General features: G+C 42.6%; 4 protein-coding genes and 1 pseudogene across 6 annotated transcripts; 1 reads left to right on the top strand and 4 right to left on the bottom strand.

Annotated features, from left to right (window-relative positions):
* Positions 1-15,559: 15,559 nt before the first annotated feature.
* On the bottom strand, positions 15,560-23,787 carry LOC118359907 (YTH domain-containing family protein 1-like). 2 transcript variants are annotated; one of them, XR_008083081.1, is made up of 7 exons: positions 23,359-23,787; positions 22,777-22,801; positions 22,412-22,506; positions 20,488-22,086; positions 19,076-19,188; positions 17,307-17,351; positions 15,560-17,135 (listed from the first exon to the last, which is right to left on the bottom strand). XR_008083081.1 is itself a non-coding variant. In XM_035738819.2 (6 exons), exons 1-6 carry the CDS (start codon positions 23,383-23,385, stop codon positions 17,106-17,108), a joined length of 1,821 nt encoding a protein of 606 aa, XP_035594712.1. In that variant the 5' UTR covers positions 23,386-23,775; the 3' UTR covers positions 15,560-17,105. The 2 variants fall into 2 exon arrangements, 1 of the variants encoding a protein (XP_035594712.1); XM_035738819.2 differs by lacking the exon at positions 19,076-19,188 and having other exon boundaries at positions 23,359-23,775.
* A 628-nt stretch (positions 23,788-24,415) lies between these two features.
* LOC118359906 (sodium/potassium-transporting ATPase subunit beta-1-interacting protein 3-like) lies at positions 24,416-31,004 on the bottom strand. Its single transcript, XM_035738818.2, has 7 exons — positions 30,733-31,004; positions 29,659-29,796; positions 29,067-29,147; positions 28,695-28,892; positions 28,119-28,179; positions 27,527-27,596; positions 24,416-27,347 (listed from the first exon to the last, which is right to left on the bottom strand). Exons 1-6 carry the CDS (start codon positions 30,784-30,786, stop codon positions 27,541-27,543), a joined length of 588 nt encoding a protein of 195 aa, XP_035594711.1. The 5' UTR covers positions 30,787-31,004; the 3' UTR covers positions 24,416-27,347; positions 27,527-27,540.
* Positions 31,005-31,814: 810 nt separating this feature from the next.
* LOC118359905 (uncharacterized) lies at positions 31,815-50,484 on the top strand. Its single transcript, XM_035738817.2, has 7 exons — positions 31,815-32,110; positions 43,951-44,173; positions 44,261-44,318; positions 44,443-44,521; positions 44,682-45,241; positions 47,673-47,810; positions 48,052-50,484. The coding sequence occupies exons 2-7, from the start codon at positions 44,040-44,042 to the stop codon at positions 48,601-48,603; spliced, it is 1,521 nt and encodes a 506-aa protein (XP_035594710.1). The 5' UTR covers positions 31,815-32,110; positions 43,951-44,039; the 3' UTR covers positions 48,604-50,484.
* Positions 50,485-53,442: 2,958 nt separating this feature from the next.
* LOC118360318 (uridine-cytidine kinase-like 1) lies at positions 53,443-59,340 on the bottom strand (annotated as a pseudogene).
* A 4,998-nt stretch (positions 59,341-64,338) lies between these two features.
* Positions 64,339-70,844, bottom strand: LOC118359464 (sterile alpha motif domain-containing protein 10-like). 2 transcript variants are annotated; one of them, XM_052482609.1, is made up of 5 exons: positions 70,364-70,844; positions 67,585-67,760; positions 65,418-65,586; positions 64,996-65,136; positions 64,339-64,893 (listed from the first exon to the last, which is right to left on the bottom strand). In XM_052482609.1, exons 1-5 carry the CDS (start codon positions 70,374-70,376, stop codon positions 64,868-64,870), a joined length of 525 nt encoding a protein of 174 aa, XP_052338569.1. In that variant the 5' UTR covers positions 70,377-70,844; the 3' UTR covers positions 64,339-64,867. The 2 variants fall into 2 exon arrangements, with proteins under 2 accessions (XP_052338569.1, XP_035593875.1); XM_035737982.2 differs by having other exon boundaries at positions 67,585-67,763; positions 70,364-70,843.
* Between the last annotated feature and the right edge of the window lie 954 nt (positions 70,845-71,798).

The raw sequence follows: 71,798 nt of genomic DNA, 5'->3' as shown, positions 1-71,798 counted from the left end.
AGGGGATGAATAAGCCAATTGGAAGCTGGGGATGATTAGGTGGCCATGATGGTATGAGGGGCAGATTTAGAATTTAGTCTGGAAATCGGGGTTAACACCCATACTCTTATGATAAGCGCCATGGAATCTTTAGAGACCACAGAGAGTTAGGACACTCATTTGATGTCCCATCCGAAAGACGGCACCCTACCCAGGGCAATGTCCCCAATCATTGCCCTGGGGCATTGGGATATGTATTTATTTTTAGACCAGAAGCTAGATTGCCTTTTACTGGCCCACCAACACCACTTCCAGCAACATCTGATCTACCATCCAGGGACGGACCAGGACCAACTCTGCTTAGCTGCAGAGGCAAGCCAGCAGTGGAATGCAGGGTGGTATGCTTCTGTAATACTAGTTACACATTAATGTCATGGCTACCAACCTTCTTCAAAGATACATTTCTGCACGCTTTAATTTCATTAAGGCTCTTTCTTTGCCTCATCATGTCTTACCTAAACTGCCTTCTTACCCCAAAATAAATGGTCTAACCATTGCAATTTAGTGTAATCTGACAATTCACCATATCATAATTCATACCTCTAATATAGGTTGTTCCAGGGATGGGTGAGTAACATTTCAGATTACCTCATTCAGCAAGGTATAATAATAACGCAGTTTACAGGACATGGTAATAATAGACTGTTCTCTGTTATAGATTTTGGAACAGCATCTGTTAGGAAGATGATGCAGGTAAGCCTATTTGGTTTAAGATCGCTAACTTACGTTCTTGTGTAACTGAACACATAATATTCAGTGTTATGTGGGCAGAGAGAAAGTATGTGTAAGAGATTTGTTCAGACAGGAGGGATCTCCACAATTTCATGCCAGACAAGGCAATGAGACATATTCATTGGAATATATCTGAATTATTTTCCATGACTGACATTACTGAATTAGCTATCTCTTGAAATGGGTAATTTAAAGTTAAATAACTTGACTCTGGATGTTACATACTCTGTCTGGTCCATGGGTGTGTTTATCCACTCTCCATTTCCCTTCAGCTGTGGTCTTTGTCTCTGCTGTTAAACTTGGGTTTAAGTTTAAACTTGAACCTTTTCTCCATCTCAAAATCTGTATCAGCCAATTAAAATCTTAGACGTAGTTTCACATGATAGAATGCTACATGTTAGCTGTTCCCATTGGATACCCTGGCACACTTAGCCCTATGCTAATAACAAATCCAATAGCAAATCCATTTTTGTCATCTTTGTCATATGAAGAGAAATAATTAAGAGATAAATATAGATAAAACGTATCCATGCTCATCGGCCATTGGACATAAACATTACACAACAAGTTGGAAATCGCAAATTCAACAATGAGTGGTTTGGTTGGAATCAGTGGCTAACTGCAAGCATTGCAAAGAAATCATTAGCCTTCTATTCAGTGGAGTGGCTGTGTGGTCCCAAGTTTAAGATTAAGGGTCTCTTTTCCTAGTTTAAAATAATAAACATTCAACTTTGGCCATGCTGTCAATTAAGCATGATTTGTGCCGCGCTCAAAATGACTGTTAACTCGGAACTGCAAAATCTGACTTCAGTGAGTTCAAGACAACTGGGAACTCGGGAAAAACAAGCTATGACTGGGAAAATAAGTTTTGAACTTTCATCCAACTCGGAATTGTAAAATCGGAACTCGTGCCTCTTTCTAGAGCTACAACCTGAAGATCACTGAGGTCATCATGATTCTACCTTTTTATTCAGAGTTCCCAGTTGTCTTGAAAGCACCACGAATCCAGAAAATGCCAGACTTTGAGAGCAAAGTTTGATGACAAAATTTACCCACGAAGGACCGCTGCCCCACCTTCCTGTTCAAGTGAGCACAGCACAACAACGTGAGTCCAAAAATGTCTTGTATGCTTCTGCATAAATTATGTAATATACCAGGGAGACATGTATACTGTAGCTAAGAAAGTAATACTAACCATATGTGGTGTAGTAAGCTGTTAGTAGTGTCACGCCTGCTCCCGCTACCTCTCCCTGGCACTCGAAGGTGCCAGGCTCCCCAGCATTACGCACTCCTGCCACCATCAGTATGCACACCTGCCTTCCCCCGTCACGTGCATCAGTGATTATTGGACTCACCTGGACTCAATCACCTCTGTCATTACCTCCCCTATATCTGTCTGTTCCCAAGCTCTGTTCCCTGCTTCAGGATTAATGTTAGTTCGTCTTTGGATACCCGTTTCTGATGCTGTCTCCGTCCTGTTTGTTGTCTGTTCCATATTAAATGTTCTACTCCCCATACCTGCCTCTTTTCTCCAGCGTCGGTCCTTACAAGTAGCCCATGTGCCTCGCCCTAATCATTTTGTCTATCTTCACCTCTTCATTTCACCTACTGTTCTGACTTGGTGGTGCAGATGTAGCCCATAACCTGTTTTTGAGAAATGTAATCATTGAATATTGTAAGAACTTTCATTGTCTGCTTATATGCCCCCTTTATTTAGCCAACGGTTCTGACTTGGTGTACAGGGAGAACACTGTAAGAACAGCTGTGTTCTGAATTCTGTCTATGTTAATTTCAAAAGTGCTGAACAAATAGTTATATTGACTACCTCCGTCCTAGCGCGCTCATTAATGTCTTAATTGAAATTATGGATTGCCTCTTATTCATTTGTCGTCCATTATTGCCATAGTTTTTACATCTCAATTGTCAGTAAAAAAAAAAATATTTAAGCAAGTTAGCCGTATCAGCAGTAAATGAGGCCGAATGTACTGTTTCGTTGCCAGACAAGTCTCTGCTTGGAGAACTACACATAAGCTACTGCTATATACATAATCGTCACTACAATATAGACTATAATGTATATGAAAGCCCGAGGCAATTATATATTTTTTTAAATGTTGACTATCTCGTTTGAACGACTTTGAAAGAGATACTAACGACTTATCTCTTTAACTACTTAGTAAAAAAAAGTTGCTGAAAAGAGATACTAAGTCCTTCAAACTAGATAATTGTTATTCTGTCTAATTAGGTCTCATTTGTTATGCAGCTTGTCAGACCAAGTAATGGTTGCTGCAATCGTTCATTCGCTGATTCTATCCATTGATATGAATGACAGTTCTTTGATAGCCTAAAGAATGGCTGCTTTTGTAATAGAGCAGAGTGTAATAGAGCAGAGTGTAATAGAGCAGATTTTTTAAAATGTTGCCAGCCTTCTCTCCGGCTCCAATTCCGCTCTAGTACTGCTCAGCCACAAGCCTTGGGCATGCTCTGCCTAGAATATTTTGTTTCCTTTATCATTATATACAGAAAATATATACATATATACAAAATAAAACACATACGAGCAAATCAGCCTGAATATCAGGGATAACAACGGGAGTGTGTTTCGACTGCTAATTCATACACACATTGCATCTCAAACTATTATTTACAGATTGTAACCCTTCTGTCCCCACTAAAAGTGTTTTTAGGGCTCCACACTCTGTAAAAATTAGGGGTTCAACAAGGGTTATTCTAAGATCCTCAAAGTTCTTCGAAGAACCTTTGGGTTCTTGGCACTGAAAATGGCTCCCAAAAGATTCTTCCAAGAACCCCATAGGTGGTGGGGTCATTGAGGAACCTCCTTAGTTGGAGGGGGTTCTTGCAGGAACCTAACTGCCCAACTGAAACGTTCTTATTTTAATTTGAAAGGACAGCAGCTGCAGGCACTTAACTGTAAAAATGTAAAGATATCCTCAATTTAAGGTAAGGTTTGCCCCTTGTATGATCTAAATTCATATTGTTTTATGACGATAATGTCTATCTTTTCACATTTGTGCAAATCTTTCTAAAACAGAAAATGGACACAATTCAATGGGTATCAATCCAAGAGGTAAGAATATGTAGGCTATAAGAATATGTTGAAGGCGAGCTGTATTGGGTGCAGATGACTGAACAGACAAGGAGGCATAGAAATGTAAATTGGTATGTTATGCAGATCACATTTACCATCCTCCTTCCTTACCTCGTCAATGAATGTCCCATAGGCCTCTACATTATGGACAAGGTATGTGTATGAAAACCATTATCAAAACGTTTTTTTCCCCATTTTACAACCAAAACCAAGGTATGAATACTGTCGTGTCAATGTTTGGTTAATCATCTGTATAATTACAATTTTTGGGGGATTCACAGACTTCACCCTCCCTACACCTCTGATGAATATAACAGGAAATCTGTTCGATCACCATGCACTGCAATATCCTTCTGGCTATGGATACAGAGAACATCAACACATTAACATCAACACGCCAGAGGAAATACCCATTGGACATGGGATTCTGCTGGGAGTTTACCTCATATTTAGATGTGTTTTTATTCTGCTTTGCCACTAAAATCATAATAAACACAGAACTAAAATATTGTGTTATTGTTGTTATTGTTACAGTATGCATATTATTAATATTAATAATAATTACAAGGGAGGGAGGGTAGTTAAAAAATGTACTTCAAAGGTTCTTCAAAAGGTATGTCGAGGATCCATTAAAAGGGGTTCTTTGAAGGACCCTTTTAAAGGGTTCTTCGAATAACTTAGTGGTTCCCCCACATTTTCAATTTGAATAATCCCTAAAGGATACTCCAGGAACTTTTTCTTTTTAGAGTGCATCTACCGTCATTCCACCTGGAGCGTAAAGACATATCCAAGCTGGAGGCAATGGCACATGTCAGGAATAACTTTACCGACTCTGAGAAACAAGCCCTTAAATCTCCAGAATTACACATCTCTAGTCATCCTCAGCAACAGCCCCAAAACATCACTGCTCTAGAGGAGATCTGCATGGAGGAATGGGCCAAAATACCAGCAACAGTGTGTGAAAACCTTGTGAAAACTTACAGAAAACGTTTGACCTCTGTCATTGCCAACAAAGGGTATATAACAAAGTATTGAGATAAACTTTTTTTATTGACCAAATACTTATTTTCCACCATAATTTGCAAATAAATTAATTAAAAATCCTACAATGTGATTTTCTGGATTTTTTTGTTCTCATTTTGTCTGTCATCGTTGAAGTGTACCTATGATGAAAATGACAGGCCTCTCGTCTTTTTAAGTGGGAGAACTTGCACAATTGGTGGCTGACTAAATACTTTTTGCCCCACTGTATATTGAACATCAGAATTATATGATGTTCACGGTTAAGTGTATTATAGGCCTATATACTGTATTTGACTGTAAATGAGACCAGTTTGTGTATCCTACAGGGCTGGTTCTGTTGTACTTCTCTGCTTACCTGATTAAGGTTACAACTTCCTGGGTTACCGTGTTCTCCCTCATCACAATGGTGAATACCATGGGCCTGGCAGCGTTCCTCATGTTTGGAGATGACAATTGCGTGGACTTGTGGAATTTGTCCCAAGTCACACTTGTATGACTCACAACGAGGGACTGCCATTAACTTTGTGTGTACACACTCCCCTACATATTTATTTGGACAGTGAAGCTAAACCTTTTCATTTGTCTCTGTACTCCAGCATTTTGTATTTGAGATCAATGTTTCATATGAGGTGATAGAACAGAATGTCTCCTTCTATTTGAAATTCCCTTATATGTGTATTAAAGTAGCCAAAAGTTTAGTATGAGCAACCAATGACTACATCAAGCTTGTGACTACAAATTTGTTGGATGTATTTGCAGTTTGTTTTGGTTTTGTTTCAGATTATGTTGTGCCTTATATAAATTGAATGGTAACTAATGCATTGTGTCATTTTGGAGTCACTTTTATTGTAAATAAGAATATAATGTTTCTGATCACTTCTACATTAATGTGGATGCTGCCATGATTACAAATCATCATAAATGGTTAGTTACAGAGGCTCAAAGATCATACCCCCAAGACATGCTAACCTCTCACCATCACAAATAACAGGGGAGGTTAGCATTTTTTGAGGAGTATGATTTAACAATGTACACAATTGTATTTTGTTTTGTTTTATATGTTTGTGTAGGACAAATGTCTGTCTAACAAAATTATTTGTAAAAAGGATTGTAAATACAGTAGGCCTATGAAAAAGTGACTTGTTCTGTCACGTTTTATATTATGCCCTCTAGCAACAGGTCTGAGAATAAGATCATGTTGGGATACAATGGAACTAAGTGTCATTACAAAATAGATTTAGCTATTGAACCCACTTTAAAACATCCCCAAGCATGTTTGTTGTTACATAAAATAAGGGTTTAAAACATGTATAGTTAAATGTTGTTTAACTTAGTAGAACTTTGAAAACATTATATTGTCAAAAATGCATGTTCGTTCTCTGATATTGAATAGAGAAATAACGACCTAGTAGAAAGCAACTTTATGTGCAGGTAGGCACGCACAGCCTTGGGGAGGAAAAGCCACAGAGAATTAGTGCAGTTTCAGCACCATAGCCAGTGGACAGCGGTGGTGTTGGTGCAGCCTGGTTTCATAGTTTATAGATGTGCAGCGGATGCCTGATGCCTGGACCATTGTTTTAGGCTTCGCCTATTCTATGTATTCAATCGTGGAATACGGACCACATTCCATATGCCTAGTAGGCTACTACATCAATCATTCTCCGGATCCAAAGTTGTACAACAAGGGTGTAGTTGACATCGTCAGTGAGTTTACGTTTGCTAAAATCCCTTGTACATATACTGTAGGAGTCAGTGGTGCATCAGATATGTAAATGAATTGATGCTTCTGTTGGATAATGCTTCTATAATTATATTGGTATGGACATTGGACACTGACTGGTGTTTTTTCTAACACTCCGGATTCAGGAAATAGGCTATAGGAGGCTATATCAAATGAATTGTAATAGCCTGCGAAAATTGCTCCTTCTCCACTATTGCGGGCTGTCACTATCCATTGTTTGTGTGTAGTAATATGCCCTTGTGATCTAAGCTACAATACAACTACACTTAAGAAAATGATATTTTACTTAAATAAAGTTATGTTGATAAGGTAGTTCAGCACATCCAAACTACATAGTGAAATTATCAGTATGTAAATCTGAAATGCCATAGACTACAAATTGCAAAATTAAGGGTTTAAAACATGTACAGATAAATAGTTGAACTTGGTAGAACTTTGAAAATATTATATTGCCAAAATGCTAGATCACTTTTTGTCATACAGTATGTTAACAGAATGTGTAATTTAGACAATTAAACACAATAACTGTGTTTCAAGTGAGAATTAAGCATGCCTGATGCCGAAAAAGAAAGGAAATTATTGCCTACTTCACCCATATTTTATTTTATTTAGCTAAAAGACTTAACTACTGTAGTTCCAGTAGTTAGCCAGGTCTCATAGACTAGGAGTAACATAGTAAATCAGGGACTCTCAAATTAGTATGATATGTTAAGTTTGGTATGGTTACATAAGACAGACTACTTAAGGCAATAACGCAAAAGTTTAGCAACCCAGATATTGCGAGTTTGAATCTCATCACGGACAACTTTAGCATTTTAGCTCATTTGCAACATTTCAACTACTTACTACTTTTTAGCTACTTTGCAACTACTTAGCATCTTAGCTGACACTTCCCCTAACTGTATCCCCTTTAGCTAATCCTAACCCCTATCCCTAACCTTAATCCTTTAGCCTAACTCCTAAACTTAATCCTAATCTTAACTCCTAACCCCTAGTTTAGCTAACATTAGCCAGCTAGTTAATGTTAGCCACCTAGCTAGAATATATATGTTCTGCAAATTTGTAGCAAATTTATAAGGTATTGTACATTTTGCAAATTTGTAACAGATAATGTGAATTTTAATTTGTAACACATCATATGAAATGGGTGATGCACATCCACAAATGAATACATACCATACTAAACATAACATATACAAAATGGAGTGACTCGGATTTACATACAGAATAACACAAAATGCTCTGAGACCAGGTTGGTTGGGGAGGTGTTATCGTCGATGCACTATTTGCCCCACAAGGTGTCTATCTATCATTCAGGTAGGTTTAAGAAAGTCATAAAATTACATAATAATCGGATATTATGGTTATTATGAACACTGGAAATGAACCGTAAACTGTTCTGCAAAATGTCAACCGCTCATCGCAAGAACATTTCGCGGATGGTTTATGGTGGGGGAGTTTGACCCGTTCTTGATGTCAGTTGCATCTAATCTTTAAGCATTGCATTCAATTCGGCGGAAGAGGACGAGTGTCTGGGATGAGAAGAGACGCAAATCCTTCTAGACTGGGTCAGAGATGATGAAAACAAAGCAAGTGGACTACGCAACTACTGTTTCGGACAATCAAGGTTAATATATAGGGCACATGTATTTGAAGCGATGTCCTCTCTCCGGTTATGCGTTATCATGGCTGGAGTGGTGATGGGGCTGCGGATGCCTGGACCATTGTTATAGGCTTAGCTTATTCTATGTATTCGATAGCCGACTATGGACCATATTCCATAGGCCTAGTAGGCTACGATACTACATCATTCTCCGGATAGAAGGTTGTACAACAAGGGTGCAGTTAACATCGACAGTGAGGTCTCGCTTGCTAAAATCACTCGCGCATATTGGAGTCCGTGGTGCATCAGAGATGTAAATGTTTCTATAATTATAGTGGCACCCTGATGTAACTGGACCAATGTGGTATGGACATTGGACACTGACTGGTGTTTTGTCTGACGCTGCGGATTCACGAGATATAGGATGCTAGGCTACATCAAATTAATTGTAATAGCCTGCGCCAAATGCTCATTCTCCAGTATAGCTGGCTCGCACTGTCCGTTGTTTAGTACTATGCCCCTTGTAATCTAAAAACAGGTGTGAGGTAATGGTGATTTGGAAACGGTCAGTGTAGGGGAAGGTCCTCAAAAAAGAGTTTACCAATTACATCACACTGGAAGAAGTTAAACTACACGAAAGAAAAATTGATCTTCTTTAACTAAAATTACTTTGATAAAGCACAGTTCAGTACATCCAAACTACTTCGTGAAAAAGTAGCTATATGTAAATCTGAAATGTCATTGACTACAAATTGCAAGAATATATCACTCTGGGGTCATATGTTAACAGAGAGTGTAAGTTGGCCTGTTAAACATAAAAACGATGTTTCAAGTGAGAATTAGGCAGGTCTAATGCCGAAAAAGAAAGGAAATGGCCTACTTCACCCATGTGTTATTTTCAAACAGACCAACTAGGCCTACTGTAGTTCGAGCCGTTCAGCCTGGTCTCATTAACGTAGAAGTAACACAGTACATGTAAATCAGGGACATTCAAATGATTATATGTTACCTTTGGCATGGAATGCTACCAAAAATAATTTGCAGAATCCCGTTACTAAAGACAGAGTCATCCATGATTCTTCAAATTATATTTTAAAAGAGGAAGCTAAATATTTTAAGCATATATTTTATTTTCTGTCTCATCCTAACCCTCAGAATGACGATTACTCTAAGGAATTATTTCCAAATAATAACAAAAATGTAAAATTAACAAAGACAAAATGATCCGTGCAAAGTCCAAACTACAGAGGAATAACCTTTTGAGGCTATTAAATCCTTTCAGTCTGGAAAAACCCCAGGGCTTGATGGCAAGCCTTTTTTATATACTCATAGCTCCATTATTAGCTTGTTTGAACTACTCTTTTAGAAATGGTAGTCTGTCAGGTAATCAGCAGGAAAGTCGGAATTTGCCTATTATTAAAAAAAGACCCAGATGGCAAATATAAAGATTCAGTCCATCTAAAAATTGGAGGCCTCTTACACTTCAATGTGTGATGCAAAAATACTTTCGAAATGCATAGTTTTACCTTCATAGCGGATTTTGAAAATGCCTTTGATAGAGTAAAACGGGATTATATATATACATCGATTATTTTCACTTTGGTGAGTCTCTTATTCAATGGGTAAAAGTAATGTTTTGCAACCCCAGGTGTAAAATAGTAAATTGGGGCTACTTCTCAGAGTTTTTAACTATCAAGAGGAGTTAAACAAGGCTGTCCCCCTGTCACCATATCTATTTGTTATGGCCATCGAAATGCTAGCTATTAAAATAATATTAGAGGATTAGAAATCCAAGGTTTAAAAACAAAGGTGTCCATGTATGACGATGACTCAAGTTTTATATTCAGTCTGCAAGCTAGATCCTTGCAATTTCTCATTGAAGATCTAGATAACTTTTCTGGCCTAATTATAATAAGTTTATCATATTACGTATTTGATCTTTAAAAAACACAACTTTACCCCGCAGTTTACCTATAAAATGGGCTGACGGTAAAGTAGACGTACTTGGTATTCATATCTCAAAAGATATGAGCACAACTTTTTATAGAAATAGAAAACTAGTAAAAATAGATCCTGCAAACATGAAGGAGTAAATACCTGTCTATTTATGGAAAAATTAACTCCTTAGTCATATATCAGGTTACTCACTTACTTATGGTGCTGCCTACTCCTACTCCTGATGATTCGTTTTTCAAATCATTGGAGTAAAGAATATTTCACTTTATCTGAGATGTTAAACCAGACAAGATGAAGTATCTATATAATGAACATGATCTGGGTGGTTTAAGATTATAAAAGCACTACACCTCTCTCTAAAAGCTTCACTTATACAAACAATTATTCTCAAGTAGATTACTGAGAAAACATGTCCACTGTTTAAAAATGGCCATTTTGCCCTTGTGCAGATTGCCATGTCTCATTTTCGATGAATTGAAAATGAATCATTGTTGAAAGTGTCTCTCTTTTTCGAACAAGCATTGCAGGGCTGGTTACAATGTCATCCCCTTCGAAAATATATAAAAAAAGATTTGTTCTATGTTTGAAAAGGGTTTGTTTTTAAATGATATTGTAAATTGGAATGTTACAGTTATGTCTTTCATGGAGCTATCGAAATTGTATGGGAAGTTCTGCTTAAGATTACAACCAATTGATTACATGACCCCAAAAATGGAGGAGACGGGTGGCAACGGGAGGAGGTAGGGAACTGGTCTGTCTGCCCAATATAAAGGATCAAAACTGGCAGAGGTAACAAAAATAGCATAAATAGGAAAGTATACCAGTTTCATTTGAGGACCAGGATGTTGACAGCTGTGCCATACAGATTCCAAAATATCTGGGAAGAGATTTTTGATATACCGATTCCATTGCAAAGTGTGTATGCGTTTATATATAAAACAACGCAAGATTAATTGAAGACATTGTGCTTTACAGCTAAAATTATTGTACAGAATTCTTGGCACTAACAAAATGTTTAATATTTGGGGCATACAAAAGTCACAGCTCTGCAGATTTTGTTGTGAGAATACAGAATCAATAGACCATTTGTTCTGGTCTCAGGTTGAGGAATGGCTGAAAAAGCCATTAATCTAAAATTGACCCTAGAAATAGCATTGTTGGGAGATCTGGTCAGTCAATTACTAATATACTAATACTCTTAGTAAGAGTATTTATCTTCAACTTGCAAACTGTGGATTCTATTCGATTAGATAGATTCAAATTGTATGTTAAACATCACAGCATAGTTGAAAGCTATATGGCGCATAGAAATCTGAAGAGGGTGGTCAGCAGAGATGGATGGAATGGGCTGGGGGTGGTCAGCAGAGATGGATGGAATGGGCTGAGGGTGACCAGCAGAGATGGATGGAATGGGCTGAGGGTGACCAGCAGAGATGGATGGAATGGGCTGAGGGAAGCTGGGGGTTGAGATGTGGAACTGAAGACAAGTGGGAGTGGAGTTGCTGGGTGGGGGATAGAATCACGGTCAAAGATAAAAGTAAAATGTAAAGTCTCAATAAACAACAACAAAAAAGTATGTTTCAATGACACTGAGGGGCAACACTGTTACATCCATTACCTGTTTGCCTGAGGCCATCTCGGATGGTTGAGGGGCAGCTCTCAAGGAATTGTGGGGGGGTCTTGGATGGTTGGTGGCCTAACGGTTGGGAGATGGGGCCGGTGGCCGATATGTTGCTGGATCGGGTCCCCGATTTGACTTGGTGGGAGATCTCTCGACGTGCCCTTGGGCTGGACGCTTGACCCTGGTTGCTCCTTGGGTCGCTCTGGATGGGAGTCTGCTAGATGACTGAATGTAACGTACATTTTGAACGGCTTCACTGCAGGTAGATTGTATGTAAAAAAATGTAAAAATAAATAAACAGTTTAGCATGGTACATAAGACAGGTTACTTAAGGCAATAACGCAGACATCTAGCAACCCAAAGTTTGAGTGTTAGAATCTCATTACAAGCACCTGCATGGCATCAGCCTCAGGCAAACAGGTATTGGATGTAACAGTGTAACAGATGTAACAACTACTTCATATTTTTTTGCTACTTTGCATGTTAGCTAACCCTTCCCTTAACCCTTTTAGCTAACCCTTCCCTTAACCCTTTTAGCTAACCCTACCCTTAACCCTTTTAGCTAACCCTACCCTTAACCAGGGATGCAAACTGGTGAGGGCCCAAAAAGTTGACACTTTTTTTCGTTGCACTGAAACATGCAATAAATCCCTGCGAGGGTGAAATGCATGTTTCAGCTAATTAAACAACAAAGAATATGATCTACATAGTCAGTCTGTGTGTAAAATAAAAAGTGGTCAATGTGAACCTAACTCACAGCTAAAAAAAATTAAGAAAGCAATCCAATGTTATTTGTTGCCTAGACTTTACTGCAAATTACACTCACGTTTTGAGAAAAACAATACACTAATATTGCAGTTAGCCATGAAAGCCTTTATAATAGAACACTTGTGACCACACACACACATCTAAGTATTGCACTTGGGGGAAAAACATCTTAAAGTAGAAATAGAATGAAACAACAGGCATTCTATTTTTGCTCTATTATAATGGCAACTATAGTAGACATTGATCAAGTGCACAAGACTACATGTGTGCAAAAATAATGTTCACTGAGTAAAAATTTGTATTATCCCCCCTCACACACACACAAGTGTTACTGTCAAGTTCAACACAACTTAAGCAAAATCTTTGGGCTACACTGAACATTATTACAATTGTACACTTTCTGCCTCTGCATGCAGAGCATGATACCCTTTGTTGGCATAATTGATCTCTTTCAGGCAGAGAGTACACCTGGCATACCCCTTTTATCCACTGTATTGAAAAAGTGTGTGGTGTTCCTTTCACCTCTATAGTGGCATCCAGTTTAAGCCAGGCCCATCATTTCCCCCCAATTCTCTCATTCTGAAAATTAACTACATACTGTAGAAAGAAAACATTAGTTCACAGATAGTATAAACGTTCGTTAGCTAGTTAACATTTCACAGATTGCCAGGGTCCAGTAAGCAAATAACGCATTATAACTTGAATGACAAGGAGTCGTATACCAATTAATATTATAGTGAATTGGTTATGTGAAATGTGACTAGTTTGCATCCCTGCCTAACCCTTTAACCTAACTCATAACCTTAACCCCTAGCCTCAATAATGTTTGCCACCTAGCTAACATTAGCCATAACAAATTGGAATCCGTATCATACATATCATACGTTTTGCAAAATCTATCATACAAAATACAAATTAATACATATGAAAAACGTACTTTATCATACTATATGGAAAGTCTCGGATTTACGGACAAAATACAAAATTCTCGAGACCAGGTTGCAGCAGTTAGCTACACCACTAAATGGCAAGAAAGCAATTAACTACTCTAAACACTACCTCAATTTGAATTTAGTTCACAACTCCTGAACACTGGAGGAGTGGTTATTGGCATTAATCTAATGAAGCAATCAATCTGCAATCGAGGACAATTTATAGGTAAACTGAGCGAGTGTTTTGGGGGTAGGATTACCACTTTTCGTGTTCACGCCGGACCTTGATTTAATAGCAATACAATTAAGGCACGCGGTGAATGCCAAGAGAGGAATCACGTTAACGTCGATCCAAATAATTGAAGTGATTGTATTTTAGGCAAACAAAACATTTCTACATAGTTACTTCAGTGGTAAGAAACATAGTTGTAGGCTATGAGCTCTGGTGATCAAACACGGGAAAAGTATATGAACACATTTTACGTAATCCATTAGCCTTCGTTTGATGTGCTGTGAATTATGTAGGCCTACAGTTCAGTTTGTTTTTATGGATCATGGATTCAAAACTGAATAAAAGGTATTTTGGGTTTGGGACTTTTGAGACTATACCGTTGGTTTTATCAGAGAGAGTACAAGTATCTTATGTGTTTTTGACCCAGGTCTGAAATGGCAACGTCCATACTTCAGAAACGGTAACGTCCATACTTCAGAAACGGTAACGTCCATACTTCAGAAACGGCAACGTCCATACTTCAGAAACGGTAACGTCCATACTTCAGAAACGGTAACGTCCATACTTCAGAAATGGTAACGTCCATACTTCAGAAACGGTAACGTCCATACTTCAGAAACGGTAACGTCCATACTTCAGAAACGGTAACGTCCATACTTCAGAAACGGTAACGTCCATACTTCAGAAACGGTAACGTCCATACTTCAGAAACGGTAACGTCCATACTTCAGAAATGGCAACGTCCATACTTCAGAAATGGTAACGTCCATACTTCAGAAACGGCAACGTCCATACTTCAGAAATGGCAACGTCCATACTTCAGAAACGGTAACGTCCATACTTCAGAAACGGTAACGTCCATACTTCAGAAACGGTAACGCCCATACTTCAGAAACGGTAACGCCCATACTTCAGAAACGGCAACGCCCATACTTCAGAAACGGTAACGCCCATACTTCAGAAACGGTAACGCCCATACTTCAGAAACGGTAACGCCCATACTTCTGAAACGGTAACGCCCATACTTCTGAAACGGTAACGCCCATACTTCTGAAACGGTAACGCCCATACTTCTGAAACGGTAACGCCCATACTTCAGAAACGGTAACGCCCATACTTCAGAAACGGTAACGCCCATACTTCAGAAATGGCAACGCCCATACTTCAGAAATGGCAACGCCATACTTCAGAAATGGTAACGTCCATACTTCAGAAATGGCAACGCCCATACTTCAGAAACGGTAACGCCCATACTTCTGAAACGGTAACGTCCATACTTCTGAAACGGTAACGTCCATACTTCAGAAACGGTAACGTCCATACTTCAGAAACGGTAACGTCCATACTTCAGAAATGGCAACGTCCATACTTCAGAAATGGCAACGTCCATACTTCAGAAACGGTAACGTCCATACTTCAGAAATGGCAACGTCCATACTTCAGAAATGGCAACGTCCATACTTCAGAAATGGCAACGTCCATACTTCAGAAATGGCAACGTCCATACTTCAGGCACCACTCTCTCATCTAACGTGGGTCGTCGTCACCTCGTCCCCCTCGAGAATTTTGTATTTTGTCCGTAAATCCGAGACTTTCCATATAGTATGATAAAGTACGTTTTTAATATGTATTACTTTGTGGATGTCCCTAATCCATTTTGTATGATAGATTTTGCAAAACGTATGATATGTTACGGATTCCAATTTGTTATGGCTAATGTTAGCTAGGTGGCAAACATTATTGAGGCTGCTGTAGATGCAGACATAGCTACTTTTCACTCACAATAGAACAAACCAAAAACACTTACAATAGATAGTATACCTTTAATAATGACCATGATCAAATCTAAGAATGTGATAGTGACCTTTGATACAACGCATATTAAATTCAGGGGTGACTTAAACATTTGCTTTCTTAAATTTTTATATATTCTCATGAATGAATAATTTCCAATACCATTACATACATCTGATTCCCTCAATAAATCACACTCCCCTCTGTCTTTCGCATACAGACATACACAGTACAGCAAGCAGGTCCCGGAATAAAATAAATCACACACAGATACCATATATACTATTCTCTGGGTTTTCATACACTTGACATTAAATCAGTCAAATTAATTTTAAGATTACATATTTGAGGCGTTCTCAGTTAGCATTGCCAGTACATTAAAGCTTAACATTTCTGAGGATGAAGTGGAAGGGTTATATCAATGCTTTAAATCTGTTAAGAAAAGGACAAGGATAAGAAACAGAGTGACATGGCTATCTTGATTTTAAAAGCAGTACATGCTACATTTGTCCCCAAAATGACTTAGTTTCATTGACCCCGTTGTTGGAATGATGGGGAACAGAGAAAAGTAACAACTATGATTTAAAATAACGAAGAAGACAACAATAGTATTGTCCGGCTAAGAACTTGAACTCAAGACAGTTTACATTTCCAACCCATCAAGAAAAAAAAGAAAGGGACCTCCTTTGAGAGCGGATGTTCTAGACATCTTTCCCCTGAATCTTTTTGCTGACACACTTGAGTTACAGTACAGCAAATAGAGTTTCATTGACACTGTTGTCAGAAAGTGTTAAGGCTCCACTGAAAAAAAACAAATGAAAAAAAAAAGAAAAAACATATTGTATCTCTTCTTCAACAAATTGTTGTCACAACAGTGTTAAGCCAAGTGATACCTAAATTTAAAAAATATTTCTTTTTTTTTTAAACATTAAAATGTTCTAATGTCACAGCCTTTCACATTATCCATTATATGCATCATTTGCAGAAGCTTTTCACATCTTCTACCAAGCCACAAGACCACCCTCACATGGACAAGAAGGGCATAACAGAACAGTTTATTTTGATTATGCAAAATAAAACTGGCCAAGTACAGTTATCAAACATTTGTCAAGATTCAGTTAATTGTCGCATTCACTCTTCCTAAAATCAGAACAACCAATACAAGCACTTAACATTTCTCCAACACTCACACCACCACAAGTTGAACAGTCACTGAATATCAGCAGCATGTTAGATTTTGTTAAAGAAGTGCAGATATTTGTTACTCAGTTAAGGATGTGAGTGTGGGAGTATAGCAAATAAAGACCTGCCAGGCTAAAAATACAGAAATAAAGAAAACAAATAAGGATGAAGCAATTTGATTAATGGAAACTGACTTCATCCCTGCGCACGACTTAGAGACTGGGAACCGGACCAGAAGCAGTGTGGCTCAAAGTTTGATGTGGGCCAAAATAAATAGGAGTTGACAATTTCTTTATGTCCTCTTTTCTCATCATCTAAATTCCATTATGTCCATCCAAGTATAACCATTGATCAAGCTATAAGGAGCATTCCTCTATTGTGGTTTACTTCGGTTTTGGCGTTCCTTGGGTGGGGAGGGGAAGAAATAACAAAAGTGTTACCATTAGAAAAACTTCACTGAATAAAATCTTCCACCCCCCTACAATGGTTTATTATTTCCTTAGAGACATAGGGAACAATGTCTTGATGGGCAGAAGCCGAATAAAAGGTGAAACACTCAGAAAAGGTTATTTACCTGATCAAGTCGAGACCCTCTCTGTATTGGAGCTGGCTCATAGGTCTGTTGAAAGAAGGAGGCATTTGGGGATGGTTACACCTCCTCCACAAAACAAAAACAGCAAACAAATACAAAACGGTAGACATTTGGTCTGTGATGGGACAAATCAAGTAATACAAAACTCAGGTTGTCCCAATATTTTTTTTAAATCATCCCTATGTAAAAAGGAGATATACACTGCACTTGGAAAGTATTCAGACCCCTTCCCTTTTTCCACATTTTGTTACAGCCTTATTCTAAAATTAAATAAAACATTTTCCTCAATCAACATAGAATACCCCATAATGACAAAGCAAAGTTTAAAAGAAAAGTTGAATATACACTACCATTCAAAAGTTGAGTGTCTCGTTTAAGAAACAGATGCCTCAGAAACAGATGCCTCACAAGCCTTCAACTGGCAGCTTCATGAAATAGTACCTGCAAAACACCAGCCTCAATGTCAACAATGAAGAGGCAACTCCGGGATGCTGGCCTTCTAGGCAGAGTTCCTCTGTCCAGTGTGTGTTCTTTTACCCATCTTAATCTTTTTTTTTTTATTGGCCAGTCTGCCTAGAAGGCCAGCATCCCAGAGTCGCCTCTTCACTGTTGACGTTGAGACTGGTGTTTGCAGGTACTATTTAATGAAGCTGCCAGTTGAGAACTTGTGAGGCGTCTGTTTCTCAAACTAGACACTAATGTACTTGTCCTCTTGTTCAGTTGTGCACCGGGGCCTCCCACTCCTCTTTCTATTCTGGTTAGAGACAGTTTGCGCTATTCTGTGAAGGCAGTATTACACAGCGTTGTACGAGATCTTCAGTTTCTTGGCAATTTCTCGCATGGAATAGCGTTAATTTCTCAGAACAAGAATAGACCTACGAGCTTCAGAAACTCTTTGGTTTTGGCCATTTTGAGCCTGTCATCGAACCCACAAATGCTGACGCTCCAGATACTCTTGCTTCATTAAATCAGAACAACAGTTTTCTGCTGTGCTAACATAATTGCTAAAGGGTTTTCCAATGATCAATGGCTTTTAAAATTATAAACTTGGATTAGCTAACACAACGTTCCTTTGGAATAAATAAAAAAATCTGCCGTTTCCAGCTACAATAGTCATTTACAACATTAACCATGTCTACACTGTATTTCTGATCAATTTGATGTTATCTATTTATTTAATTATTATTTTTACATTTTACCCCGTTTTCTCCCCAATTTCGCAGTATCCAATTGTTTAGTAGCTACTATCTTGTCTCGTCGCTACAACTCCCGTACGGTCTCGCGAGAGACAAAGGTTGAAAGTCACGCGTCCTCCGATACACAACCCAACCAAGCCGCACTGCTTCTTAACACAGTGCGCATCCAACCCGGAAGCCAGCCGCACCAATGTGTCAGAGGAAACACTGTGCACCTGACAACCTTGGTTAGCGCGCACTGCACCCAGCCCGCCACAGGAGTCGCTGGTGCGCGATGAGACAAGGATATCCCTACCGGCCAACCCCTCCCTAACCCAGATGACGCTAGGCCAATTGTGCTTCTAGGCCAATTGTGGTTACGACAGAGCCTGGGCACGAACCCAGAGTCTCTGGTGGCACAGCTGGCGCAGTAGAGCGCCCTTAACCACTGCGCCACCCGGGAGGCCCATTTTAGGTTATTTTAATGGCCAATTTTTGTTGCTTTTCTTACAATAACAATGACATTAAGTGACCCCAAATTTTTGAACGGTAGTGTGTATATATTTTTATACATACCTTACTTACAAAAGTATTCAGACCCTTTGCTATGAGACTTGAAATTGAGCTCAGGTGCATCCTGTTTCCATTGATCATCCTTGAGATGTTTCTACAACTTGATTGGAGTCCACCTGTGGTAAATTAAATTGATTGGACATGATTTGGCAAGGCACAAACCTGTCTATATAAAAAAAAAGGTCCCACAGTTGACAGTGCATGTCAGAGCAAAAACCAAGCCAAGAGGTCAAAGGAATTGTCCGTAGAGGTCCGAGACAGGATTGTGTGGAGGCACATCTAGGGATGGTACCAAAACATTTCTGCAACATTGAAGGTCTCCAAGAACACAGTGGCTTCCATCAATCTTAAATGGTAAAAGTTTGCAACCACCAAGACTCGTCCTAGAACTGGGCGCCCGACCAAACTGAGCAATCGGGGTAGAAGGGCTTTGGCCAGGGAGGTGACCAATAACCAGATGGTCACTCTGACAGAGCTCCAGAGTTCCTCTGTGGAGATGGGAGAACCTTCCAGAAGGACAACCATCTCTGCAGCACTCCACCAATCAGGCCTTGATAGTAGAGTGGCCAGACGGAAGCCACTCCTGAGTAAAAGGCACATGACAGCCGCTTGGAGATTGCCAAAAGGCACCTAAGACAATGAGAAACAAGATTGAACTCGTCACCCTAATTGCCAAGCACCACATCTGAAGGAAACCTGGCACCATCCCTTCAGTGAAGCATGGTGGTGACAGCATCATGTTGTGGGGATGTTTTTCAGCAACTGGGAAGTACAGAGAGATCCTTGATGAAAACCTGCTCCAGAGACCTCAGGACCTCAGACTGGGGCAAAGGTTCACCTTCCAACAATACAACAACCCTAAGCACACAGCCAAGACAATGCAGGAGTGGCTTCGAGACAAGTCACTGAATGTCCTTGAGTGGCCCAGCCAGAGCCCAGACTTGAACCCAATCCCTGGAGAGCCCTGAAAATAGCTGTGCAGCGATGCTCCCCACCCAACCTGACAGAGCTTGAGAGGATCTGTTGTGAACAATAGGAAAAACTCCCCAAATACAGATGTGCCAAGCTTGTAGCATCATACCCAAGACTTGAGACTGTAATCACTACCAAAAGGTGCTTCAACAAAGTACTGAGTAAAGGGTGTGAATACTTTTGTAAATGTGATATTTAATTTTTTGTTATTTTTATACATTTGCTAAAATTAAATGTTTTGCTTTGTCATTATGAGGTAGTGTGTAGATTGATGAGTAAATAAACGTATCAATTTTAGAATAAGGCTGTACTGTAACAAAATGTGGAAAAAGGTCATGGTTCTGAATACATTTTTTGGGGTCTTTACAAAAATGGATGAAACCTATCTGTGATCAGTTAGTTTAGGATCTTTGTGATCAACAAGAGACAGTAATTATGATTACCTTTCTGACAACCTCCTCTTCTTCCTGTCTCTTCTCATAGTGGGAGAAGTCATCAAAGATGGAGGTGGTGTGTTTGTAAGTTGCGATGATCTTGAGCACCTGCTTAGCCTTCTCCAGAGGGACCTCTTGAGTGTCCCTAGAGTTGGTCACCGGCTTGTTGTCGTTGTTTTCCAGCCTGATGTGCCTCAGCTGGCTATTAGGCACGTCTTTCACAAACAGCCAGTCCACGTCAAACTTGCCTTTCCACTTGTCCTGCGCCCAAACGCCAGCACTGGTGCCGTAGTCCACGGGCGAGAGCATCTCTGCCACGCCACAGAAGTGGCCGCTGCCATTGACGCTGAACAGCAAATAGACAGGGCCTTTGGCATTGATGGCACGGAAGGCTGAGTCCAGACGCTTGTTACCATGCTCTGTGCTGCACCAGATGGAGTACTTGATGGAACGGTGGATGTCGTCCTCAGAGTAACTCTTGATGATGAACACGCGGCCATTCTTCAGGTTCCAGTCAAACTCCTTAGGGTTGTAGCTGTGGGCAGCCCGCAGATTCTCCAGAACAGGGTGGTTCTCTAGACCTGGGCCAGAACCTGGAGGCACACCTCCACCCCCACCACTAGAGGAACCGCTGCTGTCCATGCTGCCCCCACCGTAGCCCGGGTTACGGTTGCGTGGAGCAACCCAGCGGGTCTGAGGGGGTGGGGCTGAGTTGTGGTTCTGGTATGACTGTGGGGGGGGCGGGCCCATGGTCATCTGCTGCACAAGGGACTGGGCAGATTGAACAGACTGCTGAGGGGGAGGGGGTAGCCCGTGGGGGAGGTGGGCATGGCCATGAGAGTGGAGCTGCTGCTGGTGGTGGTGGGACAGTGGAGGGGCCACTTTGCTTATAGACCCCTTGTTATCCCATGTCCCAATGTCCATATTGTGTTTGATGGGTGGTGGTGGCAGGGCTCCCCCCATGGGCATGCCTGGCTTGGCCTTCAGCTGCTGTGGCTTGGCTGGTTTGCTGGCGATAGCAGCCCAGGACGTGGGCTTAGGAGGGGGCATGCCAATTGGTGTTCCACCATTGCCTGTAGAAACAGCCTGAGCCACAGCACCACCGCCGATCACAGAGCCCACACTCTTCACGCCTGAGCCATTGCCCGACACATCCCCACCTATCTTCAGCCCCAGCATCCCCTGCTCCAGGCTGTTCATGCCTGGTGCCTTGCTCAGAGTGTCACTGTGGAACCCTGTCTGACCATCAGGGACTAGTGTGCCCCCCAGGGAGCTGGGAGGGTAGCTGTAGCTGCCCCCATAGGCTGAACTCTGAGTCTGCTGGCCTTGAGACCCACTGGTACCCCAGGTGGAGAAGGCTGGGTTCTCAGGGAAAAAGTTAAATCTATGTGGGTAGATGCTGCTGCCAAGTCCCCCAGGTTGGCCAAAAACGGTGTCATGCATGAAGTGGTGGTCTCCATTGCTAAGGGGCGCATAGGGGGTCAGGTAAGGGATCGGGGGGTCGCCACCGGTGGACCAAGGTGCCTCGCTCAGGGGGTAGGGGAATCCAATGGAGGGGGCATAGTAGCTGGACAGGTAAGGGTCAGTCATGGATTGGTAGCTGTTGTTCTAGAGAAAAAAAAGGAGTGTAAATACAAATTTGAAATCCTGATACATCAAACTAAATATCAACATGACCTAACATCACAAACCCCAATGACCGTCAGCTTATACCCCCCAAAAAATCAGATTTTAGGACCAAAGGGCCATGCGTGCAGTACTTAAGGCATCATCTTTAATTATGTAAATGTATAACAATATCAGCTAACAATGTAGCCAAGCAAACGTCCTGTCCTCCTGTGAGACAATATCGAGTTGTGGTCCTCCCTGCAGCCAAGTCACTTTTTTATTTTCTAATTCAGACACAGATACACACATTTCAAAAGTCACTCACCTGATTGGATTGGCCAGTGAGATAGGGCTCAAAGTCATTATCATGGACAGTTTCCTTCTGGTGGAGTGAGCCATTTTGCACTGAAACCGGAAAGACTGATAGTAGGGTTATTTATCAATGTGTGTCAAATAAACAGACACACACATGTACATGTCTTTTCAGTCAGTACTGATTAACACTTGGGTGTGTAAAAGCAGCAAGACATCAAATGCATAACAAGACATGCATCACTGACATAACAAGACAGCACTGTATTTACATCGCAGCTGCATTGTTTGTAACTCAGTCCGTGCATGGTCTGAGCAATCGCAGTCTACCTAATGAGTCGAAATTGATCTAGCTAACAGTAACTAAAGTGATCTTACCTTTAGCGTCTTGTCCTTTTGAATTCTTCATTCCCGTGTAATTGGTTAACATGTAAAAGAGAGAAATCTGTTTTAGCTGTCTAATTAACATCCAACCCACACTCGCTGAAAATTAGAAGCTCGCTTACATTAACGTTAGTTACTTAACTTTACTATCTAGCCAACGACCAGTTTACTAGCTAACTAAACACATTGCGTTAGCACAGAACCACAATTTACTAGAGCTGGTAAACCACTGCAACAGCTGAAACTGAGCCTGACAATATTAATAAGGAGAATACATGTGAAATACATAATGTTGGGTTTTTAGCAAACCACATAGCTAGCTAACGTTAACTAGCTAAGCGCTAGGAACACAACGTGGCGATTGCTTCAAATTATTATTGGTATAAAAATGTCAGATTTATTACGTGTTAGCTAGCGGCTAACTTGCTAACTAAATTGGAGTTAACGTTAGCTAGCTAGATTGAATCACATTCTCAGCAATGGGTGGATTGGGCGCACAACCAGCCACCTTTCCTCAATGCAAGGCCTTGAGTCGACGCTGAGTGGATTTTTTTCCGGGAAATACAGTCTGCCTACCTGAGGGTCAATACTTGTAGCAGACATAATTCATGAAGCAAGCCACTGGATTTGTGTAGAGCGTTTCAATTAGACGCGTTCCCTCAAAACCTGCGTTTTATTCGTATCCCAGTACAGTAGCTAGCAAGCTAATCAGCAAGATGTTTTCCTTCGTTACAGTCAGCAGCAAGCTAACTCAAACTACTGTTCCAAGGCTCAATTCTGCCAGTCCCCCAATGTTTACGTAAATCCAATTTGGAGATAGTCCTGGTGGTTTCAAAGGGTCCACTGTTAGGATTAATCCTATGTATTTTTTATTTTCCCCCCTTATCCACCAAATTGCAGTTATTGTGCTGATGGCCCTGTTCACTTCCCCCACTAGCAGTTTCATCCGGGGTCTAAATGAAGGGATTGACGTCAGCGGCACACCAGGCGCGGTGCCTCAACGACAAAACGTCGGAAGTCATGCATCTTCAATAGGAGGACTGCGGTAATCGCGTTTCAGAAATATCACTTGCGATCTTTAATGCTCTGCCGCGATGACGAGTCAGCGCGCTAACCAATCCCACGGAAGAGTGAAGGGGACATTGTGAAAAGGGACGATTTTTTTGGGGCACAATCTACTACAATTAAAATAAGGCTTTGATAATAACATGTACAACCTTCACAATAGAGAAAATACTCTCAATAGCAATGTAGATATCATGTATATTATCTTGATGACTGTTACTATAAATATTCTGTATAAAACATTGCACTGAAGCCATTTAGTGAGCTTTTTTCTCCTTCCACCCACACTTTTTATAGACTCTGTTGTGTTTCTCACAAACATTAAGTTATATCTTGGTTATAAGTGTTTCATATAGAGAATGTAAAGCTGTGTGTATTTATTATAGGCTCCAAGTAGACCTACAGCCCTGCAATCATTTTGTAATATTCAGATTTGATGGACTGGACTCTTGAGTCGGGACTTGAATAATAGCCAGTGATACTCAATGGTTAACATGCAATTTAAAAAAATCAATAGTAAGGCAAGTAAATGAGGAATGTGAGTCAAAAACATATCTGCACACATTGGTTAACAGAAAAGCAGTTTATTCAAACAAAATTCACTTAAAGATACAGACAGGGTCTTTTTTTCCATCAGTGGCACGCAAAGTCAAACAAAATTCAGAGGTAGGCCTAAAAAATTAGAAGATGCTTTTTTACATGACAACCACTGACTTTAGCTCATTTCTATCACAATATTGAAGATTGTTAATAAAATGTCTTTATTTTCCTCTGCTATCTGGAATTTAATGTATGAACTGCACACACACACACAGGCACACAGGCATACCTTCACATAGGTCCAAATCCTAACTATAAATCTGTATACATAACTTTGATAATTTGCACATGACTCAAATTTTCATGCAAATTTTCCATTAACATTAATGTAGGACACACAATTATAGGGTTTGGTCCATTTTCAATAGTATGTGTAAATGCATATTTTTACAGAGTGACACTACTTACTGTATGTCATCAAACATATAGATTCAATGGTTGTAAAGATGGGGAGAGTTCTGGCCATAATAAAGAGATGCTCTGATTTTCTGACACCAGACTCCAAAAAGCAAGTTCTGCAGGCTCTAGTTTTGTCTAATCTTGATTATTGTTCAGTCGTGTGGTCCAGTGCTGCAAGGAAAGACATAGTTAACCTGCAGCTGGCTCAAAACAGAGCAGCACGTTTTGCTCTTAATTGTAATCAGAGGGCTAATATAACTAAACTCAGCAAAAAAAGAAACATCCCTTTTTCAGGACCCTGTCTTTCAAAGATAATTCCAAATAAATCCAAATAACTTCACAGATCTTCATTGTAAAGGGTTTAAACACTGTTTCACATGCTTGTTCAATGAACAATAAACAATTAATGAACATGCACCTGTGGAACGGTCGTTAAATGTCAGTGTTCTGCCATGGCCAGCGAAGAGCTCTGATCGCAATCCCAGTGAGCAAGTCTGGGACCTGTTGGATCGGAGGGTGAGGGCTAGGACCATTCCCCCCAGAAATGTCCAGGAACTTGCAGGTGCCTTGGTGGAAGAGTGGGGTAATATCTCACAGAAAGAACTGGCAAATTGGGTGCAGTCCACGAGGAGGAGATGCACTGCGGTACTTAGTGCAGTTGGTGGCCACACCAGATACAGTCTGTTACTTTTGATTTTGACCCCTCATTTGTTCAGGGACACATTATTCCATTTATGTTAGTCACATGTCTGTGGAACTTTTTCAGTTTATGTCTCAGTTGTTGAATCTTGTTATGTTCATGCAAATATTTACACATGTTAAGTTTGCAGTAAATAAACGCAGTTGACAGTGAGAGGACGTTTCTTTTTTAGCCGAGTTTACTATGTATGCCAGTCTCTCTTGGCTACGAGTTGAGGAGAGACTGACTGCATAACTTCTTCTTTTTATAAGAAACAATGTGTTGAAAATCCCAAATTGTTACACATAGCTCTGACACACACACTTATCCCACCAGACATGCCACCAGGGGTCTTTTCACAGTCCCCAAATCCAGAACAAATTCAAGAAAGTGTACAGTATTATACAGACTCCTAATTGCATGGAACTTCCTTCAGCCGTGCTTTTGCCTACTCCATTGCCTGATTAGGGCATAGTAATTCCCCTACTCTGATGCTCTGCTAGGTGTGGCGCTAAGGACGCTCGACACTGCACTAGTGTAACACGCCAGTAGTTTTTGGTGCTGGTGGAAGGGACAATGCATAAATGTTTAGTAGCCTATATGTGGCTATATAAATACATTTGATTTGATTTGATGTGCACAGGACAAAGAACATTTTTGGGCTCATTGATATTTTCTCAAAAACAAATATTTGTTCATTCTATCCACCCAAATTGTTCACTTTCAAGCAACCCTCACCTGGAGTCATACACAAACATTGCATAGGCCCACAGGACCTAAAATAACTGGTTCCTATATTGTGGACCATGGAAGTACTAAAAAGACAAGTCCAAAAACTTGAAGTCTATAACCAAACAGGAAAACACGGGCACAGAAAACCCAGCGCACACCATTGTGCACGTGTTTGGGTGGAGCTGAAAGACAGCGCAAGTCAATAGGCCAGGTTGGAATCGTGGTGATGATTTGTCAGCACTTTTGTCAAACGGCAGTTCTATGACTGTGACACAGTAAAATCCATCATATAATAGTTATTTGTTTTCATCCAGTGATGTGGTAACAGCCTGATAAACCAAATGATGACCCATCCCTGGTGATTACAAAGCATCAGGCTACCACTCATATTGCTAAATTAAACAGCAAACCTGGTTTCAAAAAACAGATAAAGCAACACCTAGATAGTTGGTGTGTATGCATTGATATGTAGGTTACGTGTGCATTTGTAATTTTTTTAATGTAGTTCTGTCTTTGAGCTCTTCTTGTCTATTGATGTTCTGTATTATGTCATTCTGCATTATGTTTCATGTTTTGTGTGGACCCCAGGAAGAGTAGCTGCTGCTTTTGCAACAGCTCATGGGGATCCTAATAAAATTCCAAATACCAAAAATACAACACATACCATTCCCTTTACACTGATACATGTTATGTCAGAAGTATCAGCAGTTTTATGATTGTACCTGTACTGACCTACTGTATAGCCCGCAGGGTGCCACTCTGTTGTTTCTCCTCTCTTGCCAACTACTTATGGAATTGTCATGCCAAACAGCTTGAAGATGAAAATGGAGTAGGCAAAAGTACAAACTGACCTGGGACCAGGCTAGTATTGACCATAACTGCACTGAACTGTTGGTGTAGGCTAGTATGCATTAAGAGTGCCCGGGAGGCTGAGGAATTATGTTTTTGTGCAGTGTAGGAATGTCTTCTGTTTCAGTGACTGGAGATGTGATTTCACTCTTCCAAAGTAGGTATTTCACTCACTCGTTCCTCTTCTGCCCTCCTTGCTTGTCAGTCATTTTCAACCCACTTGCAAGCCTTTACTTATAGTCTGTAAATCAAGACATGATGGTAAAGTAACTGCACAGTCTCAGACAGAAACATACTGAATACATGTTGCAATATAAAATAAGTGCGCACACACACACACACACGTACGCGAACACACACACACACACATGGGCCGAATATGTAAGATTTTGTTCCCCCTGAGAAAGTAATGGTACTTACAGCCCAATTGTACACTATAAATACAGTGGCGATGTCTTAGATGGGTAATGGACACCACCAATGAAATTAACTGAAAAAGAAAACACAATTATATTAATAAATATCAAACAATTCAATACTAATTTCATGCTCTTAAATAAAAGGGTCTAAATGATTAAAACAAGTGAGACATAAAAATAAAAATGGAAAAAAGAGGCCTTGACAGTAGGGCATTGATGATATCAGTATCGCAAAAGAAAATTGTGGCAAAAATGAAAACATGAAGCAGACCTAACTCTTTAGTCCTTTAAAAACCTGCTGTATGTAAAATAGTGTGTGCTATAGCTTGGGAAATAAATTAATGTGACTCTGGATGACAACATAATTATGTTTGTTTCCAACATTATGGTGTTTTTTTATAAAGAAGTTAAATCTGATCCGTGTTTTGTTTCCGTATCGCGATACTAGTATTGTCCCGGCCCTACTTGACAGTATTACATGTGGCTGTGACCTTATGCCTTTCTATCTGTTCTAGTACGTGTTAAATTGTGTTTGTGTTTTCTTTGTAAAGTGTGTTGTGACCATGTATAAAATGCACTTTAAATTCACATACAGCTGTCCTCCTCCTCAGTGAAGGTGCTGACCATATAGCAGGCATAGACGAATCCCAAGAGCTGTAGGCACAAACACAGAGACCACCAGTTCAACATTCAAATCAAATCACATTGTATTTGTCACGCCAAATACAACAGGTGTAGACTTTACTGTGAAATGCTTACTTACGAGCCCTATTTTGTGTGTGTGAGCATATTTAGTGTTTGTGTGTGTGTGTGTGTGTGTGTGTGTGTGTGTGTGTGTGTGTGTGTGTGTGTGTGTGTGTGTGTGTGTGTGTGTGTGTGTGTGTGTGTGTGTGTGTGTGTGTGTGTGTGTGTGTGTGTGTGTGTGTGTGTGTGTGTGTGTATTGGAGTGTCAGTGTAAGTATGTGTGAGTGTGTGTGTAAACATGTAACATTACATTCCAATGAGTACCACCACATGGGTACATTCTGAATTTCTTTAATAGTGTGTTTGTGTGTGTGAGAGAGAAAGAGAGAGAGAGAGAGAGAGAGAGAGAGAGAGAGAGAGAGAGAGAGAGAGAGAGAGAGAGAGAGAGAGAGAGAGAGAGAGAGAGAGAGAGAGAGAGTACTCACAGAGATTAGGAGTTGTATGATACAATGTAGGACCTCTATGTATTGGTATTCCAGCCAGCATCCCAGAGTGTAGATGAGTTCTGGGCTCTCCATCCTCTGCCACCTAGTGGCAGGAAGGTCCCTGTCGTCACAGCATGGCCCGTTGTCTTTCCACCATGAAAGGTGTGAGGATACACCCAGGGATAGCAGGTCGCTCTCCTGCAGTGACACAGCATATGGGTTGTTCATGTTCATACTTGCATGGTTATGTATTTATGGAATGTTATTGTTTGGGAATAGAAAGACTGTTTGATCCAGTGCCAAAATAATACACAATTGAAGACGAAGCAAATATATTAGTTGACAGCAGGTCTGAATATTAGTGACCAATACCTTGGAAAGGCCTCCCAGGTCCAAGTAGAAACAGCACACAAAGACATTCCAGGCCACCCACAGTAATGTCCACAGCAGGTACTGAGGCATGAAACAAAATATTTGATGACCATTTTAGACACATAATGTCTATCTATTTGTATGGAGGCAAACCTCTATACATGACAGAATTGTAACAATGGCCAATGCTTTTCCACAGTAGTTATACAAATGACTTTGCCTTCAGCATGTACAGTTCCATTCTTCTATAGGCACATTTCATGCAATTATCCATGTTGATTACAAGGTGTAATTTGTAAGTAAATACAGTACACTGCATTTAAACTTGCCTATGTAATAACCATTTAATTACACAACTTTCTCTATGCTTAATATAACATGGGATCAGTATTTATATGTGCAGCACATAAACATTCTTACATCACAGGTGATCCCTTACAGCTATTGTAGATTGGATTATGGATCAACAATAATATTTCAATGGGGACTGAAGATTTATTTTCTTTATCGTAGACAAAAACACAACATTATCCATTGTAGGACAGCCTGGGGCAGATTAACACAAAAGTAGTGTGGCCTAGATGTGACTTACTAGAACAACATAGCGTGGCCTGTACTGGATGGTTCCAAAGAGGCCGAGGATAACCATGATTATTTGCAGGAAGTTGACCATGATGGGAGCCCACTGGTACCCAAGGAAGTCAAAAGCCTGCCTCTCCAATGCTGTCATCTGGGATGTGAAAGGGAGAGAGTAGGAGGGGCAGAAAGAGATGGTGGGTTAAGAATCTCTATGATGTGCATTATGCATGAGGAAGCATCTTATCAAGTCATCCACTCACTGCTTCCAGACTCTCCAGAAATTCTCATCTAAACAGTTGGTTCTGAATTGATGGATGGTGGTGTTAAACGGTCATCTCTCCTACAAAGCATTCACTAGACTCATTTTTTCCACATGCTGACTGCTCTCTCTGGGTTGTCAAGGTAACTGAGCCACTGGGACAATGCATGTTTCAGGGAGAGGGGCAGAGCAGGGATATGAATTCTGTCCTCTGAGTCGCCTTCTCAATCACTCAAAATGGGGGGTAGGGTTGGAAGAAAGAGCGGGACAAAGTGGGACTAAGGTTCAGGCAGAGTGGGGGTTGATTCATGCAAGCAAGATAAACATGCATATTTTTGTATTCTAAAAGCACACAATCAATTATTTTATTTTCAGTGTTGACCCATAGCTTGTAGTTATGGTGAGCATGAATACAAAAATCTTAATTTAAAAAAAATTATGTTAGAGAGAAATATTAATTTATGTTTGATTGACGTTGTATTTGATGTGAAATAGTTATATTATTATAATACACTTAAATTTGTTTTTCTCAGCACACAAATATATATGGCCTATTATTACATAGTTTTACTTCAAATATGTTTAATTCAGTTTAGTTGGATATGGAAATGGAAAAGCTCACTGTTGTGTCGTGGGAACTGTAATTTACACGTTTATCTCAAACGCGCAAAATTTGCCTACTTTGTTTTGTCTTTACAAAAACAATTTCAACAACATCAGCCAGCAGAAGTGGCAGTAATCACTGAAGGAAGTAAACCAAGGCTATGGTAGCAGGTGTGTTTTGAAAGTCTGTATAGAGATAGCATCATCGCAGAAGAATGATCTCACCACTTGGAGAGTGCAGAGGAAGATCAGCATACATCGTCCTGAACAGCAACCCATTCTCTCTTATCTGCATAAATGGCTTCCAAATAGGCGCATCGAAACAGCAAAGCAACTTTTTATAAATTCATAGGGGGCAAGTTGAATAGTCCTTCCCATATCCAAACAAGCTTTCCGGTCCGGGAACGTGTCGTGGTTTGCAGCGGTGGAACAAAACGAACTGAGAAGGAAAAACACTTAAGGTTGTTACAACGAGGGGGAGGGTAGGGGGCATAGTAATTCCCCTACTCCGATGCTCTGCTAGGTGTGGCGCTAGGGACGCTCGACACTGCACTAGTGTAACACTCCAGTAGTTTTTGGTGCTGGTGGAAGGGACAATGCATAAACGTTTAGTAGCCTACCTGTACACAGGACCAAGAACATTTTTGGTCTCAGTGATATTTTCTCAAAAACAAATATTTGTCCATTCTTACCGTCCAAATTGTGCACTTTCAAGCAACTCTCACCTGGGGTCATACACAAACATAACATAGGACATAAAATGACTGGTTCCTATACTGTGGACCATGGAAGTACTAAAAAGACAAGTCCAACCCATATTGAAATCTATAACCCAAACATGAAAACGCGGGCACAGAAAAACAAGCGCACGCCATTGTGCACGTGTTTGGGTAGAGCTGAAAGACAGCGCAAGTCAATAGGCCAGGTTGGAATCGTGGTGATGATTTGTCAGCACTTTTGTCAAACGGCAGTTCTATGACTGTGACACAGTAAAACACATCATAATAATTATTTGCTTTCATCCAGTGATGTGGTAACACAGCCTGATCAACCAAATGATGACCCATCCTTGGTGATTTCAAAGCATCAGGCTACCACTTACCACATTATTATTACACATGGTCATCTATTTCACCTCAGACGTCCACATCTGTGTGATGGTTTAGATTGAAATGTTATTCCAATCTCCACGCACTCCATTCACAGCACTTCTCCATCCTTCCGAGAGATGACGCTAGAAGCAAATCACAAATTCATAATTGGGGTGCTCCAGTTCCCCTGTCACATGGCTCTACCACCGAGCTGAGGCATAGTGTAGAGATGGAGGGGGCTTGAAAAACTGTGGAGGAACATCTGACGGTTCGATACAACACAGGGGATACAGAGGAACATAGTTAATCTGTCTGCTTGCTTTGCTTTTTGCGGAGGTGTCCAAAAATGCCAAATGCAATGGTGCATTAGGGTCATGTTTTCTCACACAAGAGGCTCCAGTTATCGCTTTAATTGATTATGCTAGCGGGGAGTGGATGGTCTGAGTGGACGCAGAAGGAACAGACCAAAGTGGACGCTGCGCGCCGTCGCGCCTCCCGAATCTCTGAGCTGAGTGAGTATGAGATCAGCTCCTGGCGCAATGCTCTGCCTAGAGCATGTCTCTCCTTTCCAGCATGTGGGATTTTCATATATCCCCATAATTGTATTATAGATTTTTTGCTGACATAAATTTGATTAGCTTATTAATATTTTTCAATTTCATAATTGATTGGTAAGATAAATGCATTTCTCCTCGCGATTTTTTTCCTTTGTGTTCACAGGCTCCGTTACCTTTATTTCCAATGGGTCATGCATTTAATAGAGCAGACACGTGTGCAACAGCCACAATGTCACTTCATTGCCTGGCTTTTGTGATTAGACGTCTAATTAACCGATTCGTCAGAGAACCTTAATGTAATTGCATGCGGCCATTATGGAAACGTTATGTATAGGCTAGACTACGTTTACATCGCATGCTTAGTATTCGAGAGGCTTCTTTGAATCATAAAGATAATTCATATTAGACCAATATTTGTGTTTGATAAGAGATCACCAAGCTTGGTCAGTGAATGAGAACACGCACACATGACAATCACTACATCGATTCTCATGTGTGCGTGTGTCTCTGAACCTTTTTGGTGATTCTCTCATATGCCTTGGCACTGCCAAATTCACCTCGCGTGTTCACACCCAGTCTCTCTGTCATGGCTAGAGTCATGTTGTGCCAGCTATGCCTGCTCCGTGTTTGGTCTCTAACCTGTTGTCTTCGGAATCACTGCAGTTTGAGCTGTCGGGGTTCTTGATGAGATGTTAAAACCCATTCAACCTATGAGAGAGTCACGGTGTGCAGTGCAGGCAAGGGCGCAAATCATTAGGCTCACATACCAGGCTACTCGACTGATGCATAATGAAGAGGTTGAATAGGAAACATTGTGTGTAGCCTACTTGTGGAGAAGACGAAATGCATTTGAGTTTGCTACAGGGTAAAATGTATCAAAGGAGAAGGTGGTTTGGGATTTGCTTTTGTCAGCAGCAAAGGGTGCAGACAAATTAATCTCAGTTGGAGCTCAGAGCCAGGGAGAGAAGAACCACAGGGCCAGTGTATGAGCCAGCTTCCTGTAGTAGCCTAAGCCTTTATAGATCTATTTAGCATTCAGTGCACACATAAATTCATGGATGAATACATGCTACTGAGAATCCTCTCACAGACAATATTCTCCCTCATTCAAGGCTAAAATGGTTAATGTTATTGCAAGCAAGCACCTGACCTCATTCACATCATCATCATGTCTCCTTTACCCCCCCCCCCCTCTCTCACACACACACACACACACACACACACACACACACACACACACACACACACACACACACACACACACACACACACACACACACACACACACACACACACACACACACACACACACACACACACACACACACAGATTGAATTGTGGCTCAATGTGCTCATGGTGTCTGTCTGTCTGTGTGTGTGTGTGGCTGGAATGACTCACAGATAAAAGGTGGGGCTGCTCTCCACATCATCTCCCAATTGATTGATCAGGACTTAAGTGCTATGCTTGCTGTGGCCGGGGTGAGTTTAGGACATAGAGAGAATAGAGACAATGTATCTGTTTGCATATGAGTGTGTGTGTGTGTGTGTGTCAGGGTTGTGCTCAATTCAGAATTGTGGAATTGACTCCCAATCAACTCATTAGTTGGAATTCAAGTTGAATTGGCCACACCCCACAGGATGTAGAATTTGAATTTCAGCTTGAGTGACATGACGTAGAATTCAATACAGTGCAATTCAAAGAAATTCCACTCGGCAATAGAACATGAGAGTTTAATTGAATCTGACAGGTCACACTTCCAGATAATAAAGAATATATAACTGTTCTCTAGAAACAATGTTCATATACTAATCAATTATATTTCCACCAACCATTTAATTTATTTGGCTTCTTTTTGAAGTCCTCATGGTGAACTTGAGGGTTTAACTAATGCTTTCTGTGAAATGTAGTATTTATTTTTATTTTTTGCCATATTGAACTAAATTTAAAGGCTCACACCAGTAGAAATCTACTTTTTCGAGATGAGAAACGAAGGCCAAATATTACCCATGATGTTGCACAATGATTTAAGTCAATAAGTCATCGTTTTAGTCAAAGTATGATATATTTTGGCTTGAATTGACAAATCCGAACTGCCCACTTCGTTCAAATCCGTGTGAATGCGGTCTTTTCCCAAGCCATACAAATGATTTTTAGCCTACATTTCGTTTCAGTGCTGGGTTTTATTTGAATGTTACCACCCACCAGCATGGCGTTGTTTATTAATTACAAACAGCTGTAACGGCGTTCGTCTGTTGAAAGAGAGTCGGACCAAAATGCGGCGTGGTGGTTACTCATGTTCTTTAATGAAAAATGAACGATACATGAAATAACTTAATACACAAAACAACAAACGAAACGAGAACCTATACAGCCTATCTTGTGACAACAAACACAGAGACAGGAACAATCACCCACAAAACACACAGTGAAACCTAGGCTACCTAAATATGGTTCCCAATCAGAGACAACGAGAATCACCTGACTCTGATTGAGAACCACCTCAGGCAGCCATAGCCTATGCTAGACACCCCTACTCAGCCGCAATCCCAATGCCTACTAAAACCCCAATACGAAAACACAACAAAAATAAACCCATGTCACACCCTGGCCTGACCAAATAAATATATAAACACAAAATACTAAGACCAGGGCGTGACAGAACCCCCAAGGTGCGGACTCCCAGCCGCACACCAAAACCCATAGGGGAGGGTCCGGGTGGGCTTCTGTCCACGGTGGCGGCTCCGGCTCAGGACGTGGACCCCACTCCAACCAAGTCTTAGTCCCCCTGTAACGCGTCCTTTGATTTGGCGACCCTCGCCGCCGACCTAGGCCTAATAACCCTCACCAAGGATCCCACTGGACTGAGGGGCCTCTCGGGACTGAGGTAGAAGCTCGGGACTGAGGGGAAGCTCGGGACTGAGAGGAAGCTCGGGACTGAGAGGAAGCTCAGGCAGGTAGTTGGCTCCGGCAGATCCTGGCTGGCTGGCGGATCTGGAAGAGTCTGGTTGACTGGCAGATCTGGAAGAGTCTGGCTGACTGGCAGATCTGGAAGAGTCTGGCTGACTGGCAGATCTGGAAGAGTCTGGCTGACTGGCAGATCTGGAAGAGTCTGGCTGACTGGCAGATCTAGAAGATCATGGCTGACTGGCAGATCTGGAAGATCATGGCTGACTGGCAGATCTGGAAGAGTCTGGTTGACTGGCAGGTCTGGAAGAGTCTGGCTGACTGGCAGATCTGGAAGAGTCTGGCTGACTGGCAGATCTGGAAGAGTCTGGCTGACTGGCAGATCTGGAAGAGTCTGGCTGACTGGCAGATCTGGCTGTTCCATGTAGACTGGCAGATCTGGCTGTTCCATGTAGACTGACAGCTCTGGCTGCTCCATGCAGACTGGCAGCCCTGGCTGCTCCCTGCAGACTGGCAGCCCTGGCTGCTCCATGCAGACTGACAGCCCTGGCTGCTCCATGCAGACTGGCAGCTCAGGCTGCTCCATGCAGGCTGGCAGCGCTGAACATGCGGGAGACTCTGGCAGCGCAGGAGAGGAGGAAAACTCTGGCTGCGCTAAACAGGCGGGAGACTCCGGCAGCGCAGGAGAGGAGGAAAGCGCTGGCTGCGCTGAACAGGCGGGAGGCTCCGACAGCACTGGAGAGGAGAAAGGCTCTGGCTGCGCTGAACAGGCGAGGCGCACTGAAGGCCTGGTGCGTGGTGCTGGAACTGGTGGTACTGGACCGAGGACACGCAAAGGAAGCCTGGTGCGGGGAGCTGCCACCGGAGGACTGCTGTGTGAAGGTGGCACAGGATGGACCGGACCGTGAAGGTGTACTGGAGAGCCTGAGAGCAGGGCTGGCACAGGACGTGCAAGGCTAGGTAGGTACACAGGAGGCCTAGTGCGTGAGGCTGGCACAATTTTCACCAGCCGACTAACACGCACCTCAGGACGAGTATGGAGCGCTGACCCAGGTGCCATCAATTCCCCGACACGCTCCGTCGGACGAATATCGTACCTAAAGCACCAAACTAGCAACTCCCTCATTACTCTCTCCTCCACTTTCCCCATTAACTCCTTCACAGTCTCTGCTTCGCTCACCTCTAACACCGGCTCTGGTTCTGGTCTACTCCTTGGCTCCTCACGATAAACAGGGAGAGTTGGCTCAGGTCTGACTCCTGACTCTGCCACACTCTCCCTGAGCCCCCCCATACATTTTTGGGGCTGATTCTCGGGCTTCCTTGTCTCTCCAACTCCATTCTCCTATAACCCTCTTCGCACTGCTCCAGCGAATCCCAGGCGGGCTCCAGCACTCTCTCTGGGTCGACCGCCCACCTGTCTATTTCCTCCCAAGTAGTGTAGTCCCGATATTGTTGCTCCTGCTGCCGCTGTTGCTTCTCCTCATACCAGCGCCTCTCAGCTCTCGCTGCCTCCAGTTCTTCTTTGGGGCGGCGATATTCTCCAGGCTGATCCCAGGGTCCTTCTCCGAACAATTCATCCTCCCATGTCCGTTCCTCCTTTCGCTGCTTCTGCTGTCGCTGCCTGTTGACACGCCGCTTGGTCCGGGTGTGTGCTAGACACCCCTACTCAGCCGCAATCCCAATGCCTACTAAAACCCCAATACGAAAACACAACAAAAATAAACCCATGTCACACCCTGGCCTGACCAAATAAATATATAAACACAAAATACTAAGACCAGGGCGTGACAACAGCTGCAAAGTTATTCCTCTTCGTGACTGAGATGAGTCAAACAGCCATGTGTCCACTTGAGCCATGGAGCAAATTAAAATAAGGGGCACAAAGGTTTTTTTTTTTTTTTTTTACCAGAAAATGATCATATCCATTGGATAATTTGTAAATGTTCACTTATTTTTGAGCTAGTCTGTATTATTCTTTTTTTATATATGACCATTTTATAAATGGTCAAATATACAATTGCGTGATATGATAGCCTTTGAAAACCTGCTCCCACTGTCACCCCCAAGATGAATGGTTTTGACCACTAAAGTTTTGCTTAACTACACACTGCACTGCTTTGATTGGTGTAACTGTCACGATCATCGTTGGAAGCATACTCGGACCAAAGCGCAGCGTGATCTGGGTTCCACATGTTTATTTGAGTGAAACGCACAAAAACAATAAAGAATGAACGAAACGTGACATAAATGAAGTGCTCACAGGCAACAACACAAAAACAAGAGGAAATGGCTGCCTAAATATGATCCCCAATCAGAGACGCTAAACAGCTGCCTCTGATTGGGAACCATACCAGGCCAACGTATAAATAAACACACTCGATCACCCACCCTAGTCACACCCCGACCTAACCAAAATAGAGAATAAAAAGGCTCTCTCTGGTCAGGGCGTGACAGTAACGTCAGCTAGAAACTACAAGTGTCTATCCAGATAATGAAAGGGCACTCGCAAAATAAAATTCAAGGAACTTATAGTTAGTTACATGTCATTTGTGGCGTGCATGATCATGAGCAAAGTCATTGTAGCCCATCATTTCACTTCCCCTGTGAGAACTATGAGCACGATCTGACTTGGCTTTGTTGTACCGCAGCTAAAGCCTGCCAGCAGCCTACCTACCAAAGGTTGCACCGTGTCCATTACAATGTAGAAAAACGCATATCAGCTATCTTTCAATAGTTATCCATAATTTCTGGAGCTTCATCACAATTTCTTCTAACTGTTTCTATGGTGGATTTGCCTGCCGCAATTCATGGAAAATGCCATAACTTTGGAGGCAACAATAGATTGCGAAGTCAAAGATAGGCCAGTGGTTTCCATCTGTGGCAAAGTTTTCCCTAAATTAGTGCTTATGACAAGTCCAGTTTTAGAAGCCATAGTCAGCTGGCAAATCCTTTGAATGCTGTGTATTTAAAAAAAACACACAGCAACAACAGATAACATTAGCTAGCTAGATAAAGTTAGCATGCTAGCTAGCTACACTGATGGCTGACAGTGCCCTCGTTTTTGATCAACACGTGGAAATTCCCGTCGTTAGAAGAATGAGACCAAAGCGTAGCGTGGAAAGTGTTCATGATTTTTAATACTGAACTCTGACAAAACAACAAAATACAAAACCGAACGTAAAGTTCTGCAGGGCTAGACAGCAACTATGCAAAAACAAGATCCCACAATCTAAGGTGGGAAAAAAGGCTGCCTAAGTATGATCCCCAATCAGAGACAACGATAAACAGCTGCCTCTGATTGGGAACCATACTAGGCCAACAAAGAAATAGAAACATAGATTTGCCCACCCAAGTCACAAATAGAGAATAAACAAGGCTCTCTAAGGTCAGGGCGTGACAGTACCCCTCCCAAAGGTGAGGACTCCGGCCGCAAACCTGAACCTATAGGGGAGGGTCCAGGTGGGCATCTTATCTCGGTGGAGGCTCCGGTGCGGGACGCAGACCCCGCTCCGCTTGAGGCTCCCCCCACTTTGGTGGCACCTCTGGTGCGGGGATCGTCGTCGTGGACTCCGGACGGTAGATCGTCATTGCGGACTCCGGACCGCAGATCGTCGTCTCTGGAAGCTCCGGACTGGGGACTGTCGCTGGAGGCTCCGGACTGGGAACCGTCGCTGGAGGCTCTGGGCCATGGATCATCACTGGAGGCTTTGTGCCATGGATCATCACTGGAGGCTTCGGGCCATGGATCGTCACTGGAGACTTCGTGCCATGGATCATCACTGGAGGCTTCATGCCATGGATCATCACTGGAGGCTTCGTGCCATGGATCATCACTGGAGGCTTCGGGCCATGGATCATCACTGGAGGCTTCGTGCCATGGATCATCACTGGAGGCTTCGTGCCATGGATCAATTACGTCAAAATAGTTGCGGCATTTTCTGGAGAACCAGCTGTTTGTTAAGGTGGAAAGTGCAAGTTCCATTGCTCCACCATTCCCTTTCTGGGCTATCATCTCTGCTGGGAGTGTCCAGATGGATACCAGGAAGGTGTAAGCGGGGGTGGATTGGCCTCAGCCTATATCCAGGGTGCAGCTGCAATGCTTCCTGAGGTTTGCAAATCTTTACACCGCTTTATCCTGGGTTACAGCACCCTGGTCTCCCCCTGTCTGCACTCACCTCTACCAAGGTTCCGTTCACGTGGTCCTCTGCCGCTGACCGAGCATTCCGGGATCTCAAACGCAGCTTCACCACTGTTCCTATCTTGGCTCATCCTGACCCTTCCCGTCAGTTTGTGATGAAGGCCGATGCTTCGGATGTCGGAGTGGGGGCTGTCCTGTCCCAAGGTTCTGCCCTGGACCTTAAGCTGCATCCCTGTGCCTTCTTCTCCCACCGCCTCAACGCCATGTGGGGAATCGGGAGCTTCTTGCGGTGAAAATGGCGTTGGAGGAATGGAGGCATTGGCTAGAAAGGGCGGAACATCCGTTCATTGTGTGGGCCGACCACAAAAACATGCAGTATCTCCACACGGCCAAGTGCCTCAACTCCAGACAGGCGAGATGGACCCTGCTGTTTACCTAGCTCAACTTTTACCCTCTCCTACCGGCCGGGGTCCAAGAACGTCAAGCCCGGATGCCATGTCTCGCCGCTATAACCCCACTTTTACCACCCCGGATTCCTTCCCACCTCGTGCCTGGCTACAGCACTCAGCTAGGGTATAGCGAAACAGATGGGGGGGCCCAGATAACCGGATGTTTGTGCCTGACGCAGTCCGGTCCGCGGTTTTGGATTTGGCCCATTCCTCCAGTCTTGGCTGCCACCCGGGTTCCCGTTGAACAACGCTTTTGGTGGCTTACTATGGTTTCGGATGTTACCTTGTTAGTCGCCGCCTGCACGGTCTGTGCACAGAACAAGACTCCTCGGCAAGTTCCGGCTGGTCTGCTTCAACCACAGCCTGTCGCTCACAGTTTGAGGTTTAAGCGCATATCCCTGGATTTCGTCATGGGTCTCCCCCCGTCTTAGGGCAACACTGCCATCCTGGCTTTGGTTGACTGGTTTTCCAAAGCCGCCCACTTCATTCCTCTCCCCAAACTACCCTCGGCCAAGGAGACGGCCCAGCTTATGGTGCAGCACGTCTTCCGTATCCTCAGATTCCCAGTGGACATTGTCTCCGACCGGGGTGCTGAGATCTCGTGCCGGTTCTGGAAGGTGTTCGGCACGCTCATTGAGTTGTCGGCTAGCTTGTACCCTTTTTTACGATTTCCAACCCAGTACCCTTTCCAGACTATACAAATGAAATACACATGCGGATCCCTTCTCCACAAAACAGATGTGCATGCAGATACAGGCTTAAAGACATAATGTAGGCATAAAGAGGTGCATCAACATGCTCTAAAACTTGTCTCAATGGCCTCTCAAGGACCCACACTACATGTCCTGTTCTCAGCTCCCTTATACCCTGACATGCCCAGCCTCCTGTCACCCCAGTAACACACAGACAGGTAGGGCAACACAAGGGGTAGAAGAACAATGAACATTTACAGTTTGAGGTTTAAGCGCATAGTATAGATAGATTGCCATAGGATGAGGGGGTTTTCTCTGTGGCTGGGGAGAGGGGCTTTGTTTAGCAGAGGAGCCTCTGGTGAAGGGCCATTTGACTGCTTTGCTCTGCTCGGAGCGCAACGTCCAATTGGTTGGCTTAGAGAAAGCTGCTCCAGGGCCAGAGATTACACTGCAGTGCCGAGGCGTCACTCTGACTATGAGCCAAGGGGTAAGGCAGGGGATAGAGAGAGAGTAGAGTAGAATATGTTGGGAGGAGGAGGAGGTGGACCGACAGAGACAACAAGGCAGCAGCTCTGGGAACCTGGCTCTGGAAATGTGACAGTCTCCTCTCATCATCGGCTTTTCAGCTTCTTCAAAACTCCTGTCACGGAACTCCCACGCACACACTGATGTGCCTGCCTCTCTCTTTCTTCCTCACCCTCCTTTCAGCCTTACTCTGCTCTACTTCCTCTTGCCTTACCCTTGCTCAAAACATCTGTGTTCTGTTCTCAGAACATAGATACACTGTCAGATTTCTGAATGAATAGAATATGTCTTTCTGGATCCATTTGTCTATTTCAGAATATTCAGGATATTCTTGTGAGAGTGTTACAAAATATATATTCTGGGTCAACTCTGGGGAGGGAGTTGGAATGCACTTAAAGACATTTGAATTCTGGTGGGAATTTTTTAAATTGTGTAAAGTTAAAGGTTTTTTCACCTCTCCTGTTTATACATCCCCTGTATTTATCACTTTTATGACATGCTTTACACACAATATACCATATATAGGTATGTCCGTTAAGTTGTAAGGTAATACAGATGTGTTATTAAGCATGTTTCCTGCCTCAATGTATTGTACAGTCATTGCCAAAAGATCTGTACAGGTATGTAGTGGTTGGCTCTCTACTGTTGCGAAATGTCATTTATTAATACATTCTATTCATATTTATCAAGCAGGGACTAATTTGTGAGTCAAGAAAGAGCACAGTTTGTGTTTGTGCCCTGTTGAGAGCACTCTGTATCATACTTATGAGAACAGCTGAAGGATGAAACCATATTTTTGGAAGAATCAGTACTTTCTCTCCCATATAATTTAGAATGTAAACATGTGCCCTACTAGCACTGTACAGACCACCACCACAGCCCACTGCAATGGCAAGGCTAAGGCTAATTTATCTGAGCTGCTTCAGCCATTTTGGATACCCACACTGGTATGCTAATGAGCAACAATACTAACCATGTAAGTGCCTACCAAATTGGCACATTGGTCCCATAGTCACTGAATTGATCTGACCATAGACACTCTTTTGGCTAAAACCAAAAAATAATGTGTGTGCATTCCACCAATTATTTACTCCAATTCCCAAGGAGGACATAAATGCTTGAAAGACATCAACACTTGGCAGAAACATGCATATCTGTTGGTGTTGAAATTCCCTGTGTGGAATATCCATATGTTTCAAATCAGTGCTACATTCTTCACAACCTCATCTATTTCTATAGAATTAATGATGCAGGCACAAAGGCGCACAGCTCAAAACTCCCCCCACCTGCCCAGAACCCCCCCCAAACACACCCCATCCCATTTTCGCTGTACCGGAACAGGATTCAGTGCAGAGCTCTCTGTTTCAGTGTGTAGGAGCCAATTTACTATTATGTCTAACTGAAGAAATGGTTGAGCGATAGGCATGTCAGACAGTCATGGGAGATGAGGGTTTGTTTTTGTGTGCAAGAGATAAAAATATAAGAGGAACCTAATAGGAGTTAATTGAAGAGGGGAAAAGCACCTGTGAAACTGGACATACATCACAGTACCTCCTAATTACCTAGCAGCTGGTCTGAACCAGTGTTTGGGGGGAGATGGGGGTAGTAGTGCAGAAAACAATGTTCCTCTGTTAACAAGGACATAAAGAAAACATACTGTACCTCAGCATGCTGTGTGACCTGAGCATTTAAATGTCAAATGTTTTTCATGCCAGGTTATGGCACTCCATAGTTAGCATAAATATATTCAGAAGCACAGATGTCCAACCATAGCCACATGCAGAGACAAAGTTAAGTTAAGTGATTATAACTCTTTCCTTCTGTACTAATTGAGACCATCCCGACTCAACTTCAACTGTTAGTCAACAAGAGGCTATGATGAGCTCTGGAGAAGTCGTAAAGTTGAAGGTATAGAGAGACTTTAGACTATAGATCAGAGTGAAAGGAGTCATATGAATCGCAATGTATAAAGATCGTGACAGTATATTCACCAATTAATATATCTGTGAGAAGAGATTTGGGAACCTGTTTCAAAATAGGCTAGCACCTTGGGGATTGCTGGTTCAAAATACTTGGTGTTTTCTTCTGTAGTAATGTAGTTCAACAAGTTGAACGGATTTTTGTGAAAATATGCGACTGATTAGTCAGCCAGGACAGTTATATCAGAAACATATTTGCTGTCGCTTTGAGATTTGGAGGGCATCATGAAATAACCATGATAAGGACTTTTCCTCTTTGTTTCAATCAAACCGTCCACCTTACACTCCTCTTTCACTGAGAGAGGAAAAAGCTTGGAGGACAATATAATCAAAGAAAAGATGGTTTCCTCTGTTCTCTATCTTCTCTTTGGTTTTGGAATAAGATAATGATGTGTGCCTCTCTCTGTTTCTTGTGTCTGTGTTACAGTATTTTTAGCTCCCATGTGACTCATTGACACTGTTGTGCAGGATTGATTCAAACATGGGGCAAATCATGATAGTTATGTGGGGTGAATTACATTACACTTAAACAAACACATATGTCAGCATATCTTCAACTGGTTTCTCGCAGGGAAGATTGGTACAGCATATGTGTGTGTAGAGGAAAGGTTCTGGTGAGGGTGGTCCCTGAAGACTAAAGATTAAGCGTAGTTTCAAAGATAAAGTCCAGCACACATTTGAATCTGGATATTAATTCCACTGATGTTGATTGTAGTACTATGGGCTCTTTGGACACAACAGGTTAGGTACCTGACATTTTGTGGATGTGTCAGAAATGCCCCAAATCCTTAACGAGCCAAGGAAAATAAAGATGCCACAGGGCAAATGACAGTCAGTGGAGAGGAAAAGAGGACAAAGAAAAGGAGGTCAGAAATGCTGTGGTTGATCTCTTGGTTATTCCTATGTCCTTCTTTTGTTGGTCCTTGGAGCAATGGAATAAATGGAGCAATTCAAGCAACTGTTTTTCATGATGTCTTCTCCTTTTTATTTGAATGATATGTTTGCCCAAGTTCCCCATTCCCCCTTACAATTCCGTGGGCTTAAATAAGAGCAGCTGATCTGTATGACAAACACACAGTTCTTTCCTCTCCTTCTCCGTCTCTGCAGAGCCCAGGGAGGTTGTGGTGCCTACGTGTGTGGTGTGCATGTGTGTGGTGAGTGTGTGGTTGTGAGAGAGCGAGCGCCAGCGCTCCCACATGGCCTCCATGCAGGACGGGCTGAACTTCACGTCTCCTTCCTACGGCAAGGTCCTGCTGCTGGGCGCTATCGCTGCTGCCTCAGCCTTCGTCGTCACCATCCTCATCGTGGTGCTCTGTGTGGGCTGCCAGAGGTGAGATGAGTTAATGACCATGACCATGTGCACACGCACACAGCTATTTGCGTCTTTATAGTACATGAAATGTTGTGTTTATTATAGGAAGGGAAAGACGCATAATGTCTCCAGTGAAGGTGGGAAGCACAGGCTGATGGACATGGTGAGCAGAGAATCCCTCATATTACCACATTTACCTCAGCGGTGAGCATCATTTTAGGTAAAGCATGGATACATTATGCATTCAAGCGATTGAGAAAAACTATAATTTGTTTGTGTGTTTTCAGAGTATACTCAAGCAGTCAAGGCTGCGTTCCATCAGCAAGTCGGACGGTGAGATGAACAAGCTAAACTGCAATGGCAAGAGTGAGTAGAACTCTTAGGTATAAGACTATCACAAATGTTGAGCTCCATTTCGAGAAATCTTCACTACATAACAAACAATGAAATTGACACCTTTTACAAAGCCTTCTTTTATTTAGGTGTGAAAGAATGCTAACCTTTCTGGTTTCCATGTGTCCTGCAGAGTCATCCAAAAAGAACCGTCCGGCCAGCATGGACCTCCTGCTGCTGCCCAGCCGCCGGTCCAACTCTGACCTGCGCTCCGGGGGACGGACACTACCCCAAGCACCCTCTGGTACGGGAGAGGAGCACACCTACTCTGAGGTCGGTCAACGCTCCTCCCCAAAGCGTGGCCCTGATAACAACCTCTACGCCATAGTGGGCAGGGCCGGGGAGACAGACACCCCAGCCCCTCCGGCCGTCCCAGCCAACACCCCTGCCCCCCCTGACCCAGACGGGGATGGGTTGAATGAACTGCTCCCCGAGCCAGATCCCATCCCCCAGGCCATGGCTCCTCCACACCCCCCGGAGACTACTGCAGAGTACGCCTGCGTCCGTAAGCTCCTGAAGGTGGACAAGGCTGTCCCCCAAAAGAGAGATAGTGGGACGGATATGGGGGAGGCACCGGTTCCGCCCCCTCGCCACGCCCCACCTTCACATCCTGCCCCGCTTCCGCCACACCCTCACAGTGTTAAGATGCTCCGGAAAAACGCGGAGGCCTTCAACCTGCCCACCTTCCCCAAGGTTGGTAGAAAAAAGGCTGATAATACAGAATTATACAGATACAGATTTCTGTTCGTTAGGGGAGTCTGAAAGTCAGACCTTGACGAAGGCCATGTGTACAGAAATGGTGATTCATTTCACTGCAATTTTCCTGCCTGTTTATACATGTCTCTTTATGTACTTCCAGTTCACTACATGTATTACTCACAGACTGTGTGTGTGTGTATGTTTGTGTGTTTTGTATAAGATTACGTTTTGTGCTTAGCATTCTTCACAGCGCTGCTCTCTCGGGCTCAATGCCATATAGATGACGCAATGCATTGAAACACAGATCATTATCCCTGCAGAAAGACAATGGTGCTGCTTGGCTGTCCTGTCATTCAAACAGCAAGCTACACTTATCAGTTAAAATCCACAAGATGTGGTACTTTAAGTCAAGTCCCTAATCCTAGTTTTAATATACATAATGTATTCTTGATTTGGTTAGTATCCCCTGTGCTCCAATAATGTAGAGCTGTACAGCTTGCATGAATCAACTGTAATGGTCTAGAATCTAGATGCTTCCTACATTTATGCCTGCAAGGCTGTTTGAGGTGTTGTGAATGAGCATGCATCTTCTTTAGGATCTGTCATGGATGCTGGGTCCCTAGGCAGCCCCTAGAGAGCATTGAATCTTAGTCAATTTCTCCTGATGCCTCTGCAGCTCAAGTACTTCTGTTGAGAGCTAAACATTTCATTGAGATGTTTAGAGTGCAAATGTAATGTAATGCATTTATATGTATGTTTGCACACAAAGAATGACTTGTGTATATTTTATTTTATTTTTTTATTTTTTTTTATTTCACCTTTATTTAACCAGGTAGGCTAGTTGAGAACAAGTTCTCATTTGCAACTGCGACCTGGCCAAGATAAAGCATAGCAGTGTGAACAGACAACACAGAGTTACACATGGAGTAAACAATTTAGCAAGTCAATAACACAGTAGAAAAAAATGGGCAGTCTATATACAATGTGTGCAAAAGGCATGAGGAGGTAGGCGAATAATACAATTTTGCAGATTAACACTGGTGATAAATGATCAGATGGGCATGTACAGGTAGAGATATTGGTGTGCAAAAGAGCAGAAAAGTAAATAAATAAAAACAGTATAAAAACAGTATGGGAATGAGGTAGGTGAAAAGGGTGAGCTATTTACCAATAGACTATGTACAGCTGCAGCGATCGGTTAGCTGCTCGGATAGCTGATGTTTGAAGTTGGTGAGGGAGATAAAAGTCTCCAACTTCAGCCCGATTTTTGTTTCGTTCCAGTCACAGGCAGCAGAGTACTGGAACGGCAGGCGGCCAAATGAGGTGTTGGCTTTAGGGATGATCAGTGAGATACACCTGCTGGAGCGCGTGCTACGGATGGGTGTTGCCATCGTGACCAGTGAACTGAGATAAGGCGGAGCTTTACCTAGCATGGACTTGTAGATGACCTGGAGCCAGTGGGTCTGGCGATATGTAGTGAGGGCCAGCCGACTAGAGCATACAAGTCGCAGTGGTGGGTGGTATAAGGTGCTTTAGTGACAAAACGGATGGCACTGTGATAGACTGCATCCAGTTTGCTGAGTAGAGTGTTGGAAGCCATTTTGTAGATGACATCGCCGGAGTCGAGGATCGGTAGGATAGTCAGTTTTACTAGGGTAAGCTTGGCAGCGTGAGTGAAGGAGGCTTTGTTGCGGAATAGAAAGCCGACTCTGGATTTGATTTTTGATTGGAGATGTTTGATGTGAGTCTGGAAGGAGAGTTTGCAGTCTAGCCAGACACCTAGGTACTTATAGATGTCCACATATTCAAGGTTGGAACCATCCAGGGTGGTGATGCTAGTCGGGCATGCGGGTGCAGGCAGCGATCGGTTGAAAAGCATGCATTTGGTTTTACTCGCGTTTAGGAGCAGTTGGAGGCCACGGAAGGAGTGCTGTATGGCATTGAAGCTCGTTTGGAGGTTGGATAGCACAGTGTCCAATGACGGGCCGAAAGTATATAGAATGGTGTCGTCTGCGTAGAGGTGGATCAGGGAATCGCCCGCAGCAAGAGCAACATCATTGATATATACAGAGAAAAGAGTCGGCCCGAGAATTGAACCCTGTGGCACCCCCATAGAGACTGCCAGAGGACCGGACAGCATGCCCTCCGATTTGACACACTGAACTCTGTCTGCAAAGTAATTGGTGAACCAGGCAAGGCAGTCATCCGAAAAACCGAGGCTGTTGAGTCTGCCGATAAGAATATATATATTAGCAGAGGAGAGCAAAGGCATTTTAAATAATAAGCCTGTAACTGAACTTTTCATTACACTCTCCCAAGTATTATACAAAAGCACTATGTTTTGTTTGTTTTATTGCTGTGTTTCATCTCAATCATATGTGATGTGTTGACAACCCGTTCTTCCCGTTCTCTGATTGGCTGGCAGGAGGCAGTGTTCATGGGTAATGGAGAGCAGTATATATGGAAGCCTCCAGAGGATGATGACATCATCATGCTCCAAAACAAACCCTTAGGCCCTCTAAGTCCTCACAGTGGAGAGAACATTCAGCCATCTACTGCTATGGTGAGTATCAGTGGAAGTTGGTGGGTGGATGTATAGGAGGACGCGCTCATTGTAATGGCTGGAATGGAATTAATGGAACGGAGTCAAACGTGGGTTCCATTCCAACCATTACAATGAGCCCGTCCTCCTATAGCTTCTCCCAACAGCCTCCTCTGGTGAGTATGTTTGTCATTACAAAGTATGTGTTGTGTTTATCAGACTGATTAGTACTGAGGGTTGTCCTGTGCTGTGTGGTTTCTAGGCTGCAGAGATGTACTCCAAACCAGTCAAGAAGAAGAGAACTGTTCCTGGGTCTCCCCCAGCAAACATTGGCTTCCGTACCTTGGGACGCGGTGACCGGGACCGAGACGGTGGGTTCAGTGTGGTGGTCAAGCCCCAGAACTGGGCCCCGCAGGAAGGGAAGCCTGTCGGAGGAGCCTCTGCAACTCTGGAGGACCACTGTTACGAGTCCATCGGGACGGGGGAGGAATGCAACCCTGCCTATGAGCCTATGGAAGGTGGTGGTGGTTGGAAGCGAGTTGGAGGAACCGAACGGCCTCCCAACACCTGCGCCACCCTCAGGCCCAGAAGGAAGAAGTCCCAGCAGCCCTTGCAGCAGCAGCAGCCTCCCCCGCCACCACCCACACAGCAAACCCCCAAGTTACAGCACCTTCCAGCCAAAGCCCTGCTGCTGCCCGGGGAGAACCTGTACGAGAGTATAGGGGACATGAAGCAGGGCGGAACTGCCACTTCCAGCACCACCACCATCTTCACCTTCAACGACGGCATGGAGATGTATGTCACTGGGCTCTAAGGCTGCTCCCTCTGTGACCTGTGACCTCTCACATTTAAAAAGAAGACCACGGTCGAGGAGAGCTGTTTGAGCCCCTCTCATGCTCACTCACATGTTTACATTACAGTCATAACTTCCTGCCTTTCAGAGCCTAGGGCAACAGTGTTGGTCAGTGGTTAATGACCTGGGCTGAAGAGAAAGCCCTTGGCTGGGTCAAACCCCTACCTTGAATCCAAAGGTAGTGATGAGAAATGAGCACAAAACTATTACAGAAATATCTGTAGGATGGCAGCACTATTTTAACAATGTGCAGAGCACAATTAGAGGGAACATTTGGAAAATTCTTCCCAATTTTTGCAGGTCTAACCATTGAAATATAATTCATTTCTATGGTTAAAACAGTGTTATTGTACTGGCAATCCTGGAGCCCTAGTTTAGGAATGAGCACAACTTTCAGTTTACTCCCTATGTAGCACTTAGTCTGTGAACGGCAGACCTTTCCCCCAAGTTGGTCGAGGTGTGATTCAGGAAGGAATTAAAAGTATTAAAAGTAAAGAAATTAAATATTAATCAAAAGACTTGAAAGCTCAGGGACCAAGAGTCAAATTACGAGAGAATAATTAACTAAATTGCACACATTGTTGTTTTCTTCCCACCCAAAAAACACAAATAATTTGACCATATTCTCAGATGATAATAGCAGATATTTTTCCCTTTTCATTTGTTACATATCACATGGACTACTGTCTCCAATGCCATCTGTAAATGACGTGTTTTATTTTGTCGATCTTTTTCTTGCACTTTGCCTGCTTAATGTTGCATGCTAAAAAAACTCAAATCAAGCACTGTCATGTGGTATCTAAGAATGGTTTCTTTTTTGATAATGTTGTTGATTGTTTAGTTATTATGTTGCCTTGTTTCTATTAGAGAGCAAAATGTCATTCTGATTCAGGATAGCTTTGGTCACTGGAAATCTCTGGTAATTGTTACTGTCAAGTTGGTTACTGCCTTCGTCTTCACCACAGAGAGGATAGGATACTACTATGTGAACTACAGGGGCCATATCTAGTCAAGGGGGCATGCTGGTGGAGTCCACACAAATTGAATAGCTCCATCATCACTCTCAAAACTGTGGATCAGCCAAGATAGTGCTTCTGCCTCACAGTCCTGATCACTGACGATGGTGATTCCACCATCCTCAACTCTGAACTCATGGCGGAACTGACATCCATCAACAAACCCTCCATAGCTGTGTCTCATCACGCCACTGATGAACATTTTGATCTACTCTCGATCCCCAGTGACATCTTAAATATACAGGAAAAAAACAACAACAGTGCAAGTGACAATAAATGCCAATGATCCAACGCAGAGATTGTGAAGGAGAGTATAAAAAGTATAACGCAAAACGTCATCTCAACCTGGATACTAAAGAAGAAAACTTCATCTGACCAAATATACCAGCACACAATGTGGTTATTATTATTATTATGTATGTTGACGCAATGTGCGTGTGTGTATGTTACGAAATGAGAAATAATAATAAATATATAATTGGTGTCAAGAAATCTATCTTTTACTATTTATGTTTGGTTGTGTTTTTGGAATGACTTCTCTGGTGGCAAATTTGCAAAGAAGTAAGTTACAATGTGAAGTTTGATGTGCTTTTGTTACATTTTTCCAAGCCACTTACGCTATGATGTGTTCATTGAAAAGCCCAGCTAAGTTTTATGTGGCAGCTACTGTTGTGTGTTTGCTAATCAGATGACGTGGTCTTGTGCCCGAAGCTTGTAATTAAGTGCTAAAAATGAAAAAGATTGTAATGTTTTATATCAAGATTAATATTCATGAAAATGTCGGTCAAGTTTATACTTTTGTAATAAAGTGGCACTTTGAAAAATGTGTTTTCTCTAAGCTTGACTTTTAACAAATCTAAACATTTACCTCATATGCCTTTTAATTAGATAGGATTACCTTTACCAGAAGGTAATAATTATTTGTCCAACCTTGCCAGCTAACTTCACTAAAACACAGCACAGTCGAAAGCAGTCTTTCCATTTGACCCTTTTCCATATGCACTGTTCATGATCTGATAAGATATTATTATTATCATCATCATTATGTCTATTATAACATCATGATCTAAGGAATTAACATGGTCCACACATACCCATACAGTTGTGAAAAGGGCACGACAGCACCTCTTCCCCCTTAGAAGGCTGAAAAGATGGCATGTGCCCTCAGATTCTCAAAAAGTTCTACAGCCGCACAATTGAGAGCATTTTGACGGGCTGCATCACCACTTGGTACCGCAACTGCAAAGGACATGACCGGAAGGCACTACAGAGGGAAGGGAAGTACTGCCAAGTACATCACTGGTGCCAAGCTCCCTGCCCTCTAGGACCTCGATACAAGGCAGTGTCAGAGAAAGGCACAAAAAAAATGTCAAAGACTCCAGCCACCCAAGCCATAGACTGTTCTCTCGGCTACCTCATGGCAAGCGGTACCAGTGCACCAAGTCTGGAACCAACAGGACCATGAAAAGATTCTACCACCAAACCATAAGAATACTAAACAAGACTGCTAAATAGCTAATCAAATGGCTACCCAGACTACCTGCATTGACCCTTTGTTGCACCAACTCTCCTGCACTGACTCTATGCACACACACTGGACTCTACCCTTACACTGACACACACACAGTACACACACACACACACACACACACACACACACACACACACACACACACACACACACACACACACACACACACACACACACACACACACACATAACATGCGCACACGTGCACACTGACGCCACGCACACACATACTCACACACCCACACTCACCACGTACGCTGCTGCTACTGTCTTATCTATCCTGTTGCCGAGTCACTTTACCCCTACCTTTATGTACATAGCTACCTCAATTACCTCGTACCCCTGCACATCGACTTGGTACTGGTACTCCCTGTATATAGCCATGTTATCCATGTTACTTTTTACTTGTTATCATTATTCACTGTGTATGTATTCCTCGTGTTACTATTTCTTATTTGATATTTTATCTTTAACTCTCTATTGTTGGAAAAGGACCTGTAAGAAAGTATTTCACTTTTAGTCTACACCCGTCGTCTACGAAGCATGTGACAAACACAGTTGGATTTGATCCAAGATCAAACTCGCAAATCAAACACACGGTTGCCTTTAACCCTCATTGTAGGCCAAATATATAGCAATATCAAACTGATCCTGAAACCAAAGGCAACTCTGAAAAACACTGGTGATGACTAATGGAAGACAAAGGTTCTGCAATAGTGCTATAGATTTATCACAGGTAAACATTATTTCATTGGCTATTAAGGTATTGAGAAAGTCAGATTCTTGCAAGTAGATGTATGGGGGATTGTTTCCTCACATGGTAATCTGCCATTCACTTTATTCCATAATTACACTCTCATGCATTTTCCAGAGATAAATGTTTAAATTTGCCATGTCAAAATATTACACTGGTTCTCCATCATGACCTAATGAGACAAAAGTATTATTTTTGCGAAACGGTAAATAATTTCTCGTTACTTTCACACACAATGCAAATGCTAAGCACATTGTTGAAAAACACTTAACACAACTCTATAAAAGATGCAAAACTCAGTTGAGTAAATCGTAACAAAACCAAATTCTAACATTTGGTTACAGCTGATACAAATTACTCCCAGGGATGTGAACCTCTTCTGTATGTGAGCAAAACTTGTTTGCACGGTTGTTCAATCAGCAATCAGTCCTTATTCATGCATAAAAAAGGTCACCTCTGAGTTGCTGTTTGCAAGAACGGACCAAGTTAGAGGCCGAGGGCAAAGACAAAGGAGAGGTAGAGGGGTCTGTGAAGGAAGATAGTTCAGCTCTCAGTTCAAATGAAATGTTTTAAAATAAAGCCTTTGTTTCTGGATATTCATGCTTTTGAGTGGCATTCTATTTTTATTTATTCGTATTTTGTATTTAAAAAAATATATATACATATTTTTTTAAATTTTGTAAAAATGTTTGAGTGACCTTCTTTCTGCATTCATCGTCTTTGGTAAAATCATTTTTGGAAAGAAAGAATACAGCCTATGCTGTGATAATATGTTTTGTGGTCTTTTATAATTATAGTATCAACAAATGGCAGGGTTAACCCTGTTAGACAATATTGATAGTTGTAGATAGTATTTATTGGGCCATTGTGCAACGATTGATTGAAATAACTTTTCATTAGATAAGAGGTTGTATGTTTTGATGGAGGTAGTTGATTTCGCGTCATGTATTTCATGTTTTGAGAGCCTTAATGCATTTTGCAAATTAAATGTGTCATTTTGGCCAACATGTTTCAGTTTTGGGCTGCGTGGTAATTATTTTGAAAAAGTGAAATCTGTTTAGACAAATGTGCTCAAGCAAGAAACTGTAAAATCTTAAAATGAATTAAAAAGCTTTTTTGTTTATTATCTTTGAGTGTGTTTATTTATTTTGTGTATCCTTATAACCTCCTACAGTCTATAAATCTCAATGTGTGTGTGAGTATCCTTGTTTATGTGTGTGTTAATGTGTGTGTGTGTGTGTGAGTGTGTGTGTGTATGTGTCTGACTAGCTGTAGAACAAAATAGGTCACCCTTAAAACAAAAAGCTTGCAGTCAACATCGCAACCGTCTGCTGAATTTTCATTGGTGGGCTTGTCTCCATAGTAACAGGTTAACCTTGAGGCAGTAGTCACATGGGCAGGCGGGGTCTTGTGCTGTCTTGGAGAATACAGCATGACATCCATGATCACAGTCACCCACTCTGGAAGGGTTATCACAGAGAAAAAGAGATTCCCCTCAAAACAGTGTTCTCTCATGACTAAATGTAGGCTATGCTTGTCAATCATAGAGGCAGAGATAAAATACATTCAACACTCATACATGTGTGTATACTATGTCAGGTAAAAATTATACAATAAACGTAATGTATGAATGGGTTTCACATCCCTTAAAAAACGGGGTAAGAAAAATACAAAGATATCTAATATTTGGTATTTAGCATTGGGCATCAGGACATGTCACGATCTCTTTGTTCAGGTGAAGATCGTCCTCAACAAATTTCTAGTGACTGTTTTCGATCATCTCCATCATGGGTGGAGAGGATTCAATACCATTTCCACTCACTACCTTTCAAATTTCAAAACCTTTTCAAATACTTGAAAATAATGGGCATTTTCCCTGTACATGATGTGTCAATTCACTCAATGAAATGAGTTGAATGAAATGCACCAATTACAGGCCGTCATATGGTTTCTAGTGTACTTTGAGTATCTGGGAGCACACACAACATGGCAACACAGCAACTATAATTGAACAATGCTCCCCCCTACAGGCTAGAAAGCTTATCTACCTAATAAAACATAGATACACTTTCAATAATGTTATATTTAATATACAATTGCCAATTATCATCTGATAATAAAAAACAAATAGCTAGGTAATTTCAAGATAGTGTCTTGAGGGGGGATGAAACTGATTCAGTTTCATGTAGCACCATATACATCATAAACATTAGCTTGCTTGAGCAGTCCAGAACTGAAACATCCAACCATATAAATAGAATAATGACCCATTAACATCTAATATAAACCATACAAAAATGTCTTGTTGTACATACATTTGAGTATTGACTCGTTTATTGAGACCCTTTGTTGGGTCCATCTACTGTATAGCAGCTGAATGGAATGTGACTGGTGTGGCCAGGAAGTCATGCTCTGAACTAGCCTTGTTAAACCAGCCTGATCGAGCAAGCACACAGTCTGGTTTCACAAGGCTAGCCTTTAATCTTGTGTTTTACAGAATCAAGTTCATTGTTTGTTGTTTCGGTCGCTCCTGTCCCTCACCGTCACTCCAGCCTGATGTTCTACCACCTGTCCCAAAGTAGTTGTCCCCAAAGTCCCCTGTATCAACAGAACACACAGATACACAGTTTGAGTTGTATGACACAGAGTTAACTTACATTACACGGAGTACAGAATACATTCAATGACTTCCACCACTGTCCATGACGCATAACCGGAGTGCTACAAACCCACCAATCCCAGGAATGACTTCATCAACACTCTTGTCCACAGCGGTGGTGATGATTTTGACCTTGGGGAAGGCATAGGCCAACCAGTGCACCCCCAACCCTGCCCTCAGCAGAGAGGCCAGCGCTATCTTCTCCTCCTGCACCTTGTGGTCCTGCACAGATACATCACAACACTCATTTAACACAACACAAAATCAATGCTATGCCAACTTTTTAAAACCCAGCCATTTAGTATGGTGGGTAATGGGGGTTACTTTCATAGAAACAGAACTACTAATTATAATTCTATGGTTACTATAATGATTAATCATGAAGTTGGGGGGCTATCAGTTATTATGGGATAGGGATGTCAATTGCTACTTTACCAATAGGGCCCTCAAAGCCATCATGGCTGCAGCGCTTGAAGACACAGTGCTGTCCATTAGAATGACATGGTCCTCACTGATGTCTTTGGGCAGACGCAGGTAATGCTCCTGGAAAGGGATGGGGCAGAGAGAGGAGGAAGGAGAAACAGGGTTACCACGGAGATACGATCAGGAGGTGGAGGAGGCAGATCTGGTTACTAAGGAGACACCCAGTGAGGTGGATATAAGTGTGACTGTTCTAAACAAGGCCACTTCTCTCTTCAGCCAATAAAGACCTATTCTATTCTGTTACATTCTAAAGTACCTCTGGTTCTCCTGAGTCCAGGTTGGTCTGGATGAGGATCTTGCCGATGCGGATATCCTTGCACTCTGCCCTCAGGGAAGGCTATGGTCTCCCCTGCCCGCAGGATGGACACTCCTGTGATCTGGAGAAAGGAGGATCCAGCTTCAGCATGGTTACAAACACAAACTCTGCACTATTAGAAAGGAACACCAAACACACACGGTGGAGCAAAATAGGAGTACTACCAATGACTGTATAGTACCCACCCCTTTTCCACTGAGGCTTCTCTTCCCCTCATACTCATGGCCCTGTGGGGTCTGTACCGTGCAGGGCTGTGACATGATACAATAGGGATAAAGTCCGTTACATTATGTCAAATCACTATCAAACCAATTAACATATTACAATGAAATACACTATAATATGGGGAAAAATGTCCACATACCTGAGAGGGCAGGAATGTTAGAGCATGTTCAATAAGGAGGCGCATCAACCTCTTGGGGTAGAAGATGAACTCGTCTCGACTGGTCTCCTGACTCCTGGACCACACAAATGAGTTGGAGAGGAGAATGAGAAAAGGCCTAAATGCCTCTCATTGCTAAGCTCGATGACCCGGCAAATACCGTCTGGAAGACAGAAGTGTCTGTGGACGTTAGTTTGGCTCTAGACCCATAGACTGTGATCTGACTTGATGATGGTGTGCAGGCCTTTGACCTGGGGCATACTTTCCAACACTCTGATGGTCTGGGAGGGGGGCTGAGTCTGCTGGGCCGAGGACAGGACTGCCCTGGACGAAACAACACAAAGGAGATTATATTTGAATAGGTGACAATGACAAGAGACTGTTCTGCTCTCCCACTAGTTCTTCAGTAGGAGTCAACCATGTAGTCACACTGAGACATCTGGTGGGGGTATTGTGAATAACACCAGGAAGAGAGGCGTGGAACGAGGGAGGAGCTGTAGGAGATGTGTAAGCCTACCTGACACTGAGCTCGTGCTGCACAAAGAGAGAGGGAAAGAGATAGAGAGTGAGAGCTAGAGAGGGAATGTAGTAAAGGGTGAAAGAAACAGGAAGAAAGAGAGAAAGAGGCAAAGACATGTCAGCCACTCATCCCTTCACCATGCCTCTATAGACACTTCAGCATTCTGCCACTGTGTGGCGCCCTCTTTTCATGCACAGTGTTCTGTGGTTCACTCACCTCCTCCATCTGCTTGTGAACATGTTGGACAATCAGGTAAATGGCCACCATGTTACCACCACCTGGCAGAGGTACACATTCAACATATTTTCACTTGGAAACAACATATTTTCACTTGGAAACAACATATTTTCACTTGGTCAGAAACATTTCGCTAGCTCATATGGCTACCTCATAATTAACATGATAAAATATCTGCACAGAAAATTTGCTATGAAATAATAGTATATCTGCAGGATATATATGCCGTCATATGGGTATTAGCTCCTAATGGCTGACAAATATTAGATAAAGACTGGAAGATACCAAAATATTGCACTTTTGACTTTTGACTTTTAGTGCAAAATCACTCACCTCATGGCACAACGATGTCTGCCAGCTGAATGTAGGGTTCGATGTACCGCTCAAACGCAGGCTTCCCAAACTTGTTGTACTGCTTGATGACCCCTCGATGTCCCGCCCGCGCTCTGTGATGTCTCTGCGCAGCCGACGTACGAGCCGGATGTCTGAGTCAGTGTCCACAATGCTCTTCATGTCTCGGAGCTGGAGACAGACAGAGCAACAACAGAGCACTATGTTCCTGTACGTTGCAGTCACAGAGGACTCGACTGATTCAGTAAAGAGAATCAGAAACCCTAAACATGTGATGATCATACATCCTTACCTCCAAAAGCTCTTTGTCTGCAAAGGACATGATCCCCTCAAAGATGACCACACTGGCACCAAACACCGTTTTCTAAGGAGGGGAGAGACAGAGACAACAGAAATGCTCAGAACTGCAACAGCTGCCCGTTTTCTCTATCCAATAATGTTTACGGTGGATAAATATATCAAGAGAATCTACAGTTTTTACTTGGTACATGGCCACTCATCAGTTCTACACTCACCCAGTCTTTCTGTCTGCCATTTATAGTGAAGTCATACAGAGGGACCATGACAATTTTGCCGTGTTTGAGCCGCTGCACGGTGGCCACCAGCAGCTCAAAGTCAAACGCCCCTGGGTGGTCAAAGTTGTAGTCGTTACTGACTGGCTACCAGGGTCTGTTCCTCAAGAGTCAGAACCTAGGGGGTACAGGAGAACAAACTTCAGGGATGGATGGACACAGAAACACAATGTGTACGTGTGTGCACGTGCGTGTGCGTGCATTCGTGCGTGCATGTTGAGTCCATGGGGACAGGATGCGTGTTGTTCCCTGCTGGTCTATAAATAGACATGATGGAGGGAGGGATGTGATTACCCAGGCTGTAGACAGTTTCTTCCCCATGACAGTCTCTTCCCCACATTATTAAGAGTGAGGGATTGTGGGTAGGCTCGTTCATACAGTATTACAAGGGTGACATGTCTGTCAATAAGGCTCCAGGCTGTTGTGAAGAAAATACAGTAGCATCTCCGAAAGGCTAAAGCCCAAGCAAGCCAAATGAATGACAGACTCTCACCTTGTAGAAGGTGTCCATGGACAACAGCACTACCCAGGGGACATCCAGAGCCTCAATGATCTTATTGGCCACCATGGTCTTCCCTGAGGCACTGCCCCCACACAACCCTGCACAGACAAACACACATGTATTTTTTGAGTACAACAACCTGTCAACAATAAGGAAAGACCATTACAACACCACATATAACAGCAAAAACACCTGAGTAACACTTCACACACTGACAATAAAATAAGGCATACACCCATGAATGTTGTGCCGATGACGAAGGCCTCTTTGGACTCTGCACCATGCTCATCGTACCAGGGGGGTCTGCCTGCTGTGTAGATGGTGTGTGTGCAGGTGCGGAGCAGGGGCGGCTCTGTCTTAGTCTGGGATGTGCTCTTCCTGCGTACGGCGGTGATAGGGGGGCCAGGCAGGAGCCGGTCCAATGAGTCTTCCCCACTACCACTGTAACACAACAATCATCATATCATCAATAATTTACTGCAGTGGGCTAAATCTGGGTCACACAGTGTTTATTGGTAGTCTTAACCAAATGTTCTTTGAAACAAAAGTATACACCTCACACACGACTATTAGTTTGTCAGATATAGAGTTGAAATGTATTACATTTTGAGTTTGCATCCCAATATGACACATTACATACATCACAGAAGACTGAAAAATAACAAAAACGTTTGACATAGAAACACTGGATTTTCTGTGTAAAATAAATAATTCCACCCATGAGGCCACTAGAGGGCGATTGGTCATTTGATTGCAGGAAAGGGTTTGAAGCTGTTATTTACAAAGAGCTATAGGTAGAATTACAGTACAAATAACAGAAAAATTAAGGATGTTTTAAACGTTCTCATTTTATTCAAATCTGAGAGAGGGCAGTGAGGGTCATATCCTTTTACAGTCAACGCTGGAGTGTTATAACAGGACTATAATGGTCCTTATTGTCACATATAGGTTTATACCAACACCCTCACACACCCTTGTTTATTATCCAGCTAAATTGAATGTCAAAAAACAGCCTAACGGTTACATCAAACTCTGAATCCACATTTAGTACTGTTCAAGCTCCACTAAAGCACCAACATAAAACATCTTGGTTAGTTTCAAAACATGTATTTTTGGTAGATAGATCCTCCATTTCCCTGCACCTCTCATCATCAGCATGTCTCAAACTGACATGGGATGGGACAACACCCTCAACACACACACAGGCAAAATTAATTCCACAGCCCTCTCTGTGGTTGCTCAGTGTTCAAACACAGACAGATAGCATACAATCCAATAAGCATGGACAACACTGAGTAAACAGACACACTTACCTTCGGGCCCTCATGGACCAGCAGCCTGAGATTCTGGCGCCAGTGTACCCAGGCAGAGTCATATTTGCCTTGGACAGGGGCGACTGGCTGTCAGACAGCTCAGGCCCAACCGGTACAGTACTCACACAGTAGAGCTCACACAGTAGAGCTCACACAGGCAGCAAGCGTAGTTAAAGTGAACCCCCACAGAAACACAGGTCCAATCCACCTGACACACTTTACATTGAGACACAATCTCTGGATGTCTCTTCAGACCTTTGTTGCAAATGTACCCACTGAATCCAACCTCTCTCTAAGGTTCCGCTACGTACTCTCCTTTACCTCTTCTCCGATCTCGACCCTCATCTCAGCTCAGAGGGGAGACAGGAAAATGTCAAGTTCGATGTGCCCCCCTCCTCCCCCCTGTAGTCTGAGTGTGTTTAGGAGGACCACATACGACGACCACAGAGTTGCTTGGCTGTTATTAATAGAGGCCTGTTTACACCAAGACTTCCTCTACTGCTCTTCATCTTCAAGTTCATAGTCTCGTGTGAGCCAGACCTCAACATGGTATTAGAATTGCTGGAGCAAGTCGAGGCTAATGTGTGCAACGCTCCAAGAAGGGCAGGCAGGCATAGTACTGCAGGGCAAGTGTTTGTCTGATGATCATGTTTATCAGCATCTTTCTTGCACAATGCCAGGGCACTGCATTTCATTCAGCATGTGTCCCTTGTGGCATGTGGCAATTGATGTTACTACATTTCTTACCATTCTCTACCTAGTTATTATAATGCATAAAACTACACACACCCAAATGCTACAATTTCAACAGATACATATTGATAGAAGAGCAATGCAATAAATAGTATGTCATTATGTTGCGTTATGTGGTAGATACAAGGCAGATGTCCATTAGACGGATATTACGCGTCTGCTTGGTGACGGAGACTTTATTGGCAACGACATCACAGGCGCATTAAACTTATAATTGGTTAATGATCAAACTTGATACCTGATTCAGTAACCACCTGGTAATTTAATAAAATGTACAATGCTTCAAACATTATTTTATATAGCCAACATTGACTGTGTGTTACGCACAGGTGGGAATTTGTATCAACTAAACAAACCCACTGCGCTCGGGGAGGTCAAATTATGCAGTAGTAGATTAGGCTACAACGAGAAGGACGCATAGGCTGCTGTGGTTAGCAAACAGTAATATAATTTAGTATTATTCTAAACCTCGGCTGATTTAAAGGATAGTATGGAATACTCTATGGTGCAAGAAGCTGTACCTGTCCAAGCAGGATGACGTTTTCTTTCCGCTGCACTTCGTTTCGCACAGCATCTCTCGCCCTCCTCCGTAACGGTCAGACAGCTACATGTAAATTCAGCAGTGGCGGTCGGTGACGTTTAAGATGGAGGACGATACATTTTTTTATGAGCATGGCCTTATTTGTATTACAGCATATTGAATGACTATCATTCATATTTAATTCACCCCAGCTCAATCATTTATTTTTATTTATTATTATTTGTTTTTTCTCACCTTTATTTAACCAGGTAAACCAGTTGAGAACAAGATCTCATTTGAAACTGCGACATGGCCAAGATAAAGCAAAGCAGTGCGACACAAACAACAACACAGAGTTACACATGGAAAAAACAAATGTACAGTCAATAACACAATAGAAAAGTCTATATACACTGGGTGCAAATGGAGTAAGATTAGGGAGGTAAGGCAAAAAATTGTCCATAGTGGAGAAATAATTACAGTATAGCAAATAAACACTGGAATGATAGATGTGCAGAAGATTAATGTGCAGGTAGAGATACTGGGGTGCAAAATAGCAAAATAATATAAATAAAATAAATAACAATATGGGGATGAGGTAGTTGGATGGGCTATTTACAGATGGGCTATGTACAGGTGCAATGATCTGTAAGCTGTTCTGATAGCTGATGCTTAAAGTTAGAGAGGGAGATATGAGTCTCCAGCTTCAGTGATTTTTGCAATTCGTTCCAGTCCTTGGCAGCAGAGAACTGGACGGAAAGGCGGCCAAAGGAGGAATTGGCTTTGGGGGTGACCAGTGAAATATACCTGCTGGAGCGCTGCTACGGGTGGGTGCTGCTATGGTAACCAGTGAGCTAAGGCGGGGCTTTACCTAGCAAAGACTTATAGATGACCTGGAGCCAGTGGGTTTGGCGACGAATATGAAGCGAGGGCCAGCCAACAAGTGCATACAGGTTGCAGTGGTGGGTAGTATATGGGGCTTTGGTGATGAAACAGATGGCACTGTGATAGACTGCATCCAATTTGCTGAGTAGGGTGTTAGAGGCTATTTTATAAAGGACATCACCAAAGTCAAGGATTGGTGGGATAGTCAGTTTTACAAGAGTATGTTTGGCAGCATTGAGTGAAGGATAGTTTGTTGCAAAATAGGAATTTGATTCTAGATTTAATTTTGGATTGGAGATGCTTAATATGAGTCTGGAAGGAGAGTTTACAGTCTAACCAGACACCTAGGTATTTGTAGTTGTTCACATATTCTAAGTCAGAACCGTCCAGAGTAGTGATGCTAGGCGGGCGGGCCGGTGCAGGCAGCGATCGGTTGAAGAGCATGCATTTAGTTTTACTTGCATTTAAGAGCAATTGGAGGCCACAGAAGGAGAGTTGTATGGCATTGAAGCTCATCTGGAGGTTAGTTAACACAGTGTCCAAAGAAGAGCCAGAAGTATACAGAATGGTGTCGTCTGAGTAGAGGTGGATCAGAGAATCACCAGCAGCAAGAGCGACATCATTGATGTATACAGAGAAGAGAGACAGCCCGAGAATTGAACCCTGTGGCACCCCCATAGAGACTGCCAGAGGTCCGGACAACAGGCCCTCCGATTTTACACTCTGAACTCTGTCTGAGAAGTAGTTGGTGAACCAGGTGAGGCAGTCATTTGACAAACCAAGGCTGTTGAGTCTGCCGATAAGAATGCGGTGATTGACAGAGTCGAAAGCCTTGGCCAGGTCGATGAATACGGCTGCACAGTAATGTCTCTTATCGATAGCAATTATGATATAGTTTAGGACCTCGAGCGTGGCTGACGTGCACCCATGACCAGCTCGGAAACCAGTTTGCATAGCGGAGAAGGTACAGTGGGATTCGAAAAGGTCGGTGATCTGTCTGTTAACTTGGTTTTCGAAGACCTTAGAAAGGCAGGGTAGGATAGATATAGGTCTGTAACAGTTTGGGTCTAGAGTGTCTCCCCCTTTGAAGAGGGGGATGACCGCGGTAGCTTTCCAGTCTTTGGGGATCTCAGACGATATGAAAGAGAGGTTGAACAGGCTAGTAATATTGGTTGCAACAATTGCAGCGGATAATTTTAGAAAGAGAGGGTCCAGATTGTCTTGCCCAGCTGATTTGTAGGGGTCCAGATTTTGCAGCTCTTTCAGAACATCAGCTCTCTGGATTTGGGTGATGTAACATCGATAGGTTTAGTTGACTACATGATATTCAAATTTTCCCTATAGCCATCATGAGGTTGATTCAACCTAGCCTTTGAATTAAAGTTTACAATGTAGGTGCACAGGTCGAGAAAACATTTTGAGTAATCAAGGTGACAGACAGTCACACATTCAATACCGCCTTGCACACTCTTGCTTGCATCAAGCTGATGGGTTATCATTAGTCCAACAGTTGCAAACAAACATTTCTATTGGACAAATTCAGGTATGTTTATCCTCATTTAGTTCATTTTGCTTCAGTTTACGAAACATTTTTTCAACAGAATCGGCGGAATGAATACACTCCTGATCACATGCAAACACAGTTCACCATATTTCATTTAACCTTTATTTAACTAGGCAAGTCAGTTAAGAACAAATTCTTATTTAAATTGACGGCCTTCCCCGGCCAAACCCAGATGAGGCCAATTGAGCGGTTCCCTATAGGACTCCCAATCACGGCTGGATGTGATACAGTCTGGATAGCAGCCACATACCAACAGCATGATAATATTTCTCCTTGGAACGTTTTTTTCCACCTGGTCACAGACAGCTGATGTGTTGTGCACTGAAGTCCACAAGCAAAGGGAAAAGGTGAGAGGAGGAGAGCATGTAGATGCGAGAAGGAATTATACAAGCCAAACCTTTATATCATATCCACTAACCGCTACACACAACCTAATTCATAGTGATCATATTAGCTAACATCATAGCCAACATAGCTACTAGAACTAACGCGTTAGTAAATCCACTACAATCATGCAGTACAGTGTACAGTCAGAAAGCATTTTCACCGGCGGTCCCCGGTGGCAATAAATTAATAAAACCAAAAGCCTTGACTTGGAAGGGTTCCAGTGTTAGCTAGCTGGCTATGGCTATCCAACATAGCATCTCTTTCTTTTTGAGCCAGGTGTTTGAGTAGGCTAAACTATATTCTAAGTGAAAGTGAAAAACCCCCCACTGAAATATAGCTCTCTTGCTTCTCCTTCATTTTTAAAGAAATGTATTTGTTCTAAACTGTTTAACTTTTGTCTTTATCTTGGAGTTAACTGCTTACATTTTATGCACTGCAGTGCTTGCTAGTTGTAGCTTTCAGTACTAGATTTATTATCTGATTGTTTGATTAGGTGGACAACATGTCAGTTCATACTGCAAGAGCTCTGATAGGTTGGAGGACATCGTCTGGAAGTTGTCATAGTTACTGTGCAAGTCTATGGAAGGGGGTGAGAACCATTAGCCTCCTAGTTTTTTAAATTGAAGTCAATGTACCTGGAGGAGGATGGAAACTAGCTGTCCTCTGGCTACACCATGGTGCTACCCTACAGAGTGCTATTGAGGCTACTGTAGAACATTGCAAAACAGTGTGTTTTAATTATTTAGTGACGTGAATGGATTTAGTATAGTTTTATCTAAAAAGGTTAACTTTAATGTTTCACTAGTTGTATTTATGAAATTCACTGAGGATGGATGGTCCTCCCCTTCCTCCTCTGAGGAACCACCAGTGGCATTCAGTAGGAATACTATCTTAGATGAGGATAGTGGGTAATGTAGTTTATCTCCAGTCAGATGATACACAAAAACCATGTAAACCAATGTAAAATACATTTTATTTGTCAGAAATAATGAGCCTTTACCCAAAAATGCATCTCACAAAAATATTTTTAAAATAAACCCATTTGAAAATCCAGATTAGAGTGTATTCACAATTAAACACTGAATCTATAAGATACTTCTAAAGAAACAGTGAGACAAAAAGGAATCATTCACAACCTTGCAACTGTTAGGGTAAAACATAGAATAGCATACAAATGGCTACAAGACACAACCAATCCTGACAAAGTCGATAATCATGATTATAGTCTTCAGTCGAGACAGATTTGGTTGATGGAAAACAGATACCCAACTTTGTAAACTTGGGGCTGTGCTCTATTGATTGTCCCATCCAAGTTTGATGCTGCATGTGATCATCCCATGTGTCCTCTTTAAAGTTCATGGTTTCCATGTGATTCGTATGAATTCTGACCGTTATACAGTAGTCTACCTGCATGCACACCGTTGAATACATTTTTCCAGTGTTCAGTGTAAACAGCCCAGTTAGGAAAATAATATTCATGTTACGACAGGTTCCCAAAAGAGCCACCTAAAATATGAGGGGGGAAAACAGTAACTGTTAGAATGGCATCCAAACTTAACCAGTCATCTTACACATAATCACGATACAAAAAAACAACTCAGTATTCACCTCTGCTAAGGAAATGCAAATTACGTTCCTCCTCTTGCACCTGCAGTTGAAGCACCTGATGTAGGAGCCCCTGCCTCAGCGTCTCCTGCACCAAGCCCATCCTCTCCAACTTATCTCCATTCAGACGCAACAGAGCACGGCCTGACAGGGAGCAGAGAGAGGAGGCTGTCATTAAAAGCTTAGCAATTCACTCACCCACACCCGCTGTACTGTGGATTTTACTCGCAGTTTAATATTATTATGAATGATGGTTTTTGTGCTCGTGCAGTAGTTGATACCTGTGATGGCATGAAGGGTAAATCCCAGCAAGCCTATTGAGTCAACTGACACTACTCTGCCAGCCACTCACGTCAACTGCATTCCACTCTCATTTTAGGACTGGAAATGCTGATTTGTGTTAGTGCATTTTTCCTGGTTGATACCTGTGATGGCATGATGAGAGAAGGCCTCTACGTAGGTCAGGTAGTTGTGAGGACAGTGTTTCTTCAACCATCGGCAGACGTCCTGCTGAGTCCACAACACCACAGGTCGGATCAGACTGGGCTGGGTGGGGCTGGTGTGGTAGATTCCATAGGAGTCACCTGAACGATGCTGGAAACATGAGCACGCACACAGAGAACGTTTCTGTAATGGCCCGCTACTGCTTGTACGTACAGTGTTTTAACCTTGAGTACCCCAAGGGATGACCACTCCAGTCAGACATAAGCACATCCATCAAGGAATCTGTTCAGACACCCAGAGGTCCTTCCTTAAATGTTAATTCTGTGACCCTAACCAGGGACCACTTTCATGATGTTAGCCACACAGATATGATGCATGTGACTTTCCTTTATTTATGGTCACATACTACTTTCTCTGCAACCACTGCACTTCTGACAAAAGCACACACACTAAACCCATTACTAACAAGGACTATCATATAAAAAGGTCCCCCTGCAGATCAAAGCATACATACATATGAAGCCCGAAGATCAGAGAGCATAGTTTTGTGAGGAATTAAGCATCAGCATCAGACCAAGGTGCATGTGGGTCAGTCGTATCCAACGACCAAATTCATTCCTTTGGAATCTGAGCAGGATGTGGGTGACTAATCAAATGAAGCCTTTGATCATTCATTCACTTAAAAAAAAATCTATGAATGCAGTGTTCCCTCTGCTCTGATCTTCTTCTCCAGAGTAGAGCAGCCCCGCGTAAAGTTCAAAAGGTTGGAACGCAACATGCTAGTGCTAGCCCCCCCCTTACCCTCCCTGCATTTTTTAGCACAGACATTCATGATACAAAATTCTGTAACATATTGCAGTGATAGTGAAAGACACAAAGAGTGAAGCCTATGCATGCATACATGCAAGGGGATTGAAAAAACGGTTGCAAAAAAACTATGTACCTCTGTCATCAACCCAAATTTGTAGGGTACTCAGAAACCCCAATTTAAAGGTGAGAATTATTTTTCATTAATTGGTCAACAACCAGGCATGTCAAAATTACAATAGCAGGATTTAAAAGTAAATTTAGAACACAAAAGGTGCACTGTGCTGTAATACCACATGAAGGAGATACCATAATATATCAGATAACATTACTTGAAATAGCTAGACATGCTTTGTTAGAAAACGTATCCGTAAAAGCACGTATTGTAAGGTTCACTACAGCCATTATATTTCATACAGTATATTTAAACAATAAGGGGGTGTGGTATATGGCTAATATACCATGGCTAAGGACTGTTCTTAGGCACAACGCATCACGGAGTGCCTGGATACAGCCATTAGCCGTGGTATATTGGCCATATACCACAAACACCTGAGGTGCCGTATTGCTATTATAAACTGGTTAGTAAAGTAATTAGAGCAGTAAAAGTAAATGTTTTGTCATACCCATGGTATACGGTCTCATATACCACGGCTGTCAGTCAATCAGAATTCAGGGCTGGAACCACCCAGTTTATAATGCCCCTTTAAGCCCTTAGTCCACAGACAAGTGCTGGTGCTTCTGCACATAGGAAGGCCAGCAGTTCTATTTAAATCCATTCTAAAATGCTGGACCGGCTGAGTGCCTCATAGCCCTCTGGGTTAACAGCATCTTCCATTCTCCACAAACAAAGTGCTGCTCATGTTGGAACAATGGATGGTCACCAGATAGCGCATTGCATTTGTCAGATTATTTTTTAAATATTTTTTCTTTGTGAAGAGAGAAGCCTTTATGTTGGCATGCGACAGAGGGCTGGAGAGAAGCTTACATACTGTACACATAAACTAATAATGGAAAACAAAGGCTTTCTTAGACTGATCTGAGATGAATGAAAACCTAGGAAGCTCTTTCCTTTTCTTATTTGCATGTGCATCTAGAATAGGCCTACAATGATGAGAGATGGGGTGGATGACGAGAAGCAGATAAAGCACAAAAAGACATACATTATCATCATGGCTGAAAAGCAATACAGAAATGGGGTAACATGGATTTCCCTACACCCCCAATAGCATCTGCTAAATATGTGTATGCAAACAATACAATTTGATTTTGCATCTGATCTGTGATCATGGTATGATATGCAGAAAATCACAGAGATCCAGAGTAGTTGAGGTACTCTACCTGATAGCTCTCTGTCCCAGGCTGTTGGAGCAGCTTCACTGTCCGGCCCCCTGCTGTTTTCTGACCACGCCCGTCATGCCAGGTGAGGTTCCCTCCCGTCTGTCGACTCAGGTGCTTGAAGTCCTCAGGCAGTGCCCTATACTCCACAGCAGGCCGGCAGAAACTGAAACTGGAGGCTGCTAGAAGATAAGAAGCGAGAGAGAAATGAGAAATGAGTGAACAGTGCTAGTAGCCAATACACAAGCTCGTGGTTCTTACTTGAAACACCCTCAAAGTCTGTAATTTGCCCTAAAAAGGCATGTGAGATCTGGAAAAATATCCTTGTGTTGGGAATAACTGATTACATGAAGAAGAAAAAAACTAAATCAGTTACGTTACCACAAAAATCGAATGCCTTTTAAGAGTAAGTAATCCAAAAGTAACCAGATTACATTACTGAGTTTGGGTAATCCAAAAGTTACATGAATGATTATAATTTTGGACAGGTAACTAGTAACAGATTACATTTAGAAAGTAACCTACCCAACCCTGCGTGTACCAAAGGACTAAAAGGTGTGCCTACTCATTGAGAGATGATCTCAAACATCATTACTAGGTGTTTTTTCAGGCAGCCCAGGCACGTGTTATAATAGTGGAGCCAGTAAACTTAGTCGTTACAAGCTGTTGTTCAAAGGGATTTCAACTTTCACCCAGATAGCTCCCAGGGAATTATGGGAACGTCATATGGACTACTGCATATAAATCATATAGGATGTATATACGACAGATGTGCCAATCGCTCATCATTATGCTAAATTACTGGCAGACACACACCCTATCCCACTCTGCAGGCAGCAGGTGTCTCTTCAGTAACATAATGAAGGGAAAAGGTGCTAGCTAGAGTAAACACACCATTACTGAAACCGAACCTGGCAACCAGCCACAGGTCATTACTGATTCTGTGCCAGATTGGGTTGATTTTCTGGCTGTGTTGGAGGCAATGTTTTCAGCAGAGTGTGTGTCAGAGTGTGCGCATGTGTGAGTGCATGTGCGTGATGCTCATTAAAATGTCTCCTCTAAATGACACAGAAGGTTTAATTGAAATGAGGACAGAATAAGAGACAGAGGAGATGAAAGGGTGAGTTTTTGGCTCTCTTGCTTGTACCCCTCCTCTGCATCATTCAGCATCCCCCTTATCACAGACCCCCAACAGAGCCGGGCTCTGCAAAGGCAGCTCTTGTTATCAACTCAAGCCATTCCAATGTCACTGGTGAAGAACATTGCCATAATGAGCACAACCCTTTTATATCAAACCTCTTCAGCATGGGGCATGTGTGTATGTCTTCATAAGACACTTAGTCACTTTAATAATAGGCCTACACATACACTATATATACAAAGGTATGTGGATACTCCTTCAAATTAGTGGATTCAGTGATTTCATCCACACCAGTTGCTGACAGGTGAATAAAATCGAGCACACAGCCATGCAATCTCCATAGACAAACATTGGCAGTAGCATGGCCTTACTGGAGAGCTCAGTGACTTTAAACATGGTACCGTTATAGGATGCCACCTTTCCAACAAGTCAGTTCAAATGTCTGCCCTGCTAGATCTGCCCTGGTCAATTGTAAAGGCTATTAATGTGACTCCCCCGCGAAGTGGTAAGCCATACAAGCTCAAAAATCATCTGTTCTTGGTTTCAACACTCATTACAGAGTTCCAAACTGCCTTTGGAAGCAACATCAGCACAATAACTGTTCATCAGGAGCTTCATGAAATGGGTTTCAATGACAGAGCTGCCGCACAAAAGCCCAAGATCACCATATGCAATGCCAAGCGTTGGCTGGAGTGGTGTAAACCTTGCAGCCATTGGACTCTGGAGCAGTGGAAATGCGTTCTCTAGAGTAATGAATCATTATTCACCATCTAGCAGTCCAACGGACGAATCTGGGTTTTGGCAGACACCAGGAGAACGCTACCTGCCCCAGTGCATAATGCCAACTGTAATGTTTGGTGGAGGAGGAATAATGGTCTGTAGCTGTTTTTCATGGTTCAGGCTAGGAGATCTTAACAGTACAGCATATAATTACATTCTAGACAATTCTGTTCCAACTTTGTGGAAACAGTTTGGCGAAGGCACTTTCCTGGTTCAGCATGACAATGCCCCCATGCACAAAGTGAGGTTCATACAGAAATTGTTTTTTGAGATCGGTGTGGAACAGCTTGACTGGCCTGCACAGAGCCCTGACCTCAACCCCATCGAACACATTTGGGATGAATTGGAACACAGACTGCGTGCCCAACCTCACTAATGCTCTAATGGAAGAATGTCCCCAAAGCAATGTTCCAACATCTAGTGGACATACTTTTGGCCATGTCATGTTTTTCCACAAATAAGAAATTATGCTACTTAGAAAATGTACCCAATGTAATTCGATTTCACTTAAAGACGGTCATAAGTGATCAAAATAGGCTACTACTTGAAAGAAATGGACTGCGGTCAGTTGCCACTGTCACCCTTAAGTCGCTGTCCATTTCAGCACCACAAGGTCTGAACAGCGGTGTCTTATTCGGCTACAAAATCCCAACTGAATGTTGAAGCCTAAGTAAATAAGATGGAAAACCGGTCAGGCAAATTCAGCAAAACTTATGTACACTTGTTTAGCTTAGCCTGCACATCGAATAGCCTGTAGTTAATAGGCCTAGTTACCGACAACAACAAAAAAAGGCTATTAGAGGAGAATATGGGAGATGATATTTGAGATGTCCGCATGCAAAACTATTAGATCTCTATTACCGTCCACAGCCATGGCGTGTCTCCTTTCCTTTCCAGTGAATGCACTAGTAAAAGTATCCCATCCTCTCCGGTAACCGCTGACCGACCGGTAATCCCCGGTTTGCGTTCTCCTCACCTCTCTGTTCTGCTACAGCATAGTCCTTTCCGCCAAACTTGAGAGTACGGTCAACCAATTATAGCCTACTTGAACAGGACTGCAGAAACGCAAGTTAGCTCCTCTTTACAGTCGCACAGGTGCCACTGCCCGTGAACAACAATCTCGTAAATTGCCCGGTTATATGCAGTGGTGAGGTGAGGAATAACCACATGGAACAGGCTACCAACTGCCTAAATTGACACGAAGCATGACTGTAGCCTAAGTTTTAAAAAAAGTTTTTAAAAAAAAAACATCCATAATAGGGATGCGCTCTTGAGCAACCTCTAATCAGATGGTGCTGCTCATAGTGTCCTGTCCCGGGTGACGTTGTCTCTTTCGATGCGGAATGTCCCAATGAAGTTGGCTGACTGGTTCTGTCAGTGCGGAACTATATGCGTGTGGTTTATCTACTCGTGAGAATCAGGCGCACTGCTTTTTCTCAAGAGCCAGAACGAGCTGACTCAAAGTGCTGCCGGGAGCCCTGTAATTAGCGCAGCCAGTGGAGAGCTACTAAAAACGGGCTGATGAAAAACCAGCCCAAGAAATAAAATAGAGAACATTCAGCATAAGGACTCCCCCTGCCCAATGGAGCCAGAGCTTGTGGGCTCCCAAGATGGCATGTTCTGTGGTGGAGCCTCAGAGCTATAAAGCCCAGGGGCATTTCTAGGATTTAAAAACATTCGGAGCATAGCCCAAAGCCAGTAGGGGGGCCCTGGGGAATCCTCCCCCTGCAAAAAAATAAATAATAATTTAAACAGCTAAATGGATGAATTTGGTGCATTTTGAGAACATTGAAAGACTAGATATTTTTCAGGTAACTTGCACCTTCCCTCCTGGCACAGCAGACACTGCCAGTACTCAATTACACTAGCTACTGTGGTTCTCTCTACCATAGAATACCATCTACTCTGAAACGCATACATCCACAGTGTATTGCCAAAAGCCTCCATACCTTTTCACTTCCATTTTTTATGCTGAGGTCTCTTTTGTCTACCCTCCTCTCTCATCATCCTGTCCTGGTTGTAAAAATGGTGTAAATTGTAATTACAGACCTTTTCACCTCACCTGCAAATTCTTTGTAAACCATGTTGTACTTGTTCACTGTCTGTGTCTCGCCTGTTATAATTTGTGCAAATAAATAAAACTAATTAGAATATATAGAGCAGCTTGAAGTGATACAGTCTAATGTGTGCTCAACCCACCTCTGTTCTCTCTGCATCCCTTTCGTCACTTGTCTGTTGCTGTCTGCGTCTTGTCTGTTGCCGTCTGCGTCTTGTCTGTTGCTGTCTCGTGTTTGTT

Source organism: Oncorhynchus keta, chromosome 27, assembly GCF_023373465.1.
Source record: "Oncorhynchus keta strain PuntledgeMale-10-30-2019 chromosome 27, Oket_V2, whole genome shotgun sequence".
In the NCBI taxonomy this organism is placed as follows: Eukaryota; Metazoa; Chordata; class Actinopteri; order Salmoniformes; family Salmonidae; genus Oncorhynchus; species Oncorhynchus keta.
The sequence above is the reverse complement of the archived record's forward strand: the minus strand, read 5'-3'. Positions and strand labels throughout refer to the sequence as shown.

Coding starts and splice junctions, on each gene's coding strand:
- LOC118359906 (XM_035738818.2), bottom strand. CDS start 30,786: ATGGGTTGCTGTTCAGGACGATGTATGCTGATCTTCCTCTGCACTCTC. Junction 29,797..30,732: donor TCCTCTGCACTCTCCAAGTG/GTGAGATCATTC, acceptor TTCACATCCCAG/ATGACAGCATTGGAGAGGCA. Junction 27,597..28,118: donor CACTGAGGAGGAGGACAGCT/GTATGTGAATTT, acceptor TTTCTTTTTCAG/TTAATTTCATTGGTGGTGTC.
- LOC118359907 (XM_035738819.2), bottom strand. CDS start 23,385: ATGTCTGCTACAAGTATTGACCCTCAG. Junction 22,087..22,411: donor TCACTGGCCAATCCAATCAG/GTGAGTGACTTT, acceptor TTTTTTCTCTAG/AACAACAGCTACCAATCCAT. Junction 17,352..20,487: donor AAGAGGAGGTTGTCAGAAAG/GTAATCATAATT, acceptor TTCTTTCAACAG/ACCTATGAGCCAGCTCCAAT.
- LOC118359464 (XM_035737982.2), bottom strand. Junction 65,137..65,417: donor CTCTCATCATGCCATCACAG/GTATCAACCAGG, acceptor GCTCCCTGTCAG/GCCGTGCTCTGTTGCGTCTG. Junction 64,894..64,995: donor TTTGCATTTCCTTAGCAGAG/GTGAATACTGAG, acceptor CTCATATTTTAG/GTGGCTCTTTTGGGAACCTG.
- LOC118359905 (XM_035738817.2), top strand. CDS start 44,040: ATGGCCTCCATGCAGGACGGGCTGAACTTCACGTCTCCTTCCTACGGC. Junction 44,319..44,442: donor AGCACAGGCTGATGGACATG/GTGAGCAGAGAA, acceptor GTGTGTTTTCAG/AGTATACTCAAGCAGTCAAG. Junction 44,522..44,681: donor GCTAAACTGCAATGGCAAGA/GTGAGTAGAACT, acceptor TGTGTCCTGCAG/AGTCATCCAAAAAGAACCGT.